Source organism: Pungitius pungitius, chromosome 4, assembly GCF_949316345.1.
Source record: "Pungitius pungitius chromosome 4, fPunPun2.1, whole genome shotgun sequence".
Lineage (NCBI taxonomy): Eukaryota > Metazoa > Chordata > Actinopteri > Perciformes > Gasterosteidae > Pungitius > Pungitius pungitius.
In genome coordinates this window covers 5,641,089-5,713,177 of record NC_084903.1, presented here as the reverse complement: position 1 = coordinate 5,713,177, position 72,089 = coordinate 5,641,089, and the positions used below count along the sequence as shown (strand labels likewise).

General features: G+C 43.1%; 1 protein-coding gene across 4 annotated transcripts; it reads left to right on the top strand.

The window, feature by feature from the left end:
- The first annotated feature begins 27,112 nt into the window (after positions 1-27,112).
- Positions 27,113-44,622, top strand: vstm2b (V-set and transmembrane domain containing 2B). Of its 4 annotated transcripts, none has more exons than XM_037451917.2 (6): positions 27,113-27,638; positions 28,102-28,289; positions 28,982-29,011; positions 29,350-29,782; positions 38,750-38,833; positions 39,030-44,622. In XM_037451917.2, exons 1-6 carry the CDS (start codon positions 27,563-27,565, stop codon positions 39,035-39,037), a joined length of 819 nt encoding a protein of 272 aa, XP_037307814.2. In that variant the 5' UTR covers positions 27,113-27,562; the 3' UTR covers positions 39,038-44,622. The 4 variants fall into 4 exon arrangements, with proteins under 4 accessions (XP_037307814.2, XP_037307805.1, XP_037307823.1 ...); XM_037451908.2 differs by lacking the exons at positions 38,750-38,833; positions 39,030-44,622 and adding exons at positions 33,251-33,319; positions 33,826-34,720; XM_037451926.2 differs by lacking the exons at positions 38,750-38,833; positions 39,030-44,622 and adding an exon at positions 33,826-34,720.
- The last annotated feature ends 27,467 nt before the right edge of the window (positions 44,623-72,089 follow it).

Sequence of the window (72,089 nt, the reverse complement as noted above, 5' to 3'; positions counted from 1 at the left end):
GATAAACTAAAAGCAATAAGACATTGTACATTATAAACATAATCAGAAACATTTCAGAATACGTTATTACAGTATTACCTTCATTATTTCGTTCATACAGTAAAAGTATCAGTAAGCGTGTACTCTTTCCCTGTGTCATTTCACATTATTAAACATAACTTTATTTCTGAACTTCTTTGTTCTGGTTTCTTTGTATGTATGTATTACGTCGGTTGTTACCAACATCTGGTTCAAATTTCATGTCAATAGCTCCTTAGGAAACATATTTACTGAGAAAAATGATTACGTGTTCAATACTTATTTCACCCGCTGTATAAGAAAAAATCTAGTTGTATTGTAAACCAGCCTGTTCTCTACTGCCATGAGTCGACGATCCCAAGATAATTTATTTGGTTTTCGCGATGTTCAGTACAAACTCATTTTGTTTTATCCAATCAAAAACCATATTTTTAACTCAGCTGATAAAACATTGTCCAGTTCAGTGACAGTTTTTTCAGTATACTACAATGTGGAATCATCAGCATACATTTGTACAGTTGCTTTACACCAGTGGTTCTCAACTGGTCTGGCTCCGGGTCCCACCCATTACCCCTTAATGACAAGCCGCGACCCAAATCGATCGGTCAACGGGGGGGGGGGGAGGGGGATGCTAGCGGTGTTGCCGACGGGGGGGGGAGGTTGCGCTAGCGGTATCGCCACCGGGGGGGGGGGGGGGGGTGCTAGCGGTGTTGACGGGGGGGTGCTTTCGCGTTGTAATTGCCGCGCTGACTGAGAACATGGAGAAAAAAACGACACTCCGCTGTCCCTTCAAAATAAAAGCACAGGATGACATTTTTTATTTTATTTTCCCATGCAAAGGCAAACACTACAAACGGGTTGAGAAACACTGCTTTACACAATACTGATGAAAGATCATTAGTGAATATGGAGTATAAGAATAGGCCAGGGCAGCTCCCTTGAGGGACCCGCAGTCCAAGACCTTAGAATTGGATCAGCTGCCAGTGTAATAAACCTGTTGCGCCCTATTTAAGATATTTCTTCATAAATTGGATCACAGTTGGACTAAATCCATATAATTCCAGTTTACCGATTAGTAGATTGTGGTCTGTAATATTGAATGCCGCTCAAAAATCAATTAATACTTGAACCACTCGTCTGTCATAACTGTAAGGGCGAAACAAGTTAAATGGTTATGTCTGTAAGAATTTTGGAAATCTGTGTTCAAGCCGTTACAGTCAAAGTATTTTTGTATTTGTAAGTGGACTATTCTCTCCATCAGTTTACTAAGAACTGGGAGAATAGTGAAGGGTCTACTGTTCTTCCCAGTTAGTTCTTGTCTGCCATCTTTAGGTGATGGAATTATTTTACTTTCTTTCCAGATAGTGGGGAAAAAGTCGTTGTGGTCCTTAGTCCGTACAGGGGCCGTACTTTGCACATGTCTGTTAGGTGCATGCAAATTTAGGGTGAAAAAAGTATTGTGGCTTTGTCAACCATCAACATTTTCGTCACGTCTTAGTCTCCTCTCAGTCATGGGAAAAAGGTCGTTAACGAACATTTTTCATCATAGTTTTGTCAAGGTAAATAACACTGATATAATGCTTTCAGGTGATTTAACGGTGTTCAAAATACTGTTTTAATCATAAAAGTTAAAATTGCCTTAGAGTCAGTCAAAAATATGCTAACGCAGGTCAATCAGCACTTTTTCGGGTAGACCTCCGTTGTCTTTGAAAGAGATTAAAGATTAGTTAAAGGGTTGCCCAAATTACCATCAATGCTGTCAACATATCCGCGACCCCAATTCTGGCCTTCACAATAACATATTTCGCTCCTCCGAATAGTACAATAAAAGCTCACCTATACTCTCAGAAAAGAAGAAGACAATGCCGAATTTTATGGTAAATATTATTCTGAATCTGTTTTTTTGGAAATGACTTAACGGAAATATAGATTGTAAGATTGTACTCAGACACAGAACTGCTTGATTTCAGAAGCACTGGTTTAACATGAAAATATTCAGTTGCACTTTGCAATATACTAGAGGGAATGTTCAATCCTAGCTGATGTTTAATTTCAAAACCGTTATCTGTCAAAGCTAATGATGTCAATGGTCATAACATCACATTTCTCAAACTTTGGCAAAAACAGAGGACTGATGCTTAGCGTTAGAAATATGACTATGTCAAGGTAGATAATACATCATTTGGAAGCGACAGCGAATTTATGGTCAAGCTGCAGTATGGAGTCATGCATGTGTCTGACAGCTAGTGTCTATGAGTAATGATTTCATCCAGAAATATCAGAGCTAAAGATAGCACAAGACTGTTCCTGCTGGAACAGTGATAATTGTCTGTATTGAAGTAATGTGCAAAAAGCAGGATGATTCAAAAGTTTCCATTTGCAGCTGGATACGAAGAAAGGAGGGCGAGTCACCATGCTTTCACACAAACACTGAAACAAAGGAACTTGACCTCCTGCTTGCAAGCAATAAACATACTTTTACAACTTTGATCATTCTCTTCTCCCAAACAAGTTTTATTGAAAGTAAAACTAGTACAGATCTAAGAAAATATCAAGACTCTATTCAACTTCATACATTCAGCTTGTTTCTTTGGACTGAAAAGAGATTACCTGACTGTAATTACCTCAGACTGAACTTGCACAAATGCACAAATTCTTCCTGAAACAGACCATGCAAATGGCTGGATTTGTGTTTTCTCGCCACTTTGCACTAGCTGAGCCACAGAGTTTACTCAATGAGCACCACACCATCTTCAATCCCATCCAGTGGGATTCTAAAAATAGTGTTTCCTCAGAGGCACCGGCTCATTAAACCGGATCTTAAGGCTTTTCATGCTCTTTCCAGGCTCACACCCCTCAGTGACTGAATGATTGCACATTGTGGTAATGAAGGCAGAGCTACAGCACTAAAAACAATAAAATGAAACTATTGCTGTCCTCTCATTTGAACCTAAATTTATCATCCCAAATTTTAATTATTTACGTACTGAAGGAGAAAGAATCTGAGTCGTTCAAGATCAAAGTTGTTATCCAAATGACTATGGTCTGATGATGCAATTACAGAACCAGTTCAGACCAGCGCTTTCTGTGCTTGAGCCCCGAATTCTTGGTTTCTTGCCTTGGTTACGCTTTTAACTCGTGTATATGGCATGCAACCAATAAATGAAACACCGAGGCAGCCATCTGCGGTGCCATCTTGCATCCAGTCAATATCAATTATAGTGCAGTGAACAGTGCATGTACCTCCTGAAAGATTTTAAGAACTATTGCGGCTTGTTCAGAGGTAAGATGGACAAGCTCTGGTGTAGCCGTACTGGTTAAAGCCTCCACTCTTACATGTGGAGCACGTAGTGCAATATGTTTGGATGTCTGTTTACATGGCGAGGTCAATAAAACCGTGAACTAACCCGCATGTTTTGTGTGGCTAGGTACATGATCGACTAGCTACTGCTAGCTGGAACCACCAGACATTTATGACTATAATGTATTGTATACAACACCCCATCTTCAACAAAAAAACATTCAGCAATACTGACCGGTTCTTACCACAGCGATGAGCTGCAGATGTAGGCAGGTACATTCGAGGACTGCTTGCAGTCATCATGCTCGGGGATGTTGCTGCCAGATGCGAATTTAGTGTAACTACGGTTGCAGAGACACCCTGAGGTTACATAGTTCCTTCAGTAGGCCCACTTGTCTTTGCTGGTGTGCTGTTAAGTCCTTAATTATGGACACCAGGTCTCCCCCAGATCCACTGTATGAGCCAGGTGTGTGCCGCAGTCTTTCATGTTCCTCCACTGTGGAAGATGTTGAGATAGCGGTCTTCCATGCAGTCTGTCTGCTTCTGACTTCCCACTTCTGACACCATATGTGATGGAGTTCAACTTCAGTCCTTGCTGAACACCACAAAAAGATGGCGTAGTGCTAGATAGAGGTGGTGCAATCAAGTGAAAACATTGCATTAATAAAAAAAAACATAAAAATAAAACAAATAAATATACCACTTTCTCCGTTTGCCTACCAAGGCCCAAACAGAACCAACCTTCCATCCTGAGGAGGTTCCCTTAAAAATCCTAAGCCCTTCCCATCAGGCTAATGGAGGACCTATGGCTCTAAACTGCAGGCAGGCAATCACAACACCAGCTTCTTGTTTAGCCTATCTGAACCCTGTCTGTCTGTGTGCGTGTGCTGTGTGTGCAACCAGTGCGTTAACTATCATGTGACTGAGACAACAGTCTTAAAGTGTCATTAGGGACAAGTGCATGTAATTGTGAAAGTACAGTATCTTGTTATTTTGTAAGGTAAAACATTTTTAAAAAGTGAAATTGAACCACGATTTCCCAAAAATTAGGTCAATCACAGTTCATTATTGATTTATCACGGAGGAACGGTTACATCCTCACATAGGGCCAGATACGTTTGGATAGGTCTTTTCCCAAATGCATTTAAGATTCGGGTTATCTTTTTATGAAAATAAATCTGTTAAATCTTTGACGACCTACTACTTCCTGTCTATTTAGTTTCTCGCCACGTTGTCGCGCACCTGTGTTTAATTGACTTAGGACTTACTTAGGACAACCTTTATTACTAGAACTATATTACACATCCTAGCCAACTTCGGAGGAGAGACGGGACTGTGGGAGGAAGCTCGAGTACCCAGAGAACCCACGCAGACACAGGGGCCCTTTCTCAATATGCGTTCTTGTGTGGACTTTTGTTCTCGTGGACTCGTGAAACGTCATCAGTCGCAGCCCGAGTAGTGTTCCAATTCTAAAGTCCGCATCTGGCCGAGAACGGTCATAATACCGGATGTGACTCGCCCCGCCCATTTTACCGGGCATGCATCGGAGCAGGCTCGTCAGTTCTTGTGAGAGCCAAATATCCCAGAATGCATTTCACCTCAGCAACAGACTAAACACAACTGTAAGTCAAAGTTTATAAATACGACTATATTTCAATAACAAAATGTAATTTTAGAACTTTTTCAGACGAGAAGCTAATTATTAAAGCATCATTTCTGCGGTTGGTTTGTCAACATTCAGCCTTCGTAACAATTTGCTCCGTGGATGTGGGAGATGTGAGGTGTAGTTAACGGACCGTCAGACCCTCAAGCACCGGGCGGTCAGCCCATCTCAGCCCTGAGAGAGCAGCCTGTTTTCGGCAAGTCTTCTGTGAAATGCTGCGCTGGTTTTCACGTCTCCGTAGCGGTTATACATAAGATATGAGTATACAATAACTGGGCTGAGTTATTACCGGGGATTAAGCAATCATGTTAATTAGCAACATCAGTATGAAGGGAGAATTGCAAAGTTTGCTTAGCGCATCAGGTGACCGAGGCAGACAACATGTGCCGCTGTCGGGGCAAAACAAACACGCAGGCGTAGACAAACCAGTAGGTTCAAAAACCAGTAGGCACGTAACAACAGCGTTTGGCGAGGAATAATCCTTTCTGCGGTACAACCCGGCTTAATTCAGTTTACTTTTAAGAGTTCTCAAGTTCTTATGTTTACACCGTGTAGACTTGACATTATGTCCACGATTACATCGCACGAGTGGCCCTCGTTAAAATATTGAACGCAATGATGCAGTATGTCTGGTGTTTCTGTCTGGTCCGCGTCCTTTAAAATCTCGAAACACCGACCACACATAAAGATAAACCGCGTTAAGCCGTTCATGTGTTTGCCACAAAACGGGCAAAACATCTCTCGGCCGCAGTCCATGTTCGGCCGGTCACCATGAATGTCTTTGACGCCATAAACTCCACAACCAACGACAATTCAAAAACACCACGCTCAACACTTACATGTCACTTCTGATATGTGGTACATTCCCTTTCCGTGAAGAATCTGTCATTTGTAAATTTGTTTCGGGATTATGGTCTTTAACTCCTCATGTGTTCATCTAGAGTTTTTTTGCCGTAGTACTGTTAAAAGATCCTGTTTTCGGTGATCGACTCTTCCGCCTTCTAACGTAAGACGCGCCATTATACTGATGACTGACATTGGTTCAAATTAACGTTTGAGTGCGGAACCTTTGAGCCTGACTGACATCATCTCGTTAATTTGAGCTGGCTAATAGGACACTGGATCGACTAAGTTGAAACGTGTTCGAGGAATAGGACTCTTGTTGATCTCATACCTAAACCGGCCGGCAGTTGGCAACATTTGTCTTTACAGAGAAAACAAGTAATGTTAATGTCAACACAATTGTCTAGAAGCTCTTAAACCCAAACAGGACCCCTGCTGGCATGAATGAACATGTTTGAGAGGATTGAGGGGAATACCAGTGTTATTTCATATGTTCAACAGGGCCTGTCTCCTTTGATTTCTCTCTACAAAACAAGGCAGAATAGGCAAGTCTTCATCCTCTGTTACATCAGGACATCACCTTCAGACAAATTCAAACTTGTGAATGATCCATTAATATTTAGTTTCATGCCGTTTCCATCCCCCCTGGCAGGTCTGAGCATGATTCCTCTGAATTGAGTTGTACAGCAGTCTGCCATGACGTCCAGCATCTATATAAATGCTAATGAATGGAGGGCCAGTAAGAGACCAAAGAGTTTTTGTCATGTTAATGATACCTTCACCTCAGAAGATGTTGAAGGGCTGGTACGGGGCTGCAGATGAGTGCTGAGGCTTTGAAGGTCTAATACATTATTATCTGAAGCTAAAACACATGAAAAGACAATTATTCCCTAGTGAAGGGAAAAGACTGAATAATTTGAAAGGACATTTTTTTCCCTGTCAGATGTGTTGGTTTTGCCGCAATGATATGGACGCTCTCTAAATATGTTGATGTTATCAAACTTTTTCTCGTTTATATTTTGCATATTTTGTCCGAGGTCAAAATGTGTCATGAGTATGCTCTAAATCAACACATTATTCCAAAACCACTCTTAAACAGCTAGACTGTGTTATTATTTCTGAAACCATTTTCACTGACATTAAAATCTGTTACATATGGTAACTAGGGATACTAGACCAGAAAGCAAGCTTGTTTATCCTCCGACTCCTCCTCCAGCTTTCATCCACCTCTTCAGTCCTCATCACAAACCACAGCCCTGGTCCCACAGAGCCCAGATCACGTGTCTGCATTGAACAAAGCTATGAGCCAGAACTTCAGTATCCAGCTGCAGGCCAGCTCCCACCAGATCGGACAGAGTGACTGGTAAGCAACAAATACCAGTACATTGCTCCTGGGAGCCTCTGGACTTAAATCCCCAAACTAATGAGTTTATGCCGGCAGCAACGGTGCTGCAGAGCAGAAAAAAGAAAAAGAGAAAGAAAATACTTACTTCATCATTATCATCATCATTGAATTATCTAAAACCTGTTTGTTCTTGTGTGTATTCCTGAGACAAATAGAAACACGGAGGCCCGTGGACAGGGCCTGTGGGGGGACAAGAGGAGTGGAGCAGGGAGGAGGCCTTCAAAAGACGGGATGGTGTTTGGATGGAGGAGAGGGAGGAGAGGACAAGCAGAAGTGGTGGATCCCTCTTCAACAAAGAAAACAGGTCGTATGCAAAAAACAAACACAAACACACAGTCATAGACTGATGGGGAACAAGGGAGAAAATAGAATCGCTTAAATATAAATAAATAAATTAACTTTAATGGTGGAGGATGTGAGGTAATATTATTGTGTTATTCCGGAAGCACGCAAATCTGTTATTTTAACCTCAGGAAGAACAAATTAAATAAAAAAGAAACTGAAAGTGTCACGTCCTTCTGATGGAACCCAAACGCAGACAAGACCAGATGGGTAAGGTGGGAATGAGTCTTTATTGATAATGTGCAAGAGTAGTCCAAACGTACAAAATGGCTAATCCAGGTGAGGTGGTGGGGTGGAGGCGTCCCCGTGACCAGGCAAGGTTGACGGGTTCCCAGGTGTGAAACTAAAAGACAGGTAAGTTTTCTCAAGGGGTTCACGGGATCTCAGTATGTAGCGGTGGTTGCGAATGCAGGCACACGTACTACTACGTCTAACAATCCGGCAGGGACTGGATGTCGGTCTCAGCTTAACTAGGGTGGCTAATCAAGATCAGGTGTGTTTGATTGCTTGATTGGCCGCAGGCCTGGTAGCCCTGGAACTCCCCGCCTCTGGGGAGTTTAACGCAACAAGCAATTTTGGTTTAACTATGAGGTGTCAGTACTGACATGAGGGGTAATTATTTAGTTACACAAAAGCTAAAAGTAATTTTTTAAGTAACTCTGAGGAGTTACTTAAAAAATCAGACAAAATTATATAAGAATTGGTGATGTGCAGTGAAATGTTTTTACGGAGACACAAGGTCAGAGATAAGAGGTGCACAAGTATTCTTTAAAATATGAGAAAGGCTAAAACAAATCTTTGTGGAAACAACAAAAGGTTTTGAGAAACTAAGATGTCACTGAACGGTGGACAGATGTGGAGGGTTGCTGTATGAATGCGGGGGAAACGGTGGGGGCCAACAGGGCACCCTAAAGGATATTTCTCCTATTTTGAAATAAGCAGATTCATAAACACACAGTGTTCAATGAAATGAATCCTGAGTCCAAATATTTATCTGGGATATAATTGGATTATGCAACTCACTCAAATTCAAGGGCACAACAAACAGACCTATAAAAAAACAACAACATTCATTTGGTTTGGTTGGACACTTTGATTTGTGATTTAATAGTCAGCTACCTAAAGAGAGCCCATGGAACCCCCCTAAAGAGACTAGGGGGAACTCGTTTTGACATTTTGTTTATTTTTATTTATTTTTTGTTGTTGTGTTGCTGTGTTCATTCTTGGTCTTCTAAATTTGATGTGTTACGTCTGCTTGCTAAACCTAAGACTTGGTCTAACAAAAACATTTTTTGAGAATATTATCTGTAATTATAGAATAGTGTGGAATGTAATGGTAAACTATGTTATAACATAGTCTCATGCTAAAAGAGTGATTACTGTCTGTATTGAAGTGATGTGCAAAGGCAAAAAGATCCAAGGTTTCCATATGCAGCTGTGTCTCAAGAAGGGAGGGAAAGTCAGCTTGCCCTCACACAAATGCTTGAACAAGGGAACTCTGGTACCCCCATCTTAATCGTGGTTCTTATCTTATCTTGGTTTGCAATATTTCGCACCTGCCAATGAGGATGGCCTTAATGTTTGTGTTTAAAAGCTCACTGTTTTGACCGCTCGGCAATACCATCTCTGCAGAGCACCATAATACGTGCTTTGACCTCCTGTATGCAAGCAATAAATTGACTTTTACAGCTAAAAAAAAAAGAAAGATGATTGTTATTTCAACTACTGAATGAAGTAAACTGCCTAAGGACATCGCAGCTTTAAATACACAGTAACACTTGGTGACTAACCTTTCAACAGGAAACCACAAACCACCTGATCCACTTTAAGGAAAAGCGTTTTGGGGAAAAGTATAACTGAAATAAGACAATGTTAAACCCTTATGTGAATATTTGGCTATTTTGAGCACGTGTTAAATTAACACGTGCTCAAAATAGCAGGGATGGAAGTATTGATTTTTTGGCATGCTTTGATTGTGAAAAACACAATCCCAAGGTTTAAATTACGAGAAAACATTAGTATGGACTTCATTGAACTAAATCAATGTAAAGAGGAGGATAGTCTGACAATCATAGACATGTTTTCCAAATTAATTATGTTTTCAACAAAAGCACGGGATGTTTCACAAAGGCAAAAAGCCTCAACCGAAGGAAGTAGATGGTTGAGGGTTGAGGGTTGAGATACCAGAGGGAAGGTTTTGAAGACTGATTTCCCTGCATGGCTCTAGAAGGGTCTCGAGCCTCTGCAGTTTATCCCACTCTGCTGCGGTCGGCAAAACGAGTTTGTGCTCCTGATGGTCCAGGGCTGCGATGACCAGACATGTCAACCCTCCCGATATTTCCGGGAGACTGAATAATTTGTCACACTGCGCATGCGTGAAATGTGCTAAAAAAATTGACGTAATTAACAACAAACAACTAATTAACGTCGTTAACGCGCTATTTTTGACAGCCCTACTTACAAGTACAGAAAGCTTGAAGATAAATCCCTATCTGACACAGTACTCCTTTGCACAGGATGGTACAGGGGGGGGGACACCTGGGCATCTTGGACAATGGCCCTTTGAGACCAGAACCAGCTCAAACTAGTCTTCAAGGACGTGAGGAGATTATAAAAAGAGCTAGAGTCGGACAACAGGCAGACTTTTGGATGGACATGATGACGATGCAGAGTGATTGCTCAATGTCCTGCCTTTTCAATTTTAATGCTGGTACAGGTGTTCTTAGGTGTATACATGTAAAGCTGGGATGACAGCAGAGTGCTGATGGGGCGCCTGGGAGCAAACATTCAGCAAATGTCAGGACAGCAGTATCAACTGTCTCCAAATACCTACCTACCCATCTACCACCAGAGAAGAAAATGCGCTATAAGATTTCTGTCAATACCGGGACTCCTGCTTGTGTTTAAGAAGTGGATCTTGAGACATTCAACCTTAGATCACAAAGTGCCTTTCTTGTCTCTGTGTCTGAGACTGGCTTTTAATTCTCCTAGGGAGCTCTTCTATCTTCATAATATAACTGTCAACCTCATGCTTTCCAGAGTAACTTAAACCTCTTACATCAGCTGATTGGCTCTTGCGTTACCACAGAGACACCACTGACTGGGCGAGGGTGACACAAATGTGATGATTATGATCTACAGGGACTATCGCAGTCTCAATTTTCATACTGTTCAACAGTGGGGACGCTTCAGTGGAATTTGTGTCAAGATGAGATGACAAAATGCTAACAACTGTTGATCATCCTGTCAGCAAATACCTCAAATATCTGAGATGAAGCGGCTCAAGTGTCAATGCAAAAGCAACCAGAGGAAGCTGGCTACGGACTACAGCTCTCATTCATTGATTCCTTTTCGTATCTACTCTGTCCGTCCAACTATCCAACATAGGCAGAAAGGTCCAAAAGTATCATCTTATATTTGACAAAAACTGAATCGACAGGATAGCATAGGTGCCATATCTTTGGAGATACGTCTTGCATCTTACTTAAAAAGTCTCCTGGGTAACAACCAAGTCTATACAAATACACAAATTATTCCAGACAATTACTGAAGCAGATCTTCTTTACCCCTCTAGATCTATTAACAAATAACTGACACGGGCGTGTGGCGGAGCCAAATGCAGCACAACGGCACAGAGTGTTTTGTTAACGCTTTTATTACACACGGCCTCACAGCAGGCGTTCGGGCACAATGAGAGGCAGGGCAGAGTTCGGTCCTCAGGATCGGGGAGGAGATGCCGGGAGACAGCTGGTGCGATTGCTGGGCCGGTCGGGGATCCGGGGCACCGGAGCAGAAGCGCCGGGCAGTCCAAGGGACAGGCAACAGAAACCCGAGGCGCTCAGGCAGGACTCGTGGTCGGGGACAGAAGGCTGACGTGCTCACCGGGGCGGAGACAGACGAACGGGTCGGGAACAGGCAGGGTCGAAACCGGGAGATCAGTCCAAGGTAGAGTGCTGGAGAGACTTGCATGACGCGAAGAACAATCTGGCAATGACAGGCTGGGTGTGCAGTGCTTATGTAGCGGGGCTGATTGTGAATGCGAAGCAGGTGTGGAAGGCAGGAGAGTGACTGATTGTGGATGCGGGGCAGGTGTGGAAGATCGAGCTGGCAGGTGAGTGTGACAATAACGTTGTAGTTAAAATATGACTGATTTTTTTTACGTTGTTCTAATGGGTCCTAACCAGGCCGTTAGCATGTATCCTTGGTCCGATTAGGAAAACAGAAAAGACACTGAGCTGAAGACAAAACAGACCGCAGGGTATTTACATCTTTACATAAAATATCATTCAGCTGACACTTTCATGAAAAAAGGTATTGGTAACACATCACCATTTTTGTCACTAAATATATTTCCAAAGGAGCTATTGACATGAAATTTTCTCCAGATGTTCAGAAATAAAGTTGTGAAATGATACAGGGAAAAAGTATTGAACTGATACTAATATTTATTCAATACTTTGTACAAAAGCCATTTTTGGTAATGACAGCTTCAAGACGCCTCCTGTATGGAGAAACTAGTCGCATGCATTGCGCTGGTGTGATTTTGGCCCATTCTTCCACACAAACAAATCTTGAAGGTTCCGTGGGCCTCTTCTATGAATCTTGATCTTCAGTTCTTTCCATAGATTTTCAATGGGATTTAAGTCAGGTGATTGGCTGGGCCTTTCTGGCAGCTTTATTTTCTTTCTTTGAAACCAGTTGAGAGTTTCCTTGGCTGTGTGTTTGGGATCATTGTCTTTCTAAAATGTCCACCCTCGTTTCATCTTCATCATCCTGGTAGATGGCAGCAGATTTCTGTCAAGAACGTCTCTGTAAAGTTGCCCATTCATCCTTCCTTCAATTATGTGAAGTTTGCCAGTACCATTTGCTGAAAAGCAGCCCCACACCATGATGTTCCCACCTCCAAACTTGATTTTAGGGTGATGTGTAGTGCCATTTCTCCTGCAAAAATTGTGTGTATTATGGCATCCAAACAGTTCAATTTTGCTCTCATCATGATCATGATTTATTGTACAAGTGTCAATGATCATAGTCGCGGACTCCCATGACAATCTTCCTGGTGGTGGGTGACGCATGGACCAAAGATGTTCACAAGTTTTTTAGCTAGAGGTCAAGTCTCAAGTCTCTTGTGGTTATAATAAGTGCTGCCACACGTACAGCGACCCATCCAGGCTGCTTAGAACACTGCATAGCTATATATAAGGAATTCAAAGCATGTAATAGGTTATCATGACTGCTTTATCTATTATCCTAATAGATAAAGCAGTCATAATACTGTATGCTAATAGTATTACTCCGTTAATTTTTTTTGTCGTTTTTCCCATAAAATACGAAGCGTAGCCCCTAAGCCGGAAGTACCTAGATTTTCAAAGTAAGAATTGATGCAACCGTCTGTGATGACAGCGGTTACCAGGGTGACAAGAGGAGAAATGTTCACGGATATAAATAAATAATCCTGGTCTGACGGGATGTGTTAGCAGCAGTAGTTGACTACACTCGCTGCTCTTGGCTCTGATATTTATTGTCCACGTATTGTTTTGCTTCAGTGAGCAGAGCAGGAACAGTTTAAGGAGAGCGCAGAGTAAACGGTCCGCCACTGGAGTGCATACGTCCCGACGTCAGCGAACCGTCGGGCGAACCGCCAGCGCCACCACTTCCCCCCGGTCAGTTCGTTCGCGCCGATAGTCAGTGGCCCGCGTTTGGTCGAAGTCGGCAGTATCTGGCCCGAACCTGAAATGAGTTTTACACCCCTGCGGTAGATGGTCAATGCTCGCTTAGCTAAACATGTTTACTCACCTATCAGGGTGGGTTTTCAGATGCCTGATAAAATTTGACGTGGTTGAGCCAGAATCTTTTATTGTATTGGCGCATATTTTGCATTGCACGGTTCTTAGTCACATAATTTCACTTTGTTAGTGATTTGTGCTCCGATGCTTGGCCACCAAACTGTCAACTTGGCTCGCTCCCGACACTTGGTGAGGCCCTGGTGACCCTCGTGCAGTTGGTCCAGGACTCCAGCTCTTAGAGCTGCTGGAACTACTATGCGGTCGTGGTATAGGACCAGATTGTCCAACTCTGACAAGTGATTTCTGGCTGCATAGTATCCACGCAGCGGTGAGCCCTCTGCCATGTTGCGAGGCCACCCTTTTCTGATGAATGTGATTATTTTTTTAAGCTCAGCATCACTTTGTGTGACTTTGCGAATTTCCTCGAGCTTGGGTGACTTGATTGGTTTGCTAGCCACCATAGTGTTCACATATGCCTTTACCAGCATTTCTGTTTCAGGCACGTAACTGTCTTTCAGTGAGTGTCTGGAGAGTGCATCTGCGACTACTAGCTGCTTACCAGGAACATGTTCGGCAGCGACATTGAATCCCATGAGACGCATGAGCAGTCTCTGACATCGTAGTGGCGTTTTGTCCAGGTCGTATGAATTAATCAATGGCACCAGTGGCTTGTGGTCAGTCTGAAAACGGACCCGGCCCATACCTTGAATGTAGCGGGCGAAACGTTCACAAGCCCAGACAGATGCCAGACACTCCTTTTCGATCTGAGAATACCTCCTCTCCGCATCGGTGAGTGTGCGCGAGCAAAAGGCAACAGGCCGCAACTCTCCATCATGGTCTTGCAACAGGGCAGCACCAAGCCCATAGCTGCTGGATGTCGGCACTGACCACTGTTGGTCTGTTGGTGTTGTAATAACAAAGGGCTGGTGCAGCCATGAGCATTTCTTTTGCTTTGTTAAATGCTTGCTCCTGAGGCTCACCCCAAACCCATGCAGTCTCCTTCTTAAGCAGGTTAGTGAGTGGATGCAACACTGTAGACAGACCTGGCAGGAATTTTCCAACATAGTTAACCAGTCCGAGCACCTGCCGCAGCTGCTCCACGATGGAAGGACTGGACATCTGAGCGATAGCCTCCACTTTGCTCTCGTCAGGCTTCACCCCCTCCGCGCTGGTGATGTTTCCAAAGAACTGTAGTTCCGTCTTCCCAAAGTGACACTTGGCCCTGTTGAGCTTGAGACCAGACGCCTTAACCGTCCGCAGCACCGCGTCGAGATGGCGGTCATGCTCCTCTTTTGTAGATCCATAAACCAGGATGTCATCCATCACAACGACAGTCCCTTCTAGGCCTTTGAGCAGGTCAGTCAAAATCTCGGGCGCTGATGTAATGCCAAAAGGCAGACGTTTGAAGCAAAACCGTCCCATTGGGGTTATAAAGGTTGTCAGTCTTTGGCCGTTGGGGTCCAATGGAATTTGCCAGAACCCGCTAAAGGCATCCAGAGTGGAGAAAACCGTGGCTCCTGCCAGCTTAGGTGTTATATCATCCAGTGTGGGCAAAATGTAACGTTCACGCTTCACCCCCTTGTTCAAGCGTTTCAAATCTACACACACTCTGACCTCGTCCTTGTTGCGTTTTGGAGCGGGCACCATTGGGGCACACCAATCTGTCGGCTCTGTAACCTCCTCAATGATGTCGAGGCTCAGCATGCGCTTTAGCTCTTTCTCCACCTTTGGAAGGAGAGGAAACGGAACTCTGCGTGGCGTGTTGACGCTGTATGGGACTGCTTCTTCAGTCAGCTCGATCTTAACAGGTTTACAGTTCAGTAGCCCTATTTCCCCGAACACATCGCTTGTTAAGTCACTAGTGATAGCATTGACTCTCGCTACCAGTCCCATGCACTTTGCCACTGCCTTGCCCAACAAGTTACTAACATACTGTCCTCTTATGACTGTAATCCAGTATTGGTATTTCTGACTTTTGTATGTAGTAGTGGCAAGGAACTTACCCACGCATTGGACTTTCCCGCCTGGGCTATACACTGTTGGCCTGGACTTGTTCAGGTTGGGCTTTTGACGTAGCTTGCTGAAAGTCTCTTCAGTCATAACGGTGGTATCAGCACCTGTGTCAATTTTGAAATCCACCGGACTGCCATTGACTAGTAGCTCTACATCCCAGTCAGTATCTGGGTTTGACTCCTCAATTATGTTTGGTTTTGACTTCGTGGTTGCTCTCAGGAATAGTTCTCCGATAAAGAATCTTCTGAATCTGAATCCATAACAGCCCCTGCTCTGACTTCTTTCAGCATTTTGGATTTACGCGCAACCTCAAAATGTCCAATTTTATTACACTTTCTGCACCTTTTGTTACGAGCTGGACAGCTTTCTTTTCTATCATGCATCCTGTTGCATCTCTGACAGTTCGTTTTGTTCTCACTGTATTTCTGTCCTTGTTCCTGCCGTTGTTTATCATAGCTCCTCCTTGTGCTATTGCACTGTTTCTGTCTCACCTCATTCACTGTAGTTTCCACATGCTCTGCACTTTGTTGTTTAACTTGTTCGCTTTGCCCTGCAAGCTGGAAGACTCTCTCCAAAGTCAGATCCGCCTCTAGCTGTAGTTTTTGAGAAACCTCTTTGTGTCACGGTTTGGGTCCTCTTCCGGTTTTATTTTGTAGTTTCTTTTCTCTCGTGTCTCTGGGTGAGCTTCACTTCCTGTCCTGTGATTGCCTGAGTGTTCCCACCTGTGTCCAATCACCTGCACCTCCCTTGTGTATTTAAGCCCCGTGTGCCTGTTGTCCCTTGTCGCGTCATTGTCTAGTCAACCGTCCGTTGGAGCACGCCTCTGTTCCTGTTTCCGTTGTGTTGAAAAAAGAACACTCTCTGTAAGAATCTTGCGCCTGGGTCCTACTTCCTGTTCCGCCTGCACCAGCGAACCAATCTGACACTTTGTCTATTATTCCGATGACGATCCAGTCCCGGATCTGCTCGTACTTCCCCGCACCGAACTCGCAGTGCTGCGCGAGCTCGTACGGGCTTCGCACGAAAGCTTCCACTGCCTCACCGGCCCATTGGCTCCGCTTGTGAAAACAGGTGCGATCGTGGATGACGTTCCTTTTCGGTACAAAGTCAAATTTCTGCATCACTAGATTAAACTCGTACTCTGGATATGGCATGGCCTCGGTTGCCGCAGGAAACACAAAAGAGCCGTAAATAGCTTTGGCATCTCTCCTCATCGAGTACAAGAGCGAGTTCACCTGCACTTCGCCGCTCTCTTTGTCCAGTTTCGATGCGACTCTGAAACGGGAGAATCTTTGCCGCCATGTAAGCCACTCCGCCGGCTGCGAGAAGTCGAACGGCTCCGGAGGTCCAAACTTTGCCATCTTACTCCTAAGGTCGACGTGAAGAGGCAAGACGCGAGTCGTGTTCCACGTTGGAAGAGGGTTTTTATTCGAAGAGCCCAGAGCAACCTCAGCTATGAGTTATACACAAACAACACCTAGCATACATTCAACTATGGTAACTTCGCAGGGACAAAAGACAACCTCGCAACATCATGTGTGGCTGCGCGTGCGTAGCCAGCAATATATATCAAAGTACGTGTTACGTAGGCAGGTAACGGAGGGAGGGGTATAGCGAGATCATCAGATGTTTCCTAAAATTAAACATTGTTCACGAGTCTCAAGTCAAGTCTGAACTCACTGTGTGTGCGACTTAAGTCGCACTCGAGTCAGAGTCTCAAACTCGAGTCCCCATCTCTGGCATGGACTGGACGGTCAGCGCGTAGACCAATGAGAGAAGTGAGACGAATCCAGAGGTGTTGAATATCCAGTGATGACGAAACTGACGAAACACGGGCAGGAACAAGGTATGAGGCACGAAACTGGAACGCCAGCAGGAGCACAACACGGAGGACATCGAACAACGATCTGACGATGAGAGGAAGGGCACGGTGAGAGTATATAGAGTGGCGAAATGGGCAGGATTGGATCACGCAGGATTGATGGCGCCGCCCACTTCACACACCCACACTTAAAAACAAAAACACGAGACGAGGAGAGGTCACTGGATTCATGAACCGTGACACATCTGACCACAATAAATTCTCCCAGTATTTCACTGGCTTTTCCAAATGTTGTGCTGCAAACTTTAAACGAGCTTCAACATTCTTTTTTTCAGCATGGAGTCTTGCGTGGTGAGCGTGCATACAGGCCATGGCGGTGGAGTGCATTACTGTTTTCTTTCTCTGCTAATTGCAGGTCTTTTTGAAGCTCTCCACAAGTGGTCCTTGGTTCTTGGACAACTCTTCTGATTATTCTTTTCACTCCTCTGTCAGAGGTACCTGGTCGTAACAAATTTATGGTGAAATGATTGTCTTTCCACAGCTGTATTATGACCCCAATAGTGCTCACTGGAACATTCAGAAGCTTAAAAATGTGCCTATAACCAATGCCATCATTGTGTTATGAAACAATTAGGTTGCGACGGTCTTGAGACAGCTCTTTGCTTTTACCTATCATGGGATGTGTCTTGTGTGCCACCTTGGCAAGGAGACCTTTTTGTAGGCCATCAGTTGGTACGGAACCAGCTGATATTAATTTGCACTGACAAGGGTCTGGATTGCTTTTTCATTACTGATAGTTTTCAGCTGTTGTCTTGGCTTTCCATACCTTTTTGCACCTCCCTTTCTTCATGTGTTCAATACCTTTTCCCTGTATCATTTCACATTATTACACATAACTATTTCTGAACTGCTTTGTTTTGGTTTCTTGAATGTATTACTTGGGTTGTTACCAACATCTGGTGAAAAATGTATATCAATAGCTCCTTTGGAAATTGTTTTACTGAGAAAAATAGTGACGTGTAAAAACGTATTTCACCCGCTGCATATAAAACTTCATGAGCTTGATCTTGCTTTTGCAAATGGCTCTTTGGATAGTAAGCGTTGCAGACCTCTGGTCTACTCGCTACTGGATGCTGTGCAATCCAATAGAGACAATTCCCTCCTACCCTCCGCAAAACAGAGGCACGCTTTCACTGGAGGTTTCTGTACATACTGCAGAATACATAATTAAGTGCACTTTATGCATTCCCTCCTATCTCTTTATGGGAAACTCCCACTTTACCTGTGACCCAATGCATATTCATACATTTCACCTCAGTGCGGCATGTCTTTCATTCTTTATACTTTTTTTAGTTCCAGAATAATTTTGCAAGTGCAAGAAGATGCAAACGATTTTTCTTTCACAGCAACTGGAATAAACATACATGCTCTTGATTCCTGTTTGAGGAAGTGCCTTTTCTTAACTAAAGAACGGATGAACAATGAAATGTCTTTCAATAAAAACAATTAAGATGAAGTAAAGTAACAAAAAAGAGAAAATATGTTTTTCTCGGTCTGTGCTTGTCAGTATATCCATCTGTCCTTTCTGTCTCTCTGTGTATTTAAACGTCTGTCTCTTTCCGTCTGTCTGTCTCTTGTGTCCTGGATCATTTGATAATCAAGATGTTTGTGCATCAAAGTTTGTAATCTCGTCCTGATTTAGTATGTTTATTTTCCTTCTATATATTTCAGCACCAAAGATGACAACCTACCAATAAATGTCCTATTTAATAATTTTACACCAATTTTGAGTAAGAACACCGTCAATTCGTCTGTCTGTCAAATACAAGTATGTGTCCATCACCACCCCTGAGTTACAATTGCTTGCAGTACTTCCTCTTTTCATTTATAAAACGTCCAAAGATGTGTAAACCTTAATGTGAGTTCAAGATGAGGTTTGCAGTAGTTTAATATTTGCATTCCGTTTATTTTAATTCAAGGCTAAAAGTTGTGGCTGCCTGTGATTAACTAGGGATCTGATCTCATTTGTTTTGGTCGACCTTAATCGTCTTTCAGCAAGTGTCGTGTCTTTTCCAGGATTATCACAGACTTGGAGGATAAATTTAGAGATATTGTGTTCCCTTGCTTCAGGGATTAATACATTCAAAGATTCAAGAATAATCTCTTGTCACTTTGCACACTAGGTTGTTTAACGGAATGCAATATTAATAATGGAAAGCTGCATTAGTATTAGAAAAAAACATGACAAAAAGACAATAATGCATTGCTAAATTGAAGTTTTTTAAATAAGCATGAGGGCAGCAACAATCAGCAGCAACAAAACAGTGTGTGATATGGCCAATATGCCATCAAATGCGCTGTAGTTGCTATGCACATCATGTGTGACAAGAAGCATTGCCTGTAATATTGGATGGTTGCTTAATCTTAGGCATAATGATTTTCTGTTCACTCAACTGAAAACATGTGATGATTGTTGCAAAAATTCTTTCACCTTGTTTTCTTGGCCTTTGTCGCCGTCTGGCTCAAATTTCTGCTGCAATTTCACAAAGAGGCAAATGCGGCCAGCATTCTGGTTAACACCTGCTTTTAAGAGGCTGTGGTGTACTAAAACTAGACGTGGCACACATTTAACTGTTTATAAGTGATGGCAGGATACAAACACACAAGGCTCGGCATGAGAGAACATTCTCGTTTTTTACTTACTTCAGACATGCGCAGAATACCCATACTAAACAACGGCAAGTCTTTAGGGACAACCTTAATGCACATGTTAAATACACCACATTACCTCCCCTTTAAAATTTAAGGTAATGCCCCCATAGTGCATAAACATAACACCAACTTAAAACAATACTTATGTCACAGAATAATGATTTCACTTTGGTTAATTTAACGACCGGCAGCTTAAACAAAGCATGTTAACGCTACAATAACTCAACCCTCTTCAACAGCTGAACAAGTCGCCGTATCATTACAGCCTTAATCTCCGTAACGTGACGACCGCTTAGTCGCCTCAAAGTCACTGTCTCTGGATCAGGCGGCCCGGGCTGGTCCAACGTACAAAGCGGTGGTGGTGTAGGCGCTGCAGAGACTGACACAGCAAGGTCCCTCTCCTGCTCAGTGGATTGAGCTGCTGCACGAGGCTCTGGGCCTGAAACGTCCTGAGGGTATCGAGGTCGCAACTGGTCTCCATGACGTCTGTACACTTGGTCAGTTAACTCTCCCTGCATCCGGTACGACACCGGACCTGTCCGTTGTGTAACAACTCCCAGGATCCATTTGGGGTCATCCCCTACAGTATTGCGTAGATACACATGATCATCCACATTAAACTGTCTCTCAACAGCCCGATAGTCATGCTCCTCCTTCTGTTGATACTGCCTCATCCTCACCCTCACTGCGATGTTTGGCTTCAGGAAGTCCAAACGCGAACAAACATGTCTCTTCAAATGCAAATCAGCGGGTGACTCCCCTGCTTTTTCATGCCTGCTTTGAATGTGGCAACGTACCTCTCAGCGAAGCCATTTGTAGCTGGATGCCGCGGTGCTCCTCCGAAGCCTTGAAATGGTTGCGGAGGATGCTATTTGTGCCATCTTGAACACCTCCAACCACTTAGAATAGGCATCTACAACTAGCATAAACATGAGACCCAGAAACGGACCTGCAAAATCAATGTGGAGCCTTTTCCAAACCTCTCCCGGGAACTCCCAGGGGTGTAGAGGAACTTGGCGTGGCATACGCTGCTCCAACTGGCACTACTTACAAAGCTTTTCAATGTCCATGTCCACATGCGGCCACCAAACATACTTCCTTGCAATGGTCTTCATCTTAACAATGCCAGGATGTCCACCGTAGATTTCCTTAAGCACTGCTGTTCTCAGCTTTGTAGACACCACTACTCTTGTTCCCCAGAGAACACAACCTTGCTCAACAGATAGCTCCTCTTTTTTTTGTAGTACACTTTCAGGTCGTCTGGTACTTCTTTTGGCCACCCTTCCATGATGTATGTGTGCAGCTTAGATAGCTCTGCATCTTTGTGTGTTGCCTTGGAATTCTGTTTAGCACTCAGTGGTGCATCTTCCAGATGTTCACAGTGTAGTGCATGTAGGCATGCTGTCATTTTCTCTGTTCCCGCGTCTGTGGTTTCCGGCAGTGGGACACGAGACAGACCATCTGCATTGCCGTGTTCTTCTCACTGGCGATAGGTTATGTGATAGTCATAGGCAGATAGTATAATAGCCCACCTCTGTATACGCGCTGCTGCCATTGTTGGAAGTCCTTTATGTTAGCCGAAAGGCAAAGCTCTCGATCTACCTGTCAATCTTCGTTCCTAGCCTCACCTATGGTCATGAAGGATGGGTCATGACCGAAAGAACTAGGTCACGGGTACAAGCGGCCGAAATGGGTTTCCTCAGGAGAGTGGCTGGCGTCTCCCTTAGAGATAGGGTTAGAAGCTCAGCCATTCGCGAGGAGCTCGGAGTAGGGCCGCTAGCTCCTTTGCGATGAAAGGAGCTAGTTGAGGAGGTTTGGGCATCTGGCAAGGATGCCCCCTGGGCACCTCCCTTGGGAGGTGTTCCAGGCACGTCCAGCTGGGAAGAGGCCCCGGGGAAGACCCACTAGGTGGAGAGATTATATCTCTGCACTGGCCTGTGATGTTGTATATACTCTTTCTTAAAAATGGTCTTTGTTGATGCTGGTCGCAATATAAGTACGAGAATGTATCGTACAGCATGGAGCATCTCAACACTGAAGGCTATCGCACAGCAGTGACACACTATTTTCTCGCGAAAGATGGAATATTTCAGCCTTTACTGCATTTGGCGCAACTTTGCCTGAAATGGCGTCGAGTTCCCAGCAATGTCGACGCGAGAAACACGCTGCTTTGGTGTGAACGCGCCATAATACAACAATTCTTAAACAATTATTAATTATTCATGCTTGGCATAGATTTAGTTTAGAAACTTAGATGGAATTTTTCTGATAAACCCCATTTTAGGAACACACTCAGCTGAGTGAAAACTTTTAATTAATTGCACAAATCACTCTACCTGCAGATTTTTGTCTTCCTCCATTGGAAATCTAATTCTTGGCTCGTATCGACAGGCTAGTATCGCCTTTGAAGGAGATGAGACGATTGACACATACACAGTACATATTATATCATACTGATTATTATTTGATGAATATTATACTGTACTGAATTGCCTGTACGGGTGACAAAAATATGATTAAATAAGATAAGATGAAGTGATTTTTTTATTTTGAAATAAGTGTTAAATATTCAGCTGCAAAGTAGACATGTGTTTTCGATACCTTAATTGTTTCACATTAAGTCAACATGGGATGTTTGCTGAATGTGATTTGATGTGATTTCCCTACCTAGACCATTTTCCATCTGCCGATACTGCAAGCCATTAATTAAATGTCTTGCAACAAAAAGGAAGACAAAAATCTTTAGATACAGTCGTTTCTGCAATTAATTAAAAGTTTTCCCTCAGCTAAGTGTTAGGGCGGCTTAGTATGACCCAGCACGCAGAAATCCCACACAGGACGCCAACTGGTGACTCAGAATAGTTTTAATGCTCAGCTTAAAAGTACAGGTCTGGCAACCCGGTGTGAAGTCCAAATGGAGATGTCGGGCTCGTTGGGGTGACCCGCAGCGCAGCAGGGAGGGAGGAACCAGGGGGGTAGTTGGATCTGTGGCGAGAGAAACAGAGGTCAGAAAATAGAGCTACTGGTGGGGTCTTAGTAGTACGGAGCCAACGTTACCACGTAGTGGAATTCAACGATCTGGCGCCGGAGAGGTGAGCATCCCAGGTCTAAATGCTGTAGGGGAGATTGCTGGATGAGGTACAGCTGTGCAGCTCTCTCTCTCTCTGCAGGTGGAGAAAAGACAGCCACAGGGGAAAAGGCAGCTGACCCACAACACTAAGTGTGTTCCAGTTGGAAATCCTGCTGCAGTGTATTTTCAATCAAAACTTCATCCACTGAATTCTCAGTGAGTCATCCAAACTCTTATGAGTCTGAGAGCATTAGGATACAAAATAGTTTGATGGGTAAATGGTCTAACTCAATGTAACTGAACATACAGACATACATGTTAAAGTATATTTGGCCGAATGGTCACAGCAATATCTGTGGAACTACAGAAGCTTATGCACTTCTCTCTAAACCAGCTTGATGATTTTGGCAGAGCCTTATTTAAATCAGACAGGGATTTGGATGAATTAAGACTCTGGAACGGTCTGTGTGGGGCGGCTCCAACCTATAGAGCAACATTATTACCTATAGAGCAGTGGTGGTCCTGCCCTACACTTGTTCTGCTACTTGCAATGCCGATGTGAGGGTTTTGTAAAGCCCTCTGAGGCAAATTAGGGCATTAGGTTTACAACTAAGGAGATGGGTAGTGGGGAGATAGCAGCTGTGAAATGTAGATTTTATGGATGCCCTTGCGGTTGGACCTGATAGATAGACCTGCAAACTACTAGAGAGAGAGAGAGAGAGAGAGAGAGAGAGAGAGATTTTTTTGATTTTGAAAAAACCTTTATTTTTACATTAACTAATAGCAATATGTATACAAATTAGACAGGTATATAATATAAAATGTATCTAGTAATCAGTTTGGACGATCTGGACTCCGCCGCACTCCTCCAGCATCTATTTGTCCGCGGGTCGCCCCGCACACGATCCTCCTCAGCCAGGCTGACGCCTCACTCTGTCCCGGTTGTGCTCCCCCCTTCTTGGTTGAGCTTGAGGAGGAGCTTCCTCAGCCTGAAGACCTCCTGTTGGGTGATGTCTCCTGCGCCTTTCTTCGTACTGCCGTGTCGGGCGGAGCGAGCAAACTTTTCCAGATCGGAGAAGTACTCCTCCAGCTACAGCTACTGGTTTGCCTCTGGTTTTCCTTTTCAGGTGGGGGACCTTAAAGCCCACCCCCCCCTCTTCCATCTCCTCCTCGCTGTCGGAGACCCCCCTCTCACGAACGGGCGACCCCCGAACTCCTTCACCATGGTTCTCCCGACTCACCCCACTCGTCCCCTCTTTCATACGGTCACACACGAGACTCGCCCACTGGGCTGCATTCACCTCCCCATCCACACCTACATTCACCCCCTCCCTCCCGTGATCGATCAGCTGGGCTTCGCCCATCCCCTCCCCCACCTGACTGACCGGTTGGGCCCCACTCACCCCTTCACCTGACTCCCCGCCGGCCTTCTGAGCCCCACTCACCGCTTCACCTGACTCCCCACCGGCCTTCTGACCCCCACTCACCTCTTCACCTGACTCCGCACCGACCTTCTGAGTCCCACTCACCCCTTCACCTGACTCCCCACCGACCTTCTGAGTCCCACTCACCCCTTCACCTGACTCCCCACCGACCTTCTGAGTCCCACTCACCCCTTCACCTGACTCCCCACCGACCTTCTGAGTCCCACTCACCCCTTCACCTGACTCCCCACCGACCTTCTGAGTCTCACTCACCCCTTCACCTGACTCCCCACCGACCTTCTGAGTCCCACTCACCCCTTCACCTGACTCCTCACCGACCTGCTGGGCCTCACCAGCCCCCCCTTCCTCCCTAGCACCCCCGGCACCCTCCCGGTTCTGAGAGGACCCACCAACCCCCCCACGGCCAAGCCACAGTCCTTCACGGAACACGCGAAGCACGGCGCGAGCTTCACGCCGTGCTTCCGCGTTAGCCCCGCGAGGTTCATCTGTGCGTGCTGCACGCCGATCGGCCACAAGCACGCACAAACTAAGACCGACAGAAAACAAAAATCACACACACACAATCACAAATTATAAAAACTCGTAAATAAACGAAATTCCAGCTCAAACGGTCACAATCAAACAATTCACCTCACGCTCCGCTCACTCCGCACTCCTTCCACTCAGAGAGAGAGAGAGAGAGAGAGAGAGAGAGAGATTTTGATTTGATTTGAAAAAACCTTTATTTTTACATTAACTAATAACAATATGTATACAAATTAGACAGGTATATAATATAAAATTTATCTAGTAATCAGTTTGGACGATCTGGACTCCGCCGCACTCCTCCAGCATCTATTTGTCCGCGGGTCGCCCCGCACACGATCCTCCTCAGCCAGGCTGACGCCTCACTCTGTCCCGGTTGTGCTCCCCCCTTCTCTGTTGAGCTTGAGGAGGAGCTTCCTCAGCCTGAAGACCTCCTGTTGGGTGAAGTCTCCTGCGCCCTTCTTCGTACTGCCGTGTCGGGCGGAGCGAGCAAACTTCTCCAGATCGGAGAAGTACTCCTCCAGCTTCACTCCCCTCTCGTTCTTGGTGAGATGCAGGAACTCCTTCACCTGCCCCACCCCGTACCTCCTGGAGACCGTCCCACCTGAGGAGACACTGATGGAGGAGCCCCACTCCGAAGAGGAGTCGGACTCCCCACCCCCCGCCTCCCCTCTGCTCGACACCCCTCCCCTCTTTGCCTGAGAGCCTCCTCTACTGGCCCTCGTCTTTCTCTTTAGGTGGGGGACCTTAAAGCCCACCCCCCCCTCTTCCATCTCCTCCTCGCTGTCGGAGACCCCCCTCCCACGAACGGGCAACCCCCGAACTCCTTCACCATGGTTCTCCCGACTCACCCCACTCGTCCCCTCTTTCATACGGTCACACACGAGACTCGCCCACTGGGCTGCATTCACCTCCCCATTCACACCTACATTCACCCCCTCCCTCCCGTGATCGATCAGCTGGGCTTCGCCCATCCCCTCCCCCACCTGACTGACCAGTTGGGCCCCACTCACCCCTTCACCTGACTCCCCGCCGGCCTTCTGAGCCCCACTCACCCCTTCACCTGACTCCGCACCGACCTTCTGAGTCCCACTCACCCCTTCACCTGACTCCCCACCGACTTTCTGAGTCCCACTCACCCCTTCACCTGACTCCCCACCGACCTTCTGAGTCCCACTCACCTCTTCACCTGACTCCCCACCGACCTTCTGAGTCCCACTCACTTCTTCACCTGACTCCCCATCGACCTTCTGAGCCCCACTCACCCCTTCACCTGACTCCCCACCGACCTGCTGGGCCTCACCAGCCCCCCCTTCCTCCCTAGCACCCCCGGCACCCTCCCGGTTCTGGTTCTGAGAGGAGGGAGTCTTCACTGGGCAAGACCTCGCCAGGTGTCCCTCTCCACCACACCGGAAACACCTCCCATCGTCCGATGTGGCGAACATGACATAGTCAAACCCCTCGATCCTCACCTTGATCACCAGGTTGAGAGCCTGGGTCTTGGTGAGGACCATGTGGAGCTGTCTCCTGTGAGACACCACATGTCTCAGCAGAGGAGACCTGCAACCTGAGGACACCTTCCTCATTTGGGACACCACCGTCCCGTGCTTCACCAACTCGCCGAGCAGCGCATCGTCCGGTACGAACGGCGGAACGTTCGACACCGTGACTCTGACCGCCGGCTCGGCGAGAGGCAGCACGGGAACGAGGGTGCCGCGCACCACCACGCCGCTCGCCACCACCTTGCGCGCCTTCTCTATGCTGTCCACGAAAATGACCACCGCGTGGTTCATCCGTGCAGCGGACTTCACGCTCCCGTGACCCACCAACCCCCCCACGGCCAAGCCACAGTCCTCCACGGAACACGCGAAGCACGGCGCGAGCTTCACGCCGTGCTTCCGCGTTAGCCCCGCGAGGTTCATCTGTGCGTGCTGCACGCCGATCGGCTACAAACACGCACAAATTAAGACAGACAGAAACCAAAATCACACACACACAATCACACCATAAAAACTCGTAAATAAACGAAATTCCAGCTCAAACGGTCACAATCAAACAATTCACCTCACGCTCCGCTCACTCCGCACTCCTTCCACTCAGAGAGAGAGAGAGAGAGAGAGAGAGAGAGAGAGAGAGAGAGAGAGAGAGAGAGAGAGAGAACCAGAGAGAGAACCAGAGAGAGAGAGAGAACCAGGTCGGTGACAGCTGGCAGGCGCGAGAGGCGACACAGGACAAACGTGTGGCTCTCTCCCATGCAGGCTCCACTACAGAACGTCGGTTACGTGACACGGACCGTATTGGAGCGTCAACCCCCGTATTCCTTTGCCGGGGGAACGGGGCAAGCATGATGAAGCTCGGGACTTTCGGTTTTTTATCCCAAGCGACGACGAGAGGGGAATAAAAGAACCGTCGCTTCCGCTGGGGGATTCATTCATTGACTTGATTTGCCATCACATGGGTTTAATAATGCGCGAGCTCACCCTCGCATCGTGCATGATGGCGCGCGCCTCTTCCGTGCCGATATGGAGTTCTTTGAGTAGCTTTTAACCGGACGCAGCTCTTCCAGGTCCACCGACCGCCTCATGTCCGAGGTGAGGGAGACCAGCCTTACTGTGACATGAAGAAATCGGGACTACACGGCCTCTTTTACTACTTACTAGTTCTCAATTCGCCCTTTATAATTCGTGCAAATGGTAAGTGGAACCAAACGGAATGAAATGTTTGGAAATACTGTGGCCTTTACAATCTTGTTGACAATAAATAACAGCTGTCTGAAGATTGAACAAATATTCTGTAAAACGTTTGAGTAGTTGGAGAATTGTTGTGGTTAATCTGTCAATCGAGGAAAAACAACAGAATGACCCAGCTGTTCCCACATCACAGCATCCCATAGGGATTTGATCAAATAGAGATTGAGGTACATTGTAGGTCATAGTTCTCTGATAAAACCCTTTCTGTCAATAAATCACAGTTGAGCAGAGCTTGAAAACCGCACCGCAGGACGGTGGATGTTATCAACAGGCCGAGCTTTGGGTAGTGATTAGGCTTCTGACAGGTGTTTTAATCCACTGCAGTTTGGTATTGCCATCCCACTCTTTGATCTGTGCATCTGGTGCCTTCTTCCTTTTCTCCACATTCGCTTCCATCAAACCAAAGCAACATTTACTGAAGTCCCTAGAGATGTGAGTGTGGGGGAGGGAGAGGATGTGGAGATGCCGTGTGCCTTCAAGGCTGTCAGCTCAGCGCCCATGTCTCTGGAGATCCAGTGGTGGTATCTGAAGGAGGATGTGCCTAAAGAATTGCCTCATGAGCTACAGATCAGTGCCCCGGCGAACAGAGCAAAGGTAACTGCCACACTAACGCTGTGCAATCAATAACCATTGGTTACTAATACATATCTCAGATCCAAATGTGTTTTATTGTTATTAGTAGTAGTTAGCATCTGGACCAGTACTATGTGCCCTCCTGAAGCGCCACATCTTTTAAGCATTTGTCGTACCTAGCAGCTGAAAACCTGATAATATGCATCAATGACACAGTGTATAAAACTGACCTTTGTCAGCTTTTAATCCTGTGTATCACTCAGGAGGATGGCGATGTCACTCCGAGTCTGCCCATCAACAACATTTCATTCCTCTCAGGTCTGCTGCATAAAACCGCCATGATAGGATATGGTGGCAGGATGTGGTGGGAATTACATTTCCTCCAGCATGACAAATCAGTCCTATTCAGTTGTTTGAGGGGTCAGGGGCAATCACATCTGTAGCATTTCCTCAACGGTTTAAACACATTAAAACATGCAGCAGGGTAAAAAAGTGCAGAGGGAAACAGGGAGCGTGACAGAGATGAAAGGTTATCAATGGCGTCTTTGAGAGATGTATCCAACAAGCTCTGCTCATGCGCTCATTGCTCTCACCACCAAATGAAAAAACAATATAGTAATGTATTTAGATATATATGTCTGTATGGATACATAGAGATGTGTGTCTATATATATATATATATATATATTTATATCTCTCTCTCTTTTTTTAAGGTCGTTCCAAGGGAAGCTACAAAAATAAGTGTAAGTGTCGTCTTTCCCGCCTGCAGATGGACACGCTTTGAATAGCAGATGGTTATTCTTCAAATTACAGCAGACTGCCTTTTCTGAAAGGTGATGTTGACAGAAGATCAGGCTATTTAGAGAAAACCCCTGCTAGACACGGCAGTGTGCATCTTGATTAAAATATGGAGTGATGCTGGTCTTTTCACGTTTTCAGACCTTTTGTGTCAAACACACTGTGGCAGTTTGTTCTTTGGTAACATGGGAACCCTTATTAGGGATAACTAGGGCTCCAGATTACACTTATGGGCCCGACACTCTCGGCCACATTTTAGTGCTTCCCTCTCTTTCGGTTCCAGACTGTGCGCGTTCAGGGAAATGCCATCTCCCACCGCCTCAGCCTGTCCAAGGTGAAGAAGGAAGAAGAAGGGTTGTACGAGTGCCGCGTGTCCGACCTGTGGGCCGATGAGACTCAAGACTTTGCGGTTCACGCCATGCTGCATGTAACGCTGGGTGACGCCATGGTGGCCGAGGAGGCTGTGTCGCACATCCAGAACCGCTGGCCCCCGAGGAATACCAACACAGGACTGGGAAGTGGCGGAGCAGGAAAGGGCACCTCCGCCCCTAGCCAGGTGAAGGCAGGGGGTCAGAGGTCAGGGCAGGAGAGGCACCGAGTTCCTCAGCAAGCGCAGCCCGACCTCTCGTCCACCACCACCACCATCTCGGTGGCCAAGTCATCGGCCTCAGCGCTCCTAGGGAACGCAGCCATCCTCCGGCAGCAGCTAGGAGCTGGTGAGTGAGTGTTGGAGCGGGGGGGGGGGGGGAGAATATTTCAGTCTGAGATGCACTTTGATTCATTTTTAAAAGTTCCATCTGCCATTATATTTAAGTGTTGGGGATTAATACCCCAATTTGACACACTTAAAAATGCTTTCTATTTGTCAAGAATTTGCCTAAATTCTACTTCATACTAGACACTGTGCAAAAAACATAATTCATGATATTTCTCTGTAATTACTCCTGGTTCAGTGTGCTGTCTTTTTTTGGCCTTATTTAGAGAGCTATGGTATGTAGAAGGGCATTTAAGTTACCTGCCGTATTAGGTGCTTTTGTTACATATTTTGTAATTTTGGCAAATATTTTCAAATTATTATAGTGTGAGTTGGCAGATGGACAAATATGGAGGAAAGGGAGTGGGCAAATCTACCTCCTCTTAGCTCTTCTCCCTGCCCAAGTTATGTTCAATGAAGTATACTTGTGAGCAATTAAAAATCTAGAGGAGGCATGTCAGCAGCGCTGCCGTCCTGTGTACTGTATGACCGGTGCTTTGTGGACACCTATCTGCCATTGGTTGGCATAATGTTGCTAAATGAGAGGGACTTGGCAGAAGTTCCTGTGCTGATATCCTTTCTGCTCTTCTGTGAGTGTGTGTCTGCTGAAGTCTGCCATGTCCTTTTAGAATGGATCATCCCAATGTTGTCACAGCTTTGATGAGTCATTCAAAAGGCCGCACAAGAAAGGGGAGATGACTCTCATCATGTCTGCTGCTGCTACATGTATGTGGAACCTTTTTTTGAGAAATGTTAGTCTAGAAGGCTTGTTTGTATTACCCTAAACCAATCACAATTGTCTAAGTTGTGCCTTCCGATTACAGGCTTCAGGCAAAATTTAAAAATGTGAATCCATCTACAGTACCAGTCAAAAGTTTGGACACGCCTTCTCATTTATTTCAATTAAAAGTGAATCCAAAAATTAACTGCTACTGTATGTCTTAAGCCCCTATCCACATTTTGTGTTTGGCAGGGTAGTTTTTTATTTAGTTGTTGAGTTCCACAGGCTGATAAAAACGAGCCAACCGTGGCTAGATCTACATGATGTCAAAGCTTTGAAGAATGGGGCGCCTTGTGGAAATCGCTATGTGAATTGGATTATGGTCCTGGGATCCCTATGGGGGACTTCTTGATAGCTTGCTTTTGTCCTCCAGACCAAATGGTCTCAAGGCCTAACACCACCACAGTTTTTTTTGCGACGTTTTTTCTGCTTCTCACACTGGAGCAAAAGAATACGTTCTAGCTTTGAGACCTTAAACCAATTCTTGTAGACCTCTATACTGTGGAACAGTAGAGACTGATGAACCACAATGTGAGGGGATGAGGCACAACTGATTCCACACTGAGAGTTTGGAATCTGGAACAGTGAAGAAAATACAGCAACATGGATGTCTATTTCTTCTGCTAAAATCAACATGACTCATTTGGTTTGTAGAAAGGTCCTCCTGTAGCGGCCCTTGGCAGAGTAGAGCAGGATCAGCCACTTACTGAAAGTGCTTTAAGCAGCAGACAGCATTAGAAGCTCCCTTGTGTTTCCGGAGGAACTAGAGTCGAGTGTGCTGTTAAGGGTGACTCCGAGGTGACTGTACTTGTCCACCACCTCCACTGCTCTCCCAAAATTTTGATGGGATCAAGAGCGGTTCTTATTTTCCTGGAGTCCATTTGATGTATATGCATGACTAAGCAGAACTGATCCCTAAACCCTTGCTGTAGATGGAGAAAGTTCTGGAATTATTTGGGAGGAAGCACCAGGGTCAAGTGACTGGTAATCCAGGGTTGATTGTTTGACAAAAAACTGCACTCTCTGGGTGTCGTGCTCAGAGAAGTTAAGATAGTCTGTGATGAAATATTACATAAGACTCACAGGAATCCTTGTACCTCATTAGTACTTTTTGACTGGAAGAGCTGATGACGAATGAAACTGCTGGATGGATGACAACCCGCTTCATTTCAGACCCACAACACCCCAGCCAGTCATATGCTTTAATAAATCCAGACCTGCTTTAACTGAAGACTGATGTCTTCCTTCTCGTGTCTCTGTATCTTTCATTTAGAAACAAGAAGTTAATGTTACTATGTGTGTATTCTGGATGATCTATACTCATGCAGCGCATTAAACTTCACATTCAAAAGCTTAACCTCCATTATTGGACTGTCGAACTCTTATCACATGCCTCGTGTCGTACCATTCCAAAGCAGTTACAGTGCTGATGTCAACGTTTTTTGTGCTTCCATTTCCCTCTGGGGCTGGGCAGTCAAGAAAATAGTAAGTGATCATTTATCCTTTGATGAGTGAGTGATGCATTTCTGTTAGAAACACTCCAAAACCTCATACTGTCCAAACAAGAAAAATAAATCAAATGAAGCCAACATAGGGCATTACACAAAAACATTTGTTAATGTAAGTTAATTAGTAGAATTATTCTTTTATGTCTACAATCCTTGAAAAGGATTGCTGGCAAAGATTAGTTGTACCAAACAGTGTGAGAATCTTATGGCCTTTCTTAGTAATAGGAGGGTTTGGTACGATATGGTGACACCAAAACATTGAGAGCATTGTTGTTGTTGAAGCTCTGCTGAGGTTTAATGACTTCAGCAAGGTGATCATTGTTGACAGCTGTCGCAACATTAAATGTGAACAACTGTCTCATCCATGCCGGATATGACTCTCTGGTGGGAAGGTATACTTCTGTTGTTATACTGTTGTTATACTGTTGTTATAACAACACGAGTTGGTTGAATTTATTTTTACTAAGCAACAAAATATTTGTAATCAAACATCGCAAACAAATGGCCCAACACTGAGATCGAGGCTATAACTGTTTGTGTGTTTTGACCCCTGTCAATCCCCAGATTGAACCAAGGTTAAGAACCAGTGATCTACACCAAACGGTACGCCAAAACCACCAGACACAGGAACAGCTTGTTTCCACAGGCCGTCACTCTGATGAACAATTAACCAGGCACTACCAGGCACTACTACTTGTGTGTGTGTGTTTGCGTGTGTGTTGTTATGCAGGACTTGAGGCTGAATGTACGTTGTTTCCATTTAAAAAACATGGGTACAATTTGGCCACATGTATTTCTGGGCCCAAAGTCTATACTACGTAATGTATTTTTTAAATCTTGTCATTTCACTGTATATAATTGTATTTTTTTTGCACATGCCTTTTATACCGTTTGATGGTGCATTATTCTACAGTCAGGAGCAAATATAAAAATCCTTCCAATCCAAATGGCGTAATCACGTTCTCTGTCTTGCAACATATGATGTGTGAAATGAGTGTGAGCACCACTGCTAAGTTGTGGCAACAACAGCGGTCACACTTAAACCAAAGAAAGTCCAAACAACAGACACCACAGAAACAGGTTCCTTTAGTGCATCTGCAGTTTCTCTTTCTTTATCCTCCCTCTCTCTAATCTTTTCTAGCTACGGAGCCTCTCCTAGCTGTGAACAGACTTCAATGCAGCAAGCTGTTACCCAGCATGCCGTTAAGAGGTGTCCATTTGTAAATTATAAGTATTACCAATGGATGTGTGCTGTGGTGTTTCACCCTCTTACATGTTGGGTTTTTCATTTTTCTCTTACAAAGTTCTAACCATGAGTGTGGAAAGTAATATTTCCTCTCAATGCATGCAAAATTGTGTCTGCAACAGCACAATTTGGGGTGAGGTATGGCAGTCAAATCCAATCTAACAATACACGGCAGTATTGTGAACCAGTGTTGTGAAAAAGTAATACACCGCACGGTGCTCACTTTACATGCTGTAAAGACATATGGGGCACGTTTTCACTTTAAAATGTCTCTTTCCACTCACTGGTTTTAAAAAGAGATAACCTTGAAACGGTTCAAATAAGTTGCCTAATGTTATGTTGTAAGATCACAGACCCTCACAGACCCGTTAGTACGGCTGAGTGGTCTAACAATTTTTGACTAGATAAGTTCAAGCATGATTGGCAAGACCCTTTTGTATTTCTTGATCTTCTACATTTCTGTCTTCCAGGTTGCAGTATGATGAGCACCATGGACCCCCTCCTTTGCATCTGTTTACTGTTCCTGCATAAACTCCTTCCTCTCCTACTGGCCCACTGAAGAGACTTCAACCAAAATGATGTTGACATGCAACGTTCTTACTACACCAAAAAAAAGCAAAACAAGCAGCAGTCAGTGCCCACCAGGAAGTAAAAGTCACATTAAACCGATGTGTGCTGTTTAAAGGGAGTGCAAGCGAAAAGGTCAGAGAATGACACAAGAGACAAAAATCAAATGAGATTAATGCTTCTTGGACTTTAAACAGAGATGGAAGCTAAGAGACTGTTGACCGAACAAAAAGTGGGATTGACAGGACCATCACTACTGATCCACACGGACAATCCAGTGTGGCTACTTGAAGCGCAGCTTTTAGGCTACTCAGCACCTGTTTCATGCATGGCCCTCCTCAAATATTCCACACTCACATTTATTTCACAGCATTTCCACTGTGAATTCCATTCACTTGACAGACACACAAACCACTTCAATGTGAGTCCTGCTGATTTTTATTTGTTTTATGGAAGACACGTGAGTCCTTGTTTTTCTTTGGAAGGTCAGGATTTGATCAACATTTTTTTCTGCAGCCATCATACAGAAGTAGCATTCATCCAGTGTGTTAGTCTGACGTATGCCATAGCCAGCCCTCTCCTAAACACAAACAACCTCTGTTCTCATAGCTGTGTTCTATAATGTAAACAAGTTGATATATTTTGTCTCACCATTATTGTTGTTAATCATCTCCAATGATGTTCATTTTTATTAAATATGTGGAGATCAAAGTGAGACATGTCCTTACTATGAGAGAAGAATGGATTTACAGCAGTAGAAATGAAAGTACAGTATATTAAACCTGAGTATCATTCTTCCTTTGGCTCTTTTGTTCATCTATGTTTAAATTGAAACAAAAGAAAAAACAATGTCTGATTCACATACACACTCATCATTCACCCATTCACACACTGATGACAGGAGCTACCAGAAAAGTGCCAGCTGTCTACCAGTACTAACATTCAAGCACCAATGACTCCCAAATATATTTTGAAGAATGTCGGTAATCAGACAGTTGATGGACCCCATTGACTTCCATAGTTTTTTTTCCTACTATTGAAGTCAATGGGGTCCATCAACTGTCTGATTACCGACATTCTTTAAAATATCTTTCTTTTTGCTTAACAGAATAAAAAAATTATAGGTTTGGAACAACGTGATGGTGATTAAATGATGACACAATTTTCATTTTTGAGTGAACTATCCCTTTAAAACAAAGAAACCAATACTTGCAATTGTAAACTGGTCCATGGCACTTACAGTAGTTCTCAGCTTTGTATGGGTTTTTGGGAACAGAACAGTAGATATGCATATCTACAGGGACCGCAAGGATAATGTACTGGTTGGTGGTTGTGTCCGACCGATTGTGGTGGGCCGGCCTGAGCTAAAATGCCAGAGCCCATTTTTTGTCCCAGTCCAGCCCTGCTTCGGTGTGAAAACATGTGGATGGATGGGTGAATGTTGACTTGTAGCTTAGTTAAAAGTGCTTTGAGTTGTTGGAGGACAAGAAAGAAACCAGATGAATGCAAGTCTTAAAAATTCCAAATAACACTAACTCCAAAAAGCGTGACCCATTCATATTTCTGTAGCATTCTATTACAATATCATCCAACCATTCATACCTGCTAAATTTCACCATGTCTAAACCATGAACTGTTCAGAAGTGGACCTCGTCGCTGCAATCTCAGCCAGTAGTTTGGGGATAGTAGTTTGCATGTTGGTCCGCGCCACCCTCTAACCACTAAACAACAAGACCATATTTCAACTGAATTCCTTACAATGTCAGCCACCCTCCCGAGGAAACCAATTTTGACCGCTTGTACCTGTGACCTAGTTCTTTCAGTCATGATCTGATCTTTCAGTCATGAAATAACTAGGCTCCACTCATCGCGTTTCTGCATAGACTTTGTATGTAATCCCGAGGCACATAACATTTGGTTCTTTTTGGGTGTGAACACGTTATTCCCCTCACTGTATTTATTTGAAGCTGTAAAAAGATATCTTTTCCAAACCTAACTGAGTGTTTCTTTTTCCTCAAACCAACACTTGTTTTGTAACTTTGTTAAGCCATGCGATGATAAAGAAATAGTGAATTGGAGTCGCTCCGCACTACAGCAATAGATTGTATCTCATCATTGTTTCACAAACTGCCAACAGGACTGTATGGTTTTATGTCTGGTTGGGCAGGCTGTGTTCTGTAGTGGCATCGACATGAGATGATGAAACAGGTTGTGTAAGTGTAAAAAAAGGCTTTATATTCATTTTGATTTGACTGCAGTGACCAACCAGACTTGACTCAGGAGGTGTACGAGTCCTGAATGGACTGACACCAACGATTTCCTCTGAACTCCTGATTGTCTGTTGTAGTCTGTTAATATTCTGTTTTATATTATTTCTGTGTATAGCTGGCAAATCCTCCTCCTGATAAGCAGTTGTATCTATCATGCAAAAAGCTGCCGAAAGTAAAACCTTATTAGAAACCAAAGTAAAGATGCATCTCACAATAGAATAGAGGAACCCAGTGGCATGCAATGATCCAAAAGGAATCATAGGAGTATTGTTTGTGTCTAAAGGAATATTAGGAATAAGGAGGGATGAACATTGTAGATGGAGAGATAGAATGAGAGAGAGCCAGTGAGACATTTTAAGCACAAAGGCTGATTCCAAAATGAACATCTGGCAGTGAAGTCTTTGGCGAGCTGAAGCTGACATGTCGGACAGGCCTTTCAGGCTATGCACAAATCTGATTGGATTCCAGGTTAAACAAGGTCAGATGGGATCAGATGGGGGGTGGCAGTGTACAGCTGCGGAATACAAACGCACAAACACACATTAATACTAACTAACAGATGTGCACCCAGCATGCGTAGACATGTCTCTGCACATTCAGTCCACCACAACTTCTTCATCTGCATACCTCATTAGGACGCCTGCATTCATCCAAAGTCCAAGAGTAGTTGCATGCTGTTTGAAAAGATTCTCTGTGTGTGTGTGTGTGTGTGCGCGTGTGTTTGTGTAACATTTGTTCCGCTCTTTGGCTCTTTTTTTTAGGGCAGTGCAATCCTCCTCTTACTCATGACATTGACCAAGCCTAGATTATACTTGGCCTGGCTTAGAACAGACATACAGGCAGCAGCATGATCTCAAGAAAAACTGGAAACTTCATTGGAAAAAAAGAAAAACACTGAAATGGAGAAAGACACAAACTGCAAAGGTAGATGTTAAACAAAGACCATCCAACCTGAAATCAATGGGCTGAAGGCGTCATCAGAAACCTCACATAGGTATGATGAGATAGCATTCATTATTGGGTTGTCCCTTATGTTCACCAGCTAGTCTCTGTTAGAAAAGGCAGAGCCTTCTAAGAGCTGATGACGTTTCATCTGCTATCCAGGGTGGTTAAAAGTAAATAAACTAGACAGGATTCTAGCCCACTAGTACTGACTTTCATGCACTCCGAAATTATATGTAGACTTCATAATTCATAGAAATCTTGGCAAACAATAATCATGATTGTGCATTAAAGTGCTGTAAAACCAAGCCATTTTTCAGACAGACCCGTGATAAAAACGGTTATATTGCTGGAACCATAAGGTATTTTTGAATTGAGGTGTGTAAATATCAGTATATATCTTGCAGTTCGACACAAAATGAAGATGGCACTCTGCACAAATTAAAAGGTTTCGGGTTTGCCATCAGGATGATTACCTCTTTGGATTTATGCATTTGTAGCTCTAAATCTCTACTATCATAGCACAATATATTAATATTCTTTCTACAAAGGTTGATTTTTACTTGACACCGGTGTGAAATCATTGAACAGGACATTTATTAAATACTTGCAAGCATTGAGGAGAAATGAAACACATACAAGTCATGATTCAAGCCTGCTCAAAGCTTTCCTTCTACAGATACTGTACATTATCACTCAATAACGTACACCCTGTGACTCACTCCCAACATATCAAATTGCTGGATTTGATCTACCCATATTATTATTCGGATTAATGTAACCGCTATGTATGGTTAATTGTAAATTAAATGTGATGCAATCTGCCTTTACGCCTGTGCCTGTGCGTATGTCCATGCTATTTTTATTGCTTAGGTAACTGGAATTTATTGAGAGGGAAAGGGGGGCATGAACCTGGTTGGAATGTAAATAGGTATGTGTGGCCTAAAAGGTTTGGGAACCGCTGCTCTAGCTCAATAACATACGGACACAGAAATACGGACACAAATAAATGAAGAAATACATAAATGTAGAAATAAATAAATGAAGAAATGTAGAAATAGATCTATTTAATTATGTTCTTTATAGGTATCATTTATACATGTCTGTATTTATTCTTTTATTTAAGCATTTATTTATACATTTAGAAAAGCCTTTGTTTAAGCATTTATTTATTTATTTATTTATACTTAAGTCATTTTTTGTCCTCCATACATTTTTGAATAGAAGATTAACAATGAGCCTTTATTGTGTTGGGATTCAAAGGAAAGATGGACGCACACATCATTGACTCCCTTCACAGTTTAGCTTTGCTAAATGTATTTTTAGATCAGATTTATTCATTTTATTTAATAATTTATCTTTCAATGTAAGCCAAAACTGTTTTCAGCGATATTGTAAAAAATGTAGTTTCTCAAAATGATGCAGATCATTTAATTTAAAATGCTTTGATAGATAACAGATTCAGTAGAGTGCCACAAGCGGCACAGCACACCGGCCTGGAAAATGCTGAGCATCAGATATTAAATTATGATAGAGATGACTAATGACGAATATAATTCATCCTGTAAAGATCCACCACAGAGATGAAGGACTGTGCTCTTTATTACGGTTGTAGGTTGTTGTGAAACGATGAGGGCTACCAGGAGATTAAGGCCTCTATGGACATCTGCCGAGCCACTGCACCAGCTGGAGAGGAAAAGTAGGTTGTTAAATTCTCCTTGATTACCATTGACTCATTGGGGGCATTATATGCGCACATGTCATTTGTATAATGCTCTACAGACAGATTACCAAATGTACTTTGTTGCTGGGAATGTTTTTTTTTTTCAAAATATTTTTTGCCACATCCTGGAACTTATATTAAAAGGCACTTTGTTTGTGTCCTTCCTTTTCAGCAACCTGAGTAACCAACTGGGTAATGGCCCGGAGTCAAGGTGAGTAATAGTGTTGGTGACTTTGTGGCATTGTTACAGGGACTCCTGCATCAGTGTTTGGTTTGATCGAATCTACAACGTCGGTTTCTTCTCATCTTGAGCAGGGTTCCAGCCACTCCGTCACGCCCCTCACTATGAGACTCTCGAGCTAGTAATTTAGACACCCATCGCAAGGCAAGAGGGGAATGGCGACACTGTCTCCTTTGAAGCCCTGCACTCTTCCACCACAGACAAAGATCCCAGAGTCCTGTTCCTTGTAGACCACAAGCCGGTCTGTTGTAGTGCTTGGGAAATTGGCACCTTCTTGTGCAGCAAGGAAAAGGTGACGCAGCACATCTTTCCTTGCCTGGACAGAGATGACTCTGGTTAAAAGGACTGCCTCCCAATTTGGTCTGTTCAGGGTTCGGTGTGTTCCAAGGAACCTTTTTGCTGCCCTCCAGATCCAAGCAATGGTCTTTACATGCCTGGTTATGGTTCTGAACCGTTTGATGTCCACAAGGCTTTGGATTGCTGACCCCGTGGGTGGTCTCTATTGTTCTGCTTGGACATTGTCCTTTCTCCATCCCAACTTCACTTCTTGGGCCCTCATCAGAGCAGCAACAAAGGCTTTGTTTTGCAGCTTGTTGATGCTATCTCTGGCAGAAGTAGCAATTTATTTTGCAGATTTGATTGGCCACAGGAACTCTGGACCATTCTGCCACCCTGAGTCTTCGTCATGATTTTTGGGGCCGCCTCCTCTTGTGCTAAGGTCTGCAATGTTCTGCGGACCAGGGATCCACCACCAGTCTTGGACTTGTAAGTTGCTTTGGATTTCTCCAATCCGATTTGCGAAGAAACTCTGATAGCCATAGCTCTCTCTTTGGATTGCGCCAAGGACGGTCTGGCTGTCAACAAAATGGAACCACTTCTCAACTTTGATTTGGCTGTGCCTCTCAAAGTACCTCTTCAGGCAGGAAGCGAACACTGCTCCACGTACCTCAGCTTTCACAGCATCACCTTTCTGATCCAAAGGGGTCAGTTTGGCTTTGGACTCCACCAACCTGATGATGGGGCTTTGGTCCGAGCTCCACCTCAGGTACATCACCACTCCATAGGCATGCTCGCTCCCATCTGAGAATGTAATTGCCCACGACTCGCCGGTGTAGCATGACGGAGATAGAGCCCTGGTGAATTTGACTTTGCCAAGCTGGATATATTGTTCAAAAAGCTCAATTGCATCTTCCCTGAGCCCTTCTGAGAGCACTGTGTCCCATGTGTCTTTAACTGGGCAACTTTTGCTTTTGGCTTCTTGGAAAGCTCGGCGCACCAGGATGGCTCCTTTCTGCTTCGCAGGCATCAAATCATACACAATAATTATTTACACAACTGAAAAAAGTCAGCCCTCAAACTCAGTTAATTTGCCAACGAAAATAAATTAGTTTTTAGACGAGATTTAAAAACAGCAAGAGCCTCAGCCAGTCTGATGTGTAAAGGCAGGTTTTGCGTTTGGTCTTAGGGACAACCAGCAGTGCCTGGTCAGCTGACCGGAGTGATCGACACGGAGTGTATGGCACGAGCAGATCGGACAGGTATTGAGGGGCCCGGCCATGTCGACCTTTAAAAACAAATAAAATAATTTTCAAAACAGTGCGAAAGTGCACAGGAAGCCAATGGAGGGATCAGAGAATGGGTGAGATATGGTCAAATTTTCAAGTTCCAGTTAAAAGACGAGCAGCTGCATTCTGGACTAGTTGTAATTGTGCCATAAGTGATTTACTAAAACCAGAAAACAGTGCATTGCAATAATCTAAGCGAGTGGTAATGAAAGCATGGATTCAAATTTCAAAATCATGACAAGATAAAAACGGTTTTACTTTGGCCAGTTCCCTCAGCTGGAAGAAGCTGGTCTTCGCCAATGCACTAATCTGGGCATCAAGTTTTAAACAACCGTCCAACTTGACTCCTAGGTTAGTAACCACAGGGCTAATGCCTCTGGTCAAACAACCTAGGTCAACAGGAACTGCAGTAGTTGAGTCACTAGGACCAAATAACTAAGTCATTTAAATACAAAAAATTCGTAGTCATCCATGCTTTCATGTAATCTAAACACTCTAAAAGGGTCTTTGACTGGCTTAGCGGCACATACATTTGGCAGTCGTCAGCATAAATATGGAACAAAACATAATGACTTCTAAGGATCGACCCAAGGGGAAGCAAGTACATTGAAAAAAGTAGCGGCCCAAGGACAGACCCTTGAGGAACTCCGCACAACAGAGGAGCCGAAGAGGACAAAGCGTCATTAATCTGAACTGAAAAACTTCTGCCTTCCAAATAGGACCTAATCCAGGCTAAGGCCAACCCCTTAATGCCCACATAATTTTCCAGAGACAATAAAATGTGATGGTCGACTGTATCAAATGCAGCCGTAAGATCAGTATCACCACTGTCTGAAGCCAAAAGAATATCGTTAAAAACCCTCAGCAGAGCTGTCTCAGTGCTTTGGGCTGACTTAAACCCAGACAGGAAAATTTCAGTTATATATAATTTTGGAAAGCAATGGGAGCTTAGAGATATTTAGATTATATTAAATATTAGATATTTAGCCGATAATTAGAGAGTTCAAGTCGGTCTTCTTTAACAAAGGTTGGACAACTGCGTGTTTAAAACTTATAAACAATATCTAGTATGCAAGGAGCCACTGCAGGAAAAACCTCTTCAAAAAGACAAGGGGGAATCACATCATTTGGGAAGCCAGTAATCTTCATTTGACCAATAGTCTTTTCTAAAAGAGGCAAGTTAACAGGCTCAAACTGGTTCAAAACAGCAGAACAGGTTACAAAAATGCCAGGGTCATACAAAGGTGCACCAGTAAGGGACCTAATGCTCTCCACCTTGTAGATAAAAAAATTAAGAAACTCCTCGCACAATTTGATGGGTTCAACAGGTTTGATGGTATTAAAAAGAACCCTAGGATTATGACCATTAGAAGAAATAATGTTAGAAAAATGCTTAGTCTTTTCAGCTTTTACGATTTGGGAGGACCAAGGTTCCCTGTTTGACTCTTGCTCTGTCACCTGGCCCATCATGAGACTCCTGCCTCCCACTTTGCCCAGAGAACAACCACGGCTTGAGCTGAAATCCTCCAGCCTTGAGGATGTCCTCCACATTTGCGGTGATGGCTCTCAGGCGGCCATGGTCATTTTGTGATGTCAGAACATCATCGACATAGCTGTCCTGCTGGAGTACCCGGCGCTCCTCCTCAAGGTGCATGAACTGAGGGAGGTTGGAGGTCTCTCGCATTGCAAGTTGTGCAATGCATCCTGCTGACTTGTCTCCAATGTTCACCCTGGTGATACCATATTCTCCCAGTTCCTCATCCTTCAAGTCTCGCCACAGAAATCTGTGGAGGTGCACTTCACGGTCCTCAAGCCAGACTTATACATCTTTTTGATATCACCCAAAGCAGCGTACACCCCACCTCGGAACTTCAGGAGGACTGCACGGATCGGGTAGAGGACGCCTGGACCCTTCATCAGCATGTCATTTAGGCTCACACCTCTGAATATCTGGCTGCTGTTCCAGACAAGCCTCACTGGTGTCGTGATTGAGTGTGGATTCGGAGCGATGAGGTGACTGACGTACCATACCGGCCCGGCACCAGGTGATAATCACTCCTTCGGAGAGCTTGATTGCAGCCCCTCTAGTGACCATGTCATGGACCTGGGCGACATAGGCAGCATTCCATTTAGGCTCTTTGGCAAGATGTTTTTCTGTTCTGAGGAATGTGACCTCAACAGCTCCCCTGTTGTTCGGGAGTGAAGCTGTGTCTTCCTTCCAAGGGTACTTGGCGTGCCCGTGTGGATCCTTGCTGTGGCAGTCACCTGTGGCGTATGTGAGCCGTCCCTCACTACCTCGAGCTCCCGTTCTTCAACAAGGGTCATCTCTTTGCCACCTGGCTGGCAGTTTCCAGATCGACAGCCCCCACACCTTAGATCGCAGGCAGCGCCAATACTGTCCCATCTCCACCATTCCAGGAAGTGTCGGCCGGTTGTGTAGGTGATTGATTCCTGGATGTTGTGGCAGATATGACTGTATGGTGGCTGCTGCTTTGGGATCCTGGCAGGGATTTTCTCATACTTAAGTCCCACACACAGTGACTTCAGACTTGAGACTCGCCCTCGAAAGACTTCAGACTCGACTCGGACACGAGCACAGAGACTTGTGAGCATCTCTGGCAGGTGGTTAAGCATAGGCCTCTTTTTTAGTTGTGAGGTCTACTGCAGCAGTGCTCCTGCACTCTGACACTGCGACTTCCAGTGATGTGAGCACTTCATTTGCACCAAAGTTGGACCACAGCACGTTTTGAACAAGATGTTTGATTTCCTTCAACTTAGTTGTACTCACGCTGGCAGTCTTTGTCAGGTCAGCTTTTTGCTGTTCTGTTAACACGGCTTCTTCTCCAGTGTCCAGCTCAGCCTCTTTGTCAGCGATGAGTTTGGCCTCCAAGTCATCATTGACTTCCCAGATTTTTTCAGCTGCTTTACTGAGTGTATTGAAACCATTTTCAAGGTCTTGCCCAGACAGATCCTCGTTGGTCCTGGACGAGAAAATGCCCTCTTCGCCACCGTTCTCTCCATCTTCAGTTCTTCGGCAGACTTCAGGGCTGGCTCTGCCATCCTTCCCCTTTTAATTGCTTAGCTTTCTTTTCCAGGTTACTCTGCTGAAAACTCCCGGTCTCTTGGTTGCCAGTAGGTGATTTGGTAGGCGATTTTCCTCTCCTCCCAGTCTCCTGGCCTTCGGACCTCAAGGTGTACAGCTCCTGGGCTCGGATTTTCTTATTCCAGTTCCTGGATCCTGCGTTTTTTTTACATCTGCTCATGAAAATGTCTTTGTCCTCACAGAAGGGGAAGATCTCAGGAAAGCGATTGTGCTTTAAAAAAGGACTTACAAAATAATCTGGTTACCGTTTGGCGTTCACAGTCCAACAGTGGGACCTTGGGAAAACTATACATACACTCTCAAACCCAGATAAATCTGTCAGGGATTATTACCAATACAATACAGTGTCATTCAAAAGTAATTACAGACACCATACCAGCCGTTTGAAAGCACTGTCTGAAGTGTGCTTATACCATTCAGACACAATAACACTACTATGGAAGTGGCTGAGCTGACAAATGAGCACATTTGAATTTGCTTTTATTTTCACCTAGACCTTCCTTGATCCACCATTTCAATCTTCTCTCCAAAGGGGATTAAGGAAAAATGAATTTACCACAAAGTTGGAATTATTTGAAGCATTCTAAATGTAAATGTAAAGAGTCGGACTAGGAAGCTTAAATTTGATTTGGAAGGAGGGATGACAAAATAGCAGCATTACTTGCATCAAAGGCATTGAGTGAATTTGTGTTTCCTCATGCAGGAATATTGCGGTAGACACACATTATAGGGACAAATATGTGTCCCTTGCAGTAAATCCAACCTTTGTGGACCTTGTGTTAAGATCCAAAGATGCTGACTCAACTGTGTGCTCTCTTTAAGTGTTTGCAATAGGAAGGATAAGTTAATTTGTATGTTGTCACATGTCTCGAGCAAGTCACAAGTAATTATTTTTATTATTATTTTCTATTCTTTGTATGTCAAGTCAAAGCTTGTGGCATGTTGAGTGCTCAATTTGTATTACACAGTTGTCACAGACATATTGAGGAAAGTTCCATTTTCAGTTGTATCCTCTATTTCCTCTTAACTAATTAGTTCCTAGTACACATACTGATCATCCTGGTGAGGTTGTGTGACAGTGTGTGCTTTTGTGGGATAATGACATTAAATCCTGGATAACTGCCTGGCTGGTCAGCACATTTGGCACAACTCGCTAGAGTCCAAAAAGTTGCACTTGTATGCAAAGGTGACTTATAAACACAATAACTTTTTTAATGCATGCTATATATGAGGTCTACACCTGCCTGTGCAGGGCGCAAACATCTCAACAACTGCTCATCCGTGTTCGAGGGGGAAGCCTATCATAATGCAGTCATATTTATACATACAGCAGTTGTCCTGGTAAATTATATAAACATGCACAGTCCACATGGTGGGGCCAACCAATGTTGTATCTAACCAGATTATTAAAATTTTCTTAACGCTAGAAAAAATTGACACTTTTCTGTGATTCAAATTTTCAGTGTTTGTCTTTTTGTCTATCATTTTGTGGCTGATGGTGTGGTCCAGTCCTTTGTTTTTAATATTAATTTTCTTTACATCTAGATTGTGAGTTTCTAATTTCAGGATTATAGTAACAAGTTCAAGTTTTAATATGCGCTACATGTATATCTATCTATACAGTAGATATATATGGGGTAACTTTGACCACTAGATGGTAGCACAGGCCACTACCTGCCACACACTCGCTTTAAATGTAAACACCAGAAGCTAACTGACTCAAAATGACTGATTAAACCAAACCAATAAATTGAGAACAGAGCGAGAACCCCATAGTAGTAACATCTGATGTTGATGCCATTCCACCAAACTGTTATAACTTCTCCTATAATGAATCCACCTAATCCTGGTTCATCCACAGAATGTGTTTTGGGAACAGCTCAGAATTAAAAAATTAATTGACACGATGTAGGCAACTGTGGCTTCGGTCTCCAGCTAGTCCATGCCCATATGTCCTTTGAGCAACTTGCAAATGTCCCGACCTGGGCACGGGTAATTTATTTGTTACCAACAACACAAAGAAACAAAGCTCCCGGGACTGGGGCGGTCAGGTCTTAAATACAACTGGAAGACTGGTCAGGTGCTCCTAGTTGTGCTGGCGAGCTCCTCCTACCATGGACCTGCAAGACAGGACAACCGCAAACACACACACAGCAGGCCCTGCTCAAAGCCGAGGGTGCCACTGGAGGAAAACTCATGGTGTCCTTGATAGAAAAGATACAATGTACTACATTTAACTCAACACATTCAGGACATCAGGCTTCTTTCGTAAAAGTGTTTTTTATTTTTGGCACAAAAATAAAGTCAAAATAAAGTCTTCCATCGAGGGGGCATTGGTTCAGAGCAAATATGACATTACCACAATAGACCTGAATGTTTAAGTTCCTGTCCCGTCTGAAATTATTCTATAATGCCCAAGAACAGTGTAGTCGAACCTATTCTTTCAATTTTTTGGGACCCTCACATTGGTAAGCCTCCACATTTGGGCTCACCTAACCGCATGGAATTTGATACGTACGGTATATATAACACGGTAAGACTCTTAAAAAGGTATATCATTAAGACGATAGGAATTCACATAACATTTCAAGGGGCTGTACTTGCTGTAACAAACTTCTTTTGTTAAAAGGATTAAACCTGATTGACTTAGAGGCTGGAGGTGGAGGCTTCAAATAAGTCCAGTTGGCTTTTTGCCTCTTTCTGCACAGGGAGATTCATTTATTGTTTATTTTGTATTGCTTAAATTGTGCAAATAAATGAATAAAACTACTTCAAATCAGAATAAAAACTACTGCAATCAAAGTTATTAAACAATCTTAAAAGATATATGCAATTGTATTTTCTTGTTACTTGCTCTTCTGAGTTTGTATCTCTATGTGGAAATGCACTCATTGTAAGTCGCTTTGGATAAAAGCGTCAGCTAAATGACATGTAATGTAATATATTGCCTCCGCACTGTGGCTAAAAAAAGCCTTGTTTGGCATGAAACAGAAATCTGTTTAAGCACACTATATTGTCTAATTGGCATCTATTATGTCTAATATGTCATAACGCTGCCACTATGAAGATGTCTACATGACAACTTAGGTATAGTGACACCTGGTGGAAACAGTTATGAACAAGCAAGAAATGGACAAATGCAACCTGACTTTACTTGGTCAGATTTCCAAATGTCCAAATGTCTCATGTTTTATTAAAATAAATTGTCTGTACTTGTATAGCTTGTGAGAATACAGCCCTGACAAAATCTAGAGGGCAATTTTGAGTCACAGTTAGGGTGCAACCTACTGGTAACAGATATTTACAATCCATAACATGGGTCCATAGCCCGACACAATCGTAAACGGATCGTCACTAATGCACTTACATACAAAATCAGGTATATGAAAGAGCCCAATATGATCCTAATACATACATTCACTGCAGAACAAATATGTGGAGCTGAAACAAGTGGTTTGAATAACCACTGGTATAATCCCTAAATGGTGTTCATAACGCCAGCCCACAAAACAAAAAACGTATAGAATATTCAACAAAATTAAGGAATGACTGAATACTAGAAAGTACAAATTAGTGAAATAGTGCATAAATATTGCCTAGTAATTCCCTTATAACTTTGCAGGACAGAACTTATTACAAGAGTGTAACCTATAAAGTCCTTTCATAATGCATCATAAATTCAACAAAACCTTTCTGCAAAGAGGTCCATGCTTGGCTGTTCCATAACTTTTCAACGTGACATGTTTATGTGGAGTCAGAGCTCTTTTCACTCATCATCAGGGGAAATACATTTTTTTTACAAGTGACATTCAGATATGGCACGTTATTCTGCATACATATTCTTGCCATGGTGGAAAAGATTAAGATTAAAGGGAGAGTAGCTTTAGGTAAAAAAAAAGTTTGTCTGATGTGAGACCTTTTCAAAAGCCTTTTCTAGTTCTCAGTACTTTAACTTGCTACTTTTAGTAGGTGAGATCTTTGTGATTAAAATTTATTAAAGTTTTACATTTGATGAAATGGTATAGCCATGTTGTGGGGGCCATTTCATGTGATTCAATTCAATTCAATTCATTTTATTTTTTATAGTCCAAAATCGCAAATTACAAATTTGCCTCAGAGGGCTTTGCAGTCTGTACACATGCAACATCCTCTGTCCCGAAACCCTCACATCGGCACAGGAAAAACTCCCCAAAATATGAAAAAACCCTTCAATGGGGAAAAAAGGGAAGAAACCTTAGGGAGAACATAAGAGAAGGGATCCCTTTCCCTGGATGGACAGACTGCAATGGATGTCATGTGTACAGAATAAACAATGTAAAAGATGTAAAATACATTCAATTCCTTATACAAGTAATTGCAATTAGCAGAACAAGTGTACGGCAGGACCACCAAAGGGACAACCACCGACAGATAGAACCACCATCCACAGAGGCTTCTGTGGGGAGGGAGAGCAGAAAAATGTTTATGATGACAGTAATATGAATCATGTGATTGCCTATTTAAGAACAAGCTTTGGTATGCTAACTCCACTGGACTTGTTCACATCTGTCCCAAACTTACCAATACTTAACAGGTCATCTGATCGAAGTCTAAAAGCCAAATACAAATGTTTTTCTATATGGATCAAGGAGCACATATACTTTTAAGAATTTTTCAAACGGTCAAATCAGTCAAACACACCTTCGGTGGAAAACAATTTCCCATTAATCGTTCACCAGGCAGAATTCAAGGCATTTGTCAAAACAATCTCTAAGAACACATCATTAGCTTTTGGTTTTGCAAAAATATCATGAATCATGTGTGAGTGAGAGAGAGGGAGAGGGAGGGAGAAGATGAGTAAGGTGGTTGAAAGACTTGAACTACAGCAGGTTGAGGTGAACATGAGAAGCGTCAGTAATCCAGCGGTTTCCTGTTAATCGCTCTTAAAGGAAGTGTTCTGAGGTTCCCACACACACAGGACAAGGAGGCCAGTCTTGGAATGCTGTTAAAGCTACCTGTCACCATCCATGCAGCCATGCATACCTCTTTAACAAGCATTACTTTTTTTATTCCTGTACATGCATACGCTGTCCCTCTTTTCATGTAAATATACACTGCTCAATAAAAATGAAGGAAACGTGTAAAAACACTGTTTTATATCTATACTGATATGGAGAGTTTAATGTCTTAGGAACAAAGCTATGCCACATCATTTGATGGAAATAAAAGTCTCCGCACACATAAAGCTTAATTTTATAGAAAGCCTGGTGAAAAATTGTGGCAGGCTAGTCCATTTTGCCAAAATTCAATTTCTCTCAATATTATGTGTGGCCCCCACGTGCTTGTATGTATACTTGACAACGTCGCGGAATGCTCCTAATGAGACAACAGATTGTGTCATTTTAAAGACGCTGCTGCCTAGAGTTACGCCATCGTCAAAAAGTTCTAACGCCGGGGTCCCTAGACTTTTTCAGCTCACGGGCCACTTTCCACTCAACTTTCAAGTCATGCCAATCTACCTCCCTTCCTCCTCTGGTAGTTCGCCCAAATAATAATAATTACAAGCAGTAGGCGTAACCAAGCGCAACAACAGCACCGGGAGAACAAAACAAATAGTTTGTTTTAAAAAAAGAGTTTAGAGTGGTTATTGAAACAACTTGCTCTTCCACATCTTTGTTCTGCAGTGAATTTATTTATTAGGATCATATCTCTTTCATATTCCTCATTTTCTGTGCCCTGATTTTGTCCTGATTTTGTATGTATGTTTGTTGTGTTGTAAGTGCAAGTGCAACACAAAAGAATGGACTCCACCTGTATAAAAAAAAAAATTAAACTACGAGCCTCTCGTCTTTCAGAAGTGACCTCGCATGCGTGGTGACCTGACCTTTTTTTTCTCAATGGAAGGGATCTACCTAGTGCTCCTGGTCTAACCCATGCGCTCACTCACAGAGTACAACCCCCAGTGGACTTATTAGGATTAGCAGCTACTTTTATAGAAATGCAATTTCTGCCTTCCTGTAATTCTCACATTAGCAAAGTCATCCGGCGGGCCACACTGGATCCCCACGGCTTTGAGTTTGACACCTGTGCTGTAGAGGTCTCTGCGTCCCTCCATGGATACGCCCCCCCAGACCGTCACTGACCCACCACCATACCGGTCTTGCTGAACGATGTTACAGGCAGCATTGTATTCTCCTTGACGTCTCCAGACCCTTTCACATCTATCATGCATGTTCAGGGTGAACATGCTTTCATCTGTGAAACCAAGCACAGCGTGTCAGTGGCAGACATGCCAATCCTGATGTTCTATAGCAAATGCCAATAGAGCTCCACTGTGCTGGGCAGTGAGCCCAGGGCACACTACAGGATGCCCTGAGGCCACCCTCATGAAGTTTGCTTCTGATTATTTGGGTAGAGACATTCACCTAGTGGCCTGCTGAAAGTCATTCTCTAGGGCTTGGTTACTGCTCAACCGGTTCCTTCTTGCACAAAGCAGCAGATATTGGTCCTGCTGATGGGCTGAGGACTTTATACAGCCCTGTCCAGCTCTCCTGCAGTAACTGCCTGTCTCCTGGAATTTCCTCCATGTTCCAGAGATTGTGGGGGAGACACGTCAAATCTTGGCCCGCGTGGAGGGGTTAGACAACCTGTGAAACTTCTGTAATACCGGAATGCAACAGAAAGTGATTTGTTTGAGATTAAGATTGTTTTGCTGGTAGTAACAGCCACCGCGGACCAACAGGCAAATGAGAATTGCATAGACACTCAAACAAGTTGTTTTTCTCTGGTGTGTTCCTGTCCGTCAGTGTGTCTGTGATGTGGATCTCACTCTCCTCCTCCTGGTCTGGTAACTTGTGATGATCCACACGTGCAAATTTTTGCAAAGCGGGTGTCATCAAGCTTTAGAAGGCACAGTATATTTACCTTGAGGCAAAAATCCTGTCACCTCGTCTCCTTTGCCTATGTCGCCGTCTGGCTCGAATTACTGCTGACATTTCACCAGGAGACATATGGAAGGAAGCCTGCATTCTGGTTTACACCTGCTTAAGAGGTGGGAGAGCTTTCACCACAAAAGGGAGGCACGCTTCCACAGGTGGTTTACCATGGAAAACATAATTAGGCCCACGCTCCGCCTCCCATCTCTTTATGGGAAACTCCCATTTTCCCCTTCACCCTTATGTGAATGCATTTCAATCAGGAGAGACTTTTGAACTTTTAACAATGATTTATTAAAACAATAATAGATATTAAAAGTGCAAAGTTGTTTGGGTCTTGGACTCCATCTAGCCGTAGGATAGACCAGGGGCCAAAATGCCGAGCCGTGATGCGTCATATTGAAGATGGCGCCGCAGATGGCTGCCTCAGTGTTTCGGTGCTCTTTGTTTTTTGTAATTTTTGTCGTAAATTGTTTTTCTTGTTGCAATTCCAGGAGCTCTTTCACCAGAGATGAGCTCTTGAACATCCGTGGAACTCCAGCGGAGTTATTTCCAACTTTTCTTCTCTCCTCTGCTGAATTACTGGACATTCTAGTCATAGGTGTGCTCACATTTACTCACGTGGTGAGACGCAGCAGGAGGAAAACGGGCCGGCTCGTTAGTGCGACTCCGCAAGCGTGGTTCTCGCACACCGCTGCCAGGCATCTTTCTCTCCAACGTGCGCTCACTGTGCAACAAACTGGACAAACTTCAGCTGCTGATGAGAAGAGACAGAGACTTTTCTTGATCCTCCGTTTTGTGCTTCAAGGAGACCTGGCTCTGTGGCGGGCTTCCAGCTGCTCAGAGCGGACCGCGACACGGAGCTCTCTGGCAAGACAAAGGGTGGAGGAATCTGCTTCTACTTCAACAACGGCTGGTGCAACAACGTAACAGTGATCCTGCAACACTGTTCTCCTGCTCTGGAATCTTTCATCATCAACTACAAACCCTTCTACTTCCCCCGTGAGGTTGCTTCCTTCATCCTGGTCGGTGTTTACATACCGACGTGGCAACGTGCATGAGGCACAGCGGACACTCGCCGACCAGATACGGCGTGTGGAGCGGACCAACCCGGACTCTTTGGTTATTGTCCTTGGGGACTTTAACGAAGGAAACCTCAACCATGAAGTTCAAACAGTTTATTAAATGCCCGACCAGAGTGGAGAACACGCTGGATCACTGATACACCACAGCAAGCAGGGCTTATCACGCCGTCCCTCGTGCTGCGCTGGGACACTCCGACCACGTCATGGTCCACCTGATTCCTGCATACAGGCAGAAACTAAAGCTCTACAAACCTGTGGTGAGGGAATCCAAGAAGTGGACCAGCGAGGTGCTAGAGGATCTTCGGGCGTGTTTTGACTGCACAGACTGGGATGTTTTCAGGAGTGCTTCTGACAATCTGGATGATTTGACAGAGGCTGTGACTTCCTACATCGGCTTCCGTGAGGACAGCTGTGTACCATCATGCACCAGGGTTAGTTATAACAACGATAAACTATGGTTCACAGCGGAACTCAGAAAACTACGGCATTTAGGAGTGGGGACGAAGACTTGTACACAGTCAAAATACAGATTCACCAAGGCAGTGAGAGCTAAACGACTGTACTCTGAAAAACAACAGTTCTCAGCTAACAGCTTCGGTTTGGACAGGTTTTAAACACCTCACAAACTACAACCCGAAAAAACCCCATTCCATGAATGCTCTCCGCCTGGCAGACGAGCTGAATGAGTTCTACTGCAGATTTGAAAGTCAATGTCCTGACTCCATCCCTCACAACTACACCACCCCTGCCTTCCCCGACCCATCAGTGGCTCAAACCTTTGGATTACCCTCCCCTCTCCCACAGTCCCTCTCTGTCCTGGAGAGAGACGTTCACAAAAGCCTTTTCTAGTACTCAGTACTTTAACTTACTACTTACTCAGACCAGATATTTTTTGGACAATATAATAGCATAGTAATACAAGTACGCTATTTCAAAGAACAAAGATCGTTTTATTTATCAGAACAGTTAGCCATTGGAATCGGAATGTGAAAAAATATATCCTAAATAAATAAAACAAAAAAAATAATGAGCGCAAGGGACACGAAGCGGGTGAAGCACCGGGCTTGGTCCGGGGTATAGCTTTGTGTCGCTGAAGTTCTCCTGAGCGTGTTGATATGTTAGCCGAGCTGCTTCAATCTGCATGGATGTGGAGGGTCTACTTGCCATGCCTTGAGATGACAGTGATGTCCATCCTCGATGGCTGGTGGAGAACACAAATCCGGAGTGTAGCGCTCTCCCTCACAGAAGCTAACGTCAACCCCTTAACAACATCCTGACTGTTTGTTGCACTGGCTCTTGTTTAAGCACTTATTTACTTGTTTGTCTTTCTTAAATAATTCGTACTTCATAGCAGGGCCAGGTCTAGGCAGGGGCAAGAGGGGGCCTGGCCCCCTCAAATAAATGTTGTGCCCCCTCAAACTAAATCTACTAAGCACATGAACTAAGCACAATGCCCCCTCATGATTTGTGGCTGCCAGCCTAATACATGCCTGTCTAGACCCGGCCCTGCTTCATAGCTTCTCGTTCTGGTTCTGTACCCCCTAATGCATGCACTTATGGTCCTTTTGGACTCTATACAAGGTGTCTGACATGATATACGTCGACTAATAAGAACAATTGATAGCAAGGCTACTGTCCCTTCTGTAATCTTGATCTATTGTTTATCATGGATTATAAATTGAGAACAGTTATGGGTGATCGCCCTCCAAGAGTTGTTTTCAGCAGCTGCCGGCTGAAAGCGCTAACAAACAAAAGTACACTTCCTGCTCATCAACTAACGGTAGACAGACACAGTAAGAGAGCTACTGGTGAGCATATCTGACCATTTAGCTATTAGCATATCATTATTTTTTAGATTGATAGTCAAGGGGTAAGCCTGATATTATACTGTTAGAAGGAAATCAACTGGAAGATAAGCACTAAGGAAATGAAGCCGTTCTCTAGAAAAGAGAAGAATACTTAGATTGCAGGGTGTGAGGGCAAGATTGAGAGAAGTCAGAGGGAGGGAAAGATGAACAGCAAGTTGAGGAAATAAATTGTGTGTGTGCGGTTGGAGGTGGGGGAATCTAATGGTAGTGGCTACTAACCATGAAATCTGCCCTGCACAACCCGGTGTTCGCATACACCGGGTACTTGCTTTTCATAGTTTTGTGGTAAATTACATTTACTTACGTTTATTTCCCAGATAATTATTCTTACTTTAAGTGAGAAGCCTAATCCCAACCCTTACCTCAACCTTAAACCAAGTCTTTAGCTGCTATTGCTGACTCCTCTTTTTCTCCCTTCCATGGAGGTCCTTCATTCAATACCTAAAACAGGGAGTGATATATGCAGGCGACTTGACGTGGTTGTATAAGATGTGCAAAGAAATCTTTGAAGCAGTGCTGCAGCAGTATGTTAGCGGTTAGCCAATTACATCATCCAAAGCAATCAAAGTTAGCTGCTGGGTAGCGACCTAATAGTTTGTGTACTGGTAGTCCCATTTTAAGTCAGCCACACACACTGTCCGAAGATGTAATAACCTGCATTAGTGGCCCCTACCGAAGAGTCAGCAGGCAGTCACTAGTGGCTGTGGGTTGTCTTCTAACCATTTACCAGGTTATTTAAGGTTTTTAGAAAAAGTGTGAGTCAGTTCAACAATGAGGGGCCCTCTGGCATGCAGCCATAACCCATAAATGGGCACCCAAAATCAATTGCAGTGTGCAGTATGCTGCTGCCCATTTTTTTAAACAGGCCAGGCCACCCATGGTGCTGCACCCTGTTGCAAATACAGACACACACGCTTACTTAGGCATTCCCAGGCTGCAGTGCCATTTTGTCTGTGGAGTGTGCCGCCCTGCACTGATCCTGGCTTTTGAGGTTGGTTGGTTGGCTGTCAACTTTAGACTTTGGATGATAACCCAGACACACACACACACATTCCTTGTTTTCAAGTCATGCCAAAACGGCAGTCTGTTAGCTCCATTCGGCTGATTGTCTGGCAACTTCCTCTTCCTTTTCTCATCCATTTTGCTGCTTCTGTCCTCTGATCTGAGCTGTTTTCTAGCTCCATCTGAAAAAGTGAATTGACCAACCTGTAATAAGCTATTCTTCTTATTAGTTCAGCAGTTAATTAACTAATTAAATAGTACAGGAATATACTGTAGACTGGTTTAACACGGAATAACTACACAGTAAAAGAACTACTGACCATGAGACACTAATTCACACCATACCTCAGGCAGCACCTTTCCCACCCATAATACCTTTCTGATATTCCTTTAACTGAACCAGCATCTGGTTGCTTCTAGTGTCTTCACTATTCATAAAGATGGTCACATCAGTTATCTGCAATATACATTTTTGGGTGAATAACTTTAACCCAACAACCCAAAAGTTAATTTACTTGCAGAGAGTTAGATGAAAAATCCCTACGTTACATATGAAATTACATCCTGAAGCTTTTTTTTGTACTTAGTAAATACATTGAAATTAAAGTTGAATTCCCTTGTTTGACTTTGTATAGCAGAAGCATATTATATTAGCTTAGCGGTAGCTAAGTGATGGGGTGACATGGGTGTTCTGATTTGGATTTAGTTTAGCTTTGAGATCAAGAAGGCTCTGTTTCACCTCATTCAATCCATCACACTTAACTTGCAGGATTCTGCCTTTAAATAAGAGGGTAATTCACACAAGTGGCTAGGAATAGGGACAGATAGCTGTAACTACACAGACAAAGGGAAAGCTCCAGGACTACCAGCCTCCAGCAGCTTCGCTGCTTCTTGTCATAGATTCTTTAACTATGTATCAGTGACGGCTGGTGGACTTTTTTGGTAGGGACAGCAAATCAGTAAACATGCCAGTATGATTCAATGCAAAAAAACGGTTGGCAGTTAAATATTTAACATTTATTCTACCAGTTTAACATAATAAGGACATCTCGAACAATTCAGTATATCAATGAAATATACAAATATATATAACTATAAATATATATATATAACTATATAAAACAATATTTAGAATATGATATAACTACCATATCGTAACTATTATAAATATCCAATTCATATATCATATAATAAATACAGTATATTAAAGGATAAATGTATTACAATATATGTGTAGAAGTCTCTACAGAAGCCTTCCCTTTCACGTCGGCCCGTTGTCTGATCGAGAGGTCGGGGTGATCTAGGCCCAGTTGTTTCACCTCTAGTTTCTTCTAAGTTCTTCTATCAAAGGATCTTTGAGGAGTGAATGTACCGAGTTGGGGTTTGGTCTTGTCATGTCACTAAATGGGCGCGTCGCGAGACTCGCCCTGAGGAGAGCCCAGCGTAGGGCGGCGAAGGACTTGCCCAAATCTCAATGTATTTTAGGACGCTGAAATTAAAATGTCCCTCATTATCTTTATCAGTGATTGGCTAACTGCTTCTTAAACCCTCCGCCTTTGGGACGTGGCTCGAGATGAGACATCTGAGACATGCAGACAAGCGGACAGCAGGATGTGCAGGAAAAGCATATACTTTGTGCAGATATCGTAATTTACAAATATTACTGGGTATGTAATCCATGTTTCAAAAACACAAATACACAAATATTGACTATTTGTAAAATGTATTTTTTATTTGTTTTATTTTTCCCATCGCTCAAGGGGGGGCCATGCCCCATGGCCCTCAATGGACCAGCCGCCACTACTATGTATACATTTATTTGAGGGGATAACAGTATTCCTTCTTCATGTATTTTCTCTCTATTGTTTCCTTCTCACACTAGTGTTAGAGAGGGCTGTTTAAGACGTTGCTCCACAATCTCCTGTGTTGGGTTCATTTGGCAGATCATGGTCCGGTATTTGTACAATGGATCAAATAATTTAATAAAATAACATTTTTAATTTTCAGCTCACATAATTTAATTTGCTGTGGATCATAGTTTTTGGCAAGCAACTTTAATAAATATACAATACTTTTGTGCTGATCCCATCTAAAACACGACTCCATCTCATGATAAGATCTGAACCAGTAGCTTTACGATCTGTTACACAGCCCATCAAACGTGATCAGCACTATGGATAATTCCCAGAAGCAGTAGCTGGTTCAGCTTTCTCAGAAAGTATCAACAAACAAACGGCGCCTGGATTTGTAAACACACATACACACGCAATGCATGTGTGCCTCCAGGACACACTATATGTGACCTCGGGGGTCCCTTTAACCTAGTGACTGGGAAGTACAACGTTCAGTTGAAGGCAGCCATAAACAAACACCAGTGGCCCCCTTCACAGAAACACACACACCAAGTGGTTTCCACTGCTGGTGGTTTCCTTCAGTTGGGAGAAACTGTGCTTCTTAGATTGTTAACTGAGATAAAGGAGATCATTATCCTACAGAACTATCATGCATGCTGTTTGATAGTGTTACAGGGGGGACTCGTGGACTTTTATTAAGCTTTATTTTCTGACATCTATGATTGACTTTGATGTTTAATCTTAATATGAGTATGTATTTGTATATAACACTTTAAACACCCCTAACAAACTGTTTCATCAAAGTCAACTCCAATTTTAAATGTTGTTTGTTTAAAAAAAACATTCATGAGACAAAATGTGTTTTGTCTGTAGTAAGCTGGTGTTCTCCTTCCCAGTGCCCCAGTGAAGAGAACTTTAAACTCACATCCATAAGGTGGAGACAAAGACAATTGAAAACATAGTGTTGCTCTGGTTCTGCTGGATGTGTAGAACATGATCATAATAATCATGATAACTGTTAACAGCTTTACAGCTTGTTGCAATGCCCCAAAGATGCTGAATGATTCTCTTTGTGCTGCTTTAGGTATATCAGGTATATCAATTTTCCATTGACAGTCAGTCATTTTCCAGGCAACCCACACACGTTTCAGTGTTGTCACAGATTCATCCGCATGTCGTGTTAATGGATTCCAATCTGCAGTGAAAATGTATCCATGGTGCTTCCATTTGCTACTTCAATCAAACCATGTATGTATTTCACAGATATCGACTTAATCGAAATAAAACTGTTATAGATTGTTGCTTCATCAGTTCACCTTTTGAGTGGTGTTCTGAAATGACTGAGAGCCCGCTGCCATGTTGTCTGCAGGATATTGACTTAAACCATCAAAGAAGTCAAGCCAAGGACATTATTTCCCACCCTGCGTCTGCAAATCAGCAGCGTGTTGAGAATAGTTTCCTCAGCTTCCGTTGAGCTGGAAACGTACCGCTTTGTGGTATATCTAACATGCCGGACTCACTGTTTGTTTGAGAAGGTAAGGAATATCTTCAGTTTTCTTTTTAGAATCTACATACATACTTTTAGTTATAGTTGTAATGTGATTTAATATGGCTTATGTAACATTTATATTTAAAAGACATCCTTAAAATGGAATCTGTAAAAAATGTAGAGATCCTCTTGGTGGGTGTTTTGCATAACACAGGACATAGTGAACAACATTTTTCAAAATCATGTTTCTTTTATTTCTTTCTATTATTTTCCAGATTAGCTGAACTCTTGATAACTAAAGGCCAGGTGAGTATGTCAGTCTCACCGGCTGTCCTCATGGCTGTTTTATATAATGTCAACCAAATATGAATAGCAGTTGACATCACAAGTATCAAGTGTGTACAACTGTTTATTTCTGTAATATTGTTGCAGCATGACTCAACCAATGGAAGGCAATCGGTTCAAACTGAAGAATCCAACTAAACTAGTTTGATTCCACCATAACAAACTGAGAGAGTGATCCCATGTTCCAACTGCAGCTCAGCTCCCTTGGGCTTCTGCTCTGTCATGTCACTGACAAAACTAACTATATACTATAATGGTAATTCAGGGTCCAACGTGACAAACTGACCAATTATTAACTTGTTCTGCGGGTAAAAGCCGGTAGGTAATCTTTGAGAAGTTTTGTAGATCTGTAGTTTTGTAGAAACACTAATTCCAGGGTCAAGAATGAGTTCCCTTGCATACGTAAGTGTTAGGTTTGATTGTTATCTTTAAGTTATTGTAAATGCATCATAACCACAAAAAAGACATTTAGTTTTTCCCCAGAAGGTTCCGCCCTGTGTGATGACGATAATTACTTACAGTTACAGTTCTGCCAAAACAATTCCATTTCTAAACCAGATATAAACTTAATGTACAATACGCCAACAGATTTGCTGAGCACATATCTGCCACAGAAATTAAACGTTTCATACACCTTCGTTATGAGTACAGATTGATACTCCTTTGCGTTCTCACTAAGGTTTCTTCACTCTTTTACCCATCAAAGGGTTTTTATTATTTGGGGAGTATTTCCTGTGCTGATGTGAGGGTTTTGGAACAGAGGATTTTGCATGTGTACTGTAAAAAAAAATTGATTGAATTCATTTGAATATATTCTCATCAGTATCGCCTTCCCAGGGTAAACAGCATGTCTATTCTACCCACTCTGATGACCAACTTTATTGAGTAATAAACCTGTCAGCCTGATGGGGCTGCTAGTAGAGCTTTACAACTTGTTTTACCGAGTTCTTAAAGACATTTCAGGGAATTTACCTTACCAACTTTTTGTGGTTATTTTGCGTCATTCGCTGTATTTGCTTCATTCCATTGTTTCTGGCAGCAGGGCGGCAATGATGATGGGCGAAGCATCTCATTTGCTACATATTGCAAAGCAGCGTCAATTCTTTGCCAAAGTTGAAATATTTTAACTCGCGTGAATGAGGTGGATTGTTCGCTCCGCCTCATTCACGCATTTGTGCGTCATTCCCGCTTTGCGTTGAAAATTCCTTCCTTCCTTAGAAACCAATCGCGTTCATACATTTCCTTTGCAAAGAATCTGGAATTTGTTTCGCTTTTGGTGTGAACGCAGCATTAGAGCTTTTATTTTTGTTTTTAAATTTTAAAATCATTAGCTTTCACCAGTGTCATACTGCAAATTTACAATATACAAAATGTATTCAATTCTACATAAATTAACTATTGATTGACATTAAAGTAGAAACACTAAAATAACAGTATAATGCATTTTCTATACAGCACGTTACTGTAATAATTTGTACAGCTGTTTACTGTTATTTAAGGTGAGTCGGTTTTTTACAGTGTACGTTTGCTGTCTTGCTCTGGCATTTACTTGTAGTTTTCTCTATTTGTTAGCCTTTCAGACTCTTCCACTGCACCCATCCACCCACCCGCCTGTAGTATAGTACAGTAGAGTGGCGGCAGAAGGAGATGTGAGGCGATAGCCCCTTTTTTTCAGGGCAGAAAAAGACCCCAATTGTGTCTGAGCGCCCTCCTCTCGCTTGCCTTGCCTCGCATGCCACTGGAAATGCAAAGAAAGAAGAGAAAGAGATTTAGAGAAAGGGAGAGGGAAGGAGGGTAGGCTGGTTCGCTGTGCAGCTGCTCCTGCAGAGGCCTTTGGATTACATCAGAGTGGCTGAGAAGAAAGGAATGAGAGGACAGAGAGCGAAGAGGGGGGCACCCACAGGAGGGTGTGAGGCACACTCCACAAATCAGACCTCTTTTTACCATCCTCTCTCTATCCTGGTCCCTCGCTCTCTGTATCTCTCTATCAAGGCTTGTAGTGGAGCGGGCCTCCACAGAGCTATCATTGTTATTAGACTGAAGAAGACACACACACACAAACACACACACACAAACACAAGGGAGGGGGTAATGACTTTATCTTCTGTTACTGTAATTGATTGGCTTTTGGTCTACATTCCTTTCCTAACCTAATATATTATTTCTTTTCATTAAACTGAAAAGCAAACTTCTGAATTTTCTAAATGTTCAAAAGTTGAAATGTCTAATTCACAGCTGAGCTGGACGTCTCATGCAGCGGAGACCGCCTATGCTCGTCCGGGAAGGATTTTGACGCCATTGTGGCTACAGTGATTTGCTTCCATCCAACTTTTAAGTAGATTAATATCCTATATGAAATCGTACCAATGGTCATGGACATGTCTGAGGGCACAAAGGTTTATATACTTACAATTATCATTTAACAGGCGCTTTTATTTTAAGCAACTTAATAGGTGCATTCAGGGTACGGACTCACAACAACAATCAAGAAAGCACAGTTATTTCAGGAGAACCAAACTACAAAGTGCTTAATTAAGTGCTAATTATGAACATACATGCTCTGAAGGCCACACTAATGGCGCGTTTCCACCGAGCTGTACGGTGTGGGTCGGGTCGGGTCGGTACAGGTCGGGTCTGTTAACCATGATTTGGCGAGCGTTTCCACCGCCAACAGTATCCTTACTTGATAGGCGTGGTGTATTCCAGAAAGTAGTGGTAACGTCACTTGATAGGCGTGGTATTGGACGGAAAGTAGATTGACATCATTTGAACGCGCGAAAACTGAAAGCTAACCACAAACAACAATAAAGGACATATAGCTGATCCTGTTCTTGCTTCTCGATATGTGGGTGTTAAAGTTAATGCTGCGCGGCGACATTGTTGCGACAGTGTTGTAGTTTAAAAATGGCGCTTCGTGTGTTGTCTTTCCCCTTGCGGCACGCGCAAATGACGACACTCAGTGAAAATCCAAAAATATTTTGCCCCTCCTATTCAGAACATACAAAGAATGAACATTTTATGGCTGACAATCATTACTCAAAGACTTTCACATTGTTTTTTATACATGAAAAGCATACAGAGGTAACTGAGCTTGAGTTTAAATCCTGCTTAGGCTAATCTTAACCTCTGTAAACTCGTCATTTAAAAAGGTCAGACACAGCCTTCCCGAATACAACTTCATAAAAATGTGGAAATTAGGCAATAACTTGCTCTTATCTAAGTGAAGCGAGGGTGGGCACTGATGTTATGTGATGACCTGCTGCTGACACCTGGAGTTCCAGTTGATCTCTAAGGTGCTGGATGAGATTCTTCTAAACAATTCTAGAAAAATTTAAATTGTTAACCTTCCTTTGGCGAAAAGTTAGCTGCACCTATAGTTTGTAATCGTGGACCAAACATCAATTATAACAAAGACAAACAGAGTTGTTCTAGAGAGAACTGGGAGGCAGTAGGATGTACAGGATCACTCCACCTTCAAGTGGGGAAGTTTCATAACAGCTAAAGACACTTTTGACACATCACATAACCTACATGTTTGAAGCATACTATTTAGATAGTTTGGTAATGATCAATTGAATATGTTTATGTTTTAGGTTGCACTATGTTCTCCGGGACTCTTGTGGTCGTGCTGGTGTTCCTCATCCTGTGTAGGAGGGTCCTGTGGCATGGCATATGCATCCTTATTGGTCAGAAATGGTTTAAGAAGGCCCCAAGGACCAGAGGAGCTACCGACTGAAGAAAGCCTGGAAAAATGACAAATTAATAATATTGCAAAATTCTTTTTAAAATGGTCTGTCATGGCTGCTTCTTTGGTTGGCTGAGACAATCAAGCAAACACAGCCTAAACTAATTTGAATGTACAAAACGAAAGCCTGACATCCTTTACAATAAATATTTATTTGGAAATCTCTTTGAAGTTTGCATTTTTGGGGGGATTTTTAGAAATGTAGTGGTTATCTTGCATTCTTTTCCTGCTGTATTGCAAACAATCTAAACAGGTCATCAGTATAAAAGATACGTTTTGACACATTCCCTAACAATGGACGATTTCAAGTAAACCTGAGATGAATGAAACTCAAGCCAAACCAAATACTGGGTCTGATACATTTTTGATACAACGAATTATCTTTCGATGAGCAGAGGCACAACATACACTTGAAGAATCTGATTCGCGATTGCTTGACTTGATGACTGTTGCCTTATTCAATGTGATGACTCGGCTGAGGTCATATTTTACTCACAACTGAAGTATATTGCTGTTATATATTTCTGCAAATAACTTTGCTTTTTCCTTTCATTCTCATAGGGAGAAAAAGTGACATTTGATTATTATGTTGCTATATTGTTCTGGATGAGAACTGATGGTAGGAGGTTACTGAGAGAGAAAAGCTTTACTTTCAGCAGACACTTGACCACTGAAAAACCTAAGCCAATCAACCCTCATGTTTGAGCTTTGTTTTGTCCCAACACTTCACAGAAGTCTGGGATCTAAGATTGGATATATGTGATTCCACTGCACAGCAAATGCCGATTCTCTTAAATCTCAATCCAGATCAGAATCTAGAGCTGCAGCCAGGGGTTTCCCTGATGTCTCTGACAGATCATGAAGGGGATGATCTCCGTTTTTGATATTATCCCTTAATATGCGGTCTGGTTCTCCCTCCATAACACATACAGAAACAGACAGAAACACACATAAACACTTATGGAAACCAAGGAAAGTCATACAAATATTACATTATATAACTGCAGCATGTAAGTGTGTTTTTTCATGGAGAAAAGACCATTTATTTTGTGTTGGATGAGGAGATGTGTCTGGAATGTGGTGGACAGATGTCAACATAAAGGCTCTGGGCCCAGGAGAAGGAGAAAAGGAGGAGGCAACAGAGGGGGAGGTCGTACGAGAGGGAGCAGAGAATGGCCTCGGCTCTTTGAAAGTGAATTTCCTTCCCTGCAGCTAGAGATTACCAAGCCCTTCAATGCTAATGGCCGCTACAAATGGCCATAGATAAGACTTGGAGGACGAAGAGGGAGGGAGGAGGTTAGCTTAAAACAGTACTAACACTGCTATTATTTCTATCTTCACTCCCCACTTCTCTTGAGATTCACCCTTTCCTGCTTGTGGTTTTCTCAATTGCTCTCTTTTCAAAATGGTAACTATTTCACGTTAAATTCTAAACAAAACCACTTGACAAATCTCCTAAAACACACCAGACTTAAGTTCATTAGCTCCATTTAACAGAGCCTAAAAATGTTAAGAAAAGAAAATAGCATCCAGTCCATCATCCAGAAAATCGTGTTTCAATAGTGGTGTGCAATGTTCTCACCAGTTCTGTTTACTTTGCAGTATTAAGAAATTGGGGTGTCATATCAGATGATGTAAAAAATGCCCCCTCACAGCTAGAAATCTCACTCATTCATGGTTTAGAGGTTTGCTGCCCAATCAGTCATCTTTAAAACAATGCCTAATGTGGATTGTGGACTAAATATGGTTCAGAGAAAAAGATGTAATTAAATGATGTAAAGAAATGTTATTGTATTGTACCCATTGTAAAAGACAAACTCAGGCACACATATACTTTTTCTTTCAGTGGCTTCTTTATACCTCAACAGATCATTAAAACCTTGTTGAGATTCCTCAGATGCCACCGGCTAGGTTGTGTCAGTGGACGCTTTATCTGACCTTCTTGTGTGCCTGTGTGTGTGTGTATTTCTGCGTCTATGTGTCTGTTGCTAGCAAGTTGCCAGAACCTTGTGAACAACAGTATAGTGAATTTTCTTTTTCCAGTAATATGTTGAAGAAGAACTACTCTACTACTACTACTACTATTCTCTAAACATGGAATAAACTGTTGTCACCAGGCGAATAAAAGCAACCTTCAAAGAACCATATCTGAATATGTTTTGGCTTTATTCTTACTCTTGAATCAAAGTACCAGTTAGGTCCTAGGTGAGAGCTCTGAGGAAAGAATAAAGTGAATGATTCTTAACTGGACCACCTCGGAAGTCAGGACCCCGGTAGGTCTTCTTTTGGCCTGCAGTGGCCACGTTTTCACTTACAAACAAATTGAAACAGAGAAGTTGGGAATCGAATAAAATGCTAGTGTTTCTCAGTGAGAAGGCCCTGCATAGTTTATAGAGCAGCGTCTGCTCGCCTTTTATTTGACAACAGGCAGTGGAAACCCTCTTGTCTGAGGAATGTATGCTTTGTTGTCCAATTGCCCTCATTTACAGCATATGGAGTGGCACAGTTCATTGACTGTTTTAGTTTCTCAACACTTCGGAAGTGTCAGAGAAACCCTCACCTAGCATTCATTACCATGCACTTAGATTACTTAACATTAGATGAATACATTTGTATTAACAGTAGTATTAAGATTGCTACTTTCGACAGTAGCAATCAAAATATTTCTGGACATGATTGATTTTGTTCCTTTGATCACCCATCTAATTCATCGCCTTGTTTGTCGAGTGGTGTTGTCAGTGGATCAGCTTTGTAGGTAAAAATGTCTTTAAAAAAATACTAGTAGCTCTGTGAGCCCCTACTCAGGTAAAGGCTAACAACTGCATGTTCACATGATGATAATGTTCAACATTTTCATGTAGATTGTATGGCTAATAAAAATCACACAGTGACATGCTTTAGCAAAGATATGTGTCTGCGGCAGAAATATGTTAAATAATAGGTTTGTTTAGTCTCTTACCCATTTCTCATTTTGAAAACATTACTGTTTTTTTTTTCTTCTCAAATTTGTCCGTCAGCCGCCACACAAAAGGAAGGCTGATGTAGAACACCCCGCCACACCAACACATACTCCAAAACCGCTGATTCCGACCCCCGACTTCTGAACCCGAAACCACCAATTTCGGCCCCTCAGCTTCTGATTCCCACCACTTGACGCCAGACCCCAACAGTGCCAATCTTGGCTCCTTGTCCTCTCACCCACCGAGTCCTCCCTCAGGTTTTATGCATTTGACCATTGAACCATTGCAGCGAGCATTGCAGTTGGAGAAAGTTGAGGCAACCTAAGCGGCTTTCACTGTCTTGGCTAATCGCACATTGCCTGATGTTTGTTCTCTCCAGTAGGCTGACCCAGTTAACACGCGAGTCTTGTTGTTTTCAAGACAGAAGCAGCATCCTAACCATTGAAAAACAATTATCCCAGCTTGTATTGGTGCTGTGGTGACAATGAGATTGGCTGTTAAAACCAAATGGGGTCCTTTGTCGCTGGATCGTCTGCCCTGACTATACTTTGTTGGAATCTGCCCATAAGGGATTGGATAATGTTATGGTGATGACAGACGTTTTCAGTAAATACACACTGGCTATTACCACCTTTGATCAACCTGCCTCGACAGTAGCAACAGTTTTGTTCAGGGAGTGGTTTTTCAACTTTGATTTTTTTGCCCGTATACACTCTGGGCCGAAACTTTGAAAGTTCCTTGATCCAGCAGTTGTGTGGCCTTTATGGCATTAAAAAGTCTCACACCACTACCTACCACCTGGCCAGTAATGGGCAATGCAAACCTTTCAATCAAACTCTCCAGATCTTGCTGAGCACTCTACCCATCTCCAGATATTGGAACTCTTGCCTACCGAAGGTACTACACTGCTGCTACTGCTACACCACCCCTATCAGTGAACTCGGAAATCACAGTTTGGCCAGGCTGCCGGTCGAGTTCCTGCTTGGTAGAGATCAGGATCAGGCGGCAGGAAACGTCTATGAGTGGATCCAGGAGCACCAGACTCTGTAGCTCTTGAAGGAGCTAGGGAGAGGGTGTGGTTTGGTGGCAGAGCACTGAAATAAATAACTATGATCAGCATGTTCAAAGTGCACCTTTAAAGAAAGGTCATTTGGTATTGTTTAGGGATATTAATGTGAGGGGACATCCTAAAATCGAGGATCTGTGGTGTCCGTTGGTGCACGCGCTGAAGGCACGCTCCATGGACATGCCACTCTCTGAGGACTAGAGTCCTCATCCATTGGGGATTTGGTGACAGTGCAGCAGGAGGAATGTCTTAGCACCTTTTCTAGCATCTGCCCGACCAACTACAACGACAGAAACCACCTTGGGCCTGCTACCTCTGTAATTTTACCTTGCCTCACTGCAGTGGTTCCCACTATTTAAAGGACAGATAAAACATCCAGTTACCACGAACGTGTGATCTGGCAGCACTTGGGACCAACTGCTGGTTATTCTAATATGCACCATCTTCCCAGATCAGTAGAGAATCACAGACAGACCTCCAAATCCCCCTGGTCTTGTGTCCGATGCAATGTTTTCTGTGTTCAAGCCCTGACCATCTGTGGGGCTCTTCTGTCACCTACGGATCTGTTGCTGCTGGTAGCAGCACTACCTGGCCTCCTAAAGCCTGGAACACACCAAGCCGACGGTAGGCCGTCGGGCAGTTTTCGTGTGTTGGGCGACTAAATCTCCTCAGCGTGTTCTGCATCGTCGGCCGAAGTTGGTCCTCGTCGGCTTTGTAACGGCCGATTCGACATGTTGTATCAGCGTCGGGGCTTGTCGGTCGATCGGACCTTCTGATCATTCTGATTGGCTGCTCAGCCAGCGAACCAGTGCACTAGAAGAAAAAAAATTGCAGGCGCAGAATGGACGTGCTTCTTGGCCGTCGGATGTTGAAAATCGGCTTGGTGGGAAACCCAGACGCTGCCGACGTGAGCCGATTCTGCAGTCTGCTCACGTTGCCACTATTTGGTCGGCGTCGGCTTGGTGTGTTCCAGGCTTTACCCCTTCTAGAGCAGACGGATATTGTGTAATTGGGGACTTTTAGCTAGATTTGAGCCGAACGTTGTCACAAAGTGGCTACACCTTTTAGGTGGGCAAGACTTAATCTTTGGAGGTGTTGTTGTTGGCGTCTGATGATTGGGTACAATTTGAGTAACCTAAAAACCAAAAACCATCTTCCTTACATCGCCACAACTACAACAAAGAGAACCAGCTGTATCATTCACAAATTGTGAAATGTAGGATTCCATCTTTAATTGTTTCAAGTTGTTTCATTGAACTCCTCCACTATTTACCTTTCATTTCATTTAAATAACTTGTTTCGGGTGTCTGTATTCTATCTCTTACTTGCGGTGAGGTCGGACAAACAGAGTCAGGCCTGCGCAGTTCGTTCAAATACCCGTTTCACAGATATATTTACGGCACACAAAAGATCTCTGCAATAATCAACAATTTTCTTTTCTGCATGTGTAGAGTTGGGGTCATGGTGTGCTATAGAGAAGGGTCACAGTGTGGTGCTATTTAGAATCATATCTGTCTGCAGCCTGCATTACATATCCTTGAATGCATACACGGCTTAGAGCAACACCCTCACTAATGAATTAAGAAGCACTGCTTTTATCTCACCATTTGCTTTTTGTTTTCTTTCACACTGATGGAACAGTACTTTTTTATTCATTTCAGGCTTTTTGCTGTAGCCTAAGATATTTTGGAAGTAAATTGTTTATTTACACGTATTGTTAAAAAAATGAAAGTCCCACAAACAAATCCCTTTCCTCTTTAAAAAGATCGGGGTTAGCTGTAATTTCAAGAGTTAGCAGTAAGGTTTTTCATCACAAGGTATGTTTTAGATCCTTCCATGTGACCCTGAACCCTTTCTTCTTTCATGCTCCAAGTCTAACAGAAGACAACATTTTCAGATGTTTGCATTTAGTGAATGTGTAATTAAAGCATATTGTGTCTGGCAGCCACCGCAATGGGTGCCTGTCCACTCGCATTAGGTTGACTTAATTGTGTGAAAATCTCAAGACAGATATGGCCTGATTTTGGCTTGGGTGTGTTGTGTGTGTGTGTGTTGGGTGGGGGGGCGGGGGATTAGATGTGTGTCCATGAGTTACTATCATTAGATTTATACACAGCCTCACCATATACAGAAGTTGTACTATTCTCAAGCGGAATTGTGTGATGTTATTTTTCTGCTTGCTTGTTTAATTATTAACAAGTTTTTTTTTTATTTTTAGCATGCATGGGTTTTGGTGTATTTTCATATGAATGTATATGTTACATAGAGACAGTTCCATAAGTTACACATATATATACGTGCTTCTGCGTAACGGTTTGTGTGCAAATGCGGGTGGTAAGGGTGTGATGAGTGTGTGTGTCATGTGAGCTGGCTGGGAGGTTGAAGCAAGCAGCTATTAGCATGGTACATGATCCCTGGTGAATTGAAGGCTTATCAAAGAGAAGCTGGAGAATTTATGTGTTGAGTTCCTCCCTCCTCTGAAAGCGGCCTTGTCTCTCCCTGTTCCTCTACACTCTTCCATTCAGCCTTCAAAATGGCTCAGTGTAGTGCAACACTTGTAGGCTAATATATGCATAAACACACACATATACACATCCACCTACCATTAGACACATTACCGCAAGTATATGTACATGCTTTTCTGAGACTCATGCCAGAAAACCAACGCATAAAATCCACACGTGTCACACAACAACAAGGTTGTATTTTCCTTTCAAAAGGAGTGAAAATGTTACTTCTTGATTGCTGTATTTTGGACAAAACACATGACAAATACTAGCTGCTGATACTCATCACATGACTATGTGATCCATCACATCACTTTCAGAATACTTCAGATGAAGCAAAATAGCTAAATAAAGTGGAAGAGAAGTCAAGGTTATAGCTAAAGACCTATATAGTATCTCCCAGTCAATGAGGTGGTCTGTGTCTGAGTAAAAATAAAAAGCATAAAGCAAAGCCTTCAAATCCTATATATGCAACCGGAATGTTTTTTATGTTAGTGGAATATTTTGTGAAAACCTGAAACAAAAGACCATATTTTGTTGCACAACAATCTCAAACTGGTTATTAATGCAAAACAAACACACCTTTCATGACATTGTTCTTGAATGAACATGCATTGTTCCATGTTCCTTGCTTATATCCATATATATACAGTATATGGCTTTTTAAAAATACAGTTGTGTTTTCAAATTAAATTAACTAGACCACCCAGTTTGGTTGACGTTCAGTGAATTAATCCACGACTCACTGTACTAGTAAGAGACGATGGCCCTTTCTTAATACCTCAATACAAAGGACGACGAGAACAGACTTGCGTTATCAGGAGAATAGACTCGGGAGTCCTGATTCACGGGTATGGGAGAACAGAAAACGGTCATTTACGCAATTGGAACAGCAGCTGACTATCAGGCTTTTGTTTTGATTTCATTTCAAATAAAAATGATCTCAGACATGAAATAATTAGGAAAATATCTCAATGGATCAGATCAGAGTTGTTATAGAGTTCTTTCCATCTTTCAACAGAAGATGAAGAGGAGCAGCTGAAGTTTGCTGAGCTGCTAAACTGTGTTACAGTCACAGGTGTATATCTCATTTTTATTCATATTGGATGGAAGAAATGTTACTGATGTGAACATTTAATTCAGGGCTTAATTAATAGTGATTAAAATATAGTGATCTTACAGAGAAATATACAATAACTCATATTTTGAAAAAATGTATTCATTATTGTTCACTTCAGAGATTCTTTGAAGCTGAAGTCCTGCTGCCGGTTTAGATTCTCAATGACGGTCTCCTCATGTCCTTTAAATAAAACATGTTTAGTTTTGATGCACAATGATAAATAACAAGCTGCACACTGTGGATACTGACACGATGTTAAAGTTCAATTTAAACATTAAGTTATGAATCAAAACTCTCAAACAGACGTAACGTTACCGGTATACAAACTTCAGTCTCTGACAAAAGAGGAAAAGTTATTTTTTCTCATGTATAACCACTACAGACACGTGAATACCAGCAGAGCATTTCACAGATGAGCTGACCGCCTAGTGTGTGGAGGTCTGACGGTCTCGTTAACTATGCCTCACATCTCCCACATCCTGGAGCTCATTGTTAAGAAGGCTTAATGTTGACACATAATCACAGAAATCTTGATTAAACATCTAACTTCTCGGCTGAAAAATTACTTTCTGGGCGGGGCGAGTCACATCCGGGTATTATGACCGTTCTCGGCGAGATGCAGACTCTAGAAATGGAAGAGTTCTCAAGATGCAACTAATGACGTTTCACGAGTCCACAAGTACGCATATTGAGAAAGGGCCCAGGTGTCACAAAGCACAGTCATCAGTCATGTGACCGGCAAGCTAAGAACAAGTCATGTGACTATCATAAACATTAGGTCCAAGTCACTGCTAAAACTCATTTTAGAAATGACTTAAACCATCACATTCGTATTCCAACCTCAGTTAAAGCAAACAAGTGTTTGATGTTACTTTTTCATGCACAAGTATCTGATCTCCAATTATGATTCTGGAGAAAGCTGACACCATGTTATGACTCTTGTTTTTTAATTTGGGGACCTGTTCATTGTACTTCCAGCAGTTCATTCCATTTGAAATGTTTATTTTTTTTTATTGCTCATTATTGATTTCATAATTATGCTTATATCTGCACTGCATATTATGTTTATGCTGCTCCCCTTGATGTTTATTCTGCATTTTATATTTCTATATTTTATTCTGTGCAACCCTCTTCCTGCTTTTGCACTTTGGCCAAAAAGCATGTCAGCACCTTAGCTTTGCAATAACAATAAAGATAGATAAGGTAAAGATAAAGATTTTCATATGAGCAAAGTGCCACATTCATTTGAGTGAAGGATCTGTTCCCCTGAAATTTCAAACACTGCCAAAGGTTTAAACAGGTTACACTGTATCATATCATCTTATAGCCTGTGTTAGTGAGATCTTCCCTAAAGTACATAAAATAGTTTGCTAAATATAGTATATATTATGAAAAAGTAGGCTGAACGCTTTATTTTTTGCTTACTGTTTTGACCTTCAAGACCCTGCATTGTCTTATTTGTTTATTTTCTGGAAACCAGATAAATTAAGTGTCACAGGTACTAAACACCTTCTAGTTATTGTCTGTCATTGTTTCACCTCTCGACCATTGATAAGCTAGGGCTCTTCTGTACTTCTGTAATGGCCTACAGCCCAAGGAAATTCCAAAAGGGCCAACAATGTGACAGTTTGAGATGGCAAAGATTTCCTCCCTGAAACATCTGCATTGATTTTCTAATACAAACAACTACTTTGGTAAATATCCTGCCAGCTTCCGTAGAACAATGTAGATATCAAATAGATTTCTTTCGGCAGGTGCATTACAGCAAGTTTATGGCCTAGATAATCACATCCAGGATGTGTCTAGTCAAACTCGGGACCAAAATGAGTACGGATTTAATCATATCTAGCATTCACTTTAACACACTGCACAGAATAATGTTCAAGATAATGCATTCTTTGGTCACAGTGGCCAACAGCATAGCAGTGCTTTGTTCACTCTTTTTAACGGCATGCAAAAATGAAAGTAAAATAAATTGCTGAAAGTCTTTTGAAATACTTTGTGGCAGCTGATACCGTCTCATTCTTACTTACCTTCTGTTTACCTTTTACTACCGGACGTTGTTCTTGATGTCTATGCCAACAGTGTTACAGCCCTTGTGTGGGAGTTGTTGGTTGGTCGTTCAAAGTCACCGCCACTTTATCACTAACCAGTCACTGTTTACACTCCCTAACAAACAGAGATATTGCAGTTATCACCAAGTCCTGTGACTCCACCTGGTAACTCATTTCACCTTGTCTTGGTTTCTTTGCCCATTGTTAACTTTTCTGAAAATCCAAGACCTTCCAAATGGCCTTTATGCAAACATTAAAGCTTTGATATTTGAGGGCGTTAACACTTGTGGTCAGATTTCCCACGAGAAATGTCAT

Coding starts and splice junctions, on each gene's coding strand:
- vstm2b (XM_037451908.2), top strand. CDS start 27,563: ATGAAGAAATCGGGACTACACGGCCTCTTTTACTACTTACTAGTTCTC. Junction 29,012..29,349: donor GGGAAGCTACAAAAATAAGT/GTAAGTGTCGTC, acceptor TTTCGGTTCCAG/ACTGTGCGCGTTCAGGGAAA. Junction 33,320..33,825: donor ACCCAGCATGCCGTTAAGAG/GTGTCCATTTGT, acceptor TCTGTCTTCCAG/GTTGCAGTATGATGAGCACC.